The following is a 70,959-nucleotide window of genomic DNA, read 5'->3' on the forward strand; positions in this document are numbered from 1 at the left end:
GTTCAATCATTTGCATTACTTCTTTTACTGCATCTGCAGCTTCATTGTTAGGTAAGTGTGGCCCCCTTGATACTACTGGTGGAGACTGATAGAGATGAGCAGGAGTAGGAGGATCATATGAAGCATTAACAGGACACATTTGAAGAAATGTATTAGCACCTGAGTCTGCAGTGTTGCTCAAAAGAAATCCAATTTCTTTGAACACCACATCTCTGCTAACAGAAAACTTATTAGTGGATAGATCAAGCACAATGTATCCCTTCTGGGTCTCTAAGAAGCCTATGAATACAACTTCTTTGGCTCTAGAAACAAACTTTTCTGATCTAGGTAATGTAGTGACAAAACACAGGCAACCAGGTATCCTTAGATGATCAATAGAGGCTTTTTTGTGATACAACAACTCATATGAAGTGCAACCCTTCAAGGCATTTGATGGCAGCCTATTCATCAAATACACTACATTTGCCCAATACTTAGTTGGAAAAGTAGCCTGAAACTTAATAGCTCTTGCCATCTCCAAAATTTGTCTATGCTTTCTTTCAACTACCCCATTTTATTGAGGTGTATAAGGACAACTACTTTGATAAATTATCCCTAGGCTATGCAATAACTCTCAACTTTGAGAGTTAAAATATTCAGTATCATTATCAAACCTAATAGTCTTGACTTTGCAATTAAATTAAGTATTCACAAAGGCAAGAAATTGCTTCAAAATAACAATTATTTTAGTCTTTAGTTGCAACAAATAGATCCAAGTATATCTGGTATGATCATCAACAATGGTGAGGAAATAACTCTTCTTATCAAACGTAGAAGTTTTGTAAGGACCCCACAAATCTAAGTGAACTAGTTCAAAAGGCTAATTAGCTCTAGAAATTCTTAAAGAAAACTGTAATCCGATCTGTTTTGCTAAAGGATAAATATTGTAATTATTATGCACATTCTTGTCAATCTTATCTTTGAACTCTACCATAATTTTCATTATGGATATAGAAAGATGACCTAGTCTTTTATGCCATAAACTGCACCTTTCATTAGCATTTGCTAGGTAAACTTGTCTTATATTTCCTATTTGTTCATAAGAGACTTCAGCTGATCCTTGGAAAATGTATAGTCCTCCTTACAACCTACCAATCCTCTTCACCCTGCCACTGTATAGATCCTGAAAAATATAGTGATCAAGGAAAAAGTTGACTAAGCAATATAGTTCCATGGTCAATTTGACACTGACAGTAAATTGTATTTAAAATCAGGCACAAATAACACATTTGTAATCCTTTTCTGTCCAAATAATTCTGCACATCCTGTATGTGTAATTGGAACTGTACTTCCATTTGGCAAATGCATCCTTACTTCTTTATTATTTTGTAGACTATGAATGTTCTTTAGTAACTTGTCATTTGCAGTAACATGGTGAGATGCATCAGAATCAACTATCAATTCACGTTTTTCTAACTAAGACATCAAACAAGTAACAATACCTGTTATATGAGCTTGATATTCTTTAGAGTCTTTGCCATAGCTATTGCTATGCTTGTACTGATCTTATGAATCATGGTGACTACTCTTGCCATCACCTCTTTTGTTATCATCAACATACTGACCCTTATTATCAGCCTTACCTGCATATTTTCCTTGAGCAAAGTTTGCATTGTTAGCAACTGCAGCATGTGTTTCCTTTCTCCATCCTTTATTGTTATCCCTCTTGTATTTTTTTTGTATCTGTCCTCCCTCCACCCTTCACGATAGTTGTTATCTTTTCTGTAACCATCATAAGCTTTTTCCATTTTTCTGTTAGCTTTGTTATCCCTTTCTGAAGGATATCCAACAAGTTTGTAACAATCCTTCTTTGTATAATTTTTCATGTGACAATTCTCACAATACATTGAATTTCCTCCCTTGTAGTTATCATTTCTTTTGACTTGCATTGCTATTGGATTGGATTTCTCAATATTTACCTGTTGAATTTCATCTTGCACTATCAGGGCATAGGCCTGATTTACAGACGGTGCATTAGACTTCATCAGAATTTGCCTCTTAGCTAGATCATAAGATTCGTTTAAATCACTCAAATTGCATTAACCTTTGCTGTTATAGGTATTCAATGTAGTCCTTAGACTTTGGACAACCCCAATTTGGAGAAGGAGCTATCAAATCAGACTCACTCCATAGTTCCTTCAATTTATAGAAATACATTGACACTGGATTGGTTCCCTGTTTAAGATTTGCAATTGTTGTGTGTACCTGGAAAATTCGTACTCGATTCACCTTATCAAAGCTTTCCTTCAAATCCTCCCAGACTAAATGTGCATCTGACGCATACACAATGCCACTCAATAGGCTCTCTGATACTGTATTCATGATCCACGAAAGGACAATTGCATTGACTTTCTGCCATTGTTCATGAAGCGATTTATCAAATAATTCCTTTGTGCATGTGCCAGTCACAAAACCTAGCTTATTCTTAGCTAAAAGAAAGATTCTCATATCTCGACTCCATACTCCATAATTTAAAGATCCGGTGAGTTTCATCGGTGCCAAACACACATCTCGATATGTTTGATGGATGCACATACAAGGGACGACCATGTTCTATAACTATTCTTTCACTCGATGATTGTGATTGTGAAAGATCAACTGCTAAATTTTGATTATCAAATGTTGTTTTTCAACTGCCTCTCCGATGTTCTTCAGTTCTGAGCTCCAATGACTGTCAATTCTTCAATTTGCAACCTGCTCTGATACCATATTAGAATGAAGATATTGAGCTAATGGTTGAGAGAGAATTGGAAATTTTTCTTTTGATTTTTCATTCAACTGAGATGAAGAAGCAGTTGTACACTCATTTATACTTGGTTAACAAACTCTAACAACTCTCTAATGACTTAATTAGTGTGGGACCTACTAATAACTAACTCTCTAACTAATTACACCACATGTGCACAGCACATGGCTACCTCCAATACAAAGACCTCATGAATAACGAACAGAGGATTTCAAGGCAATGGGTACTACACTCTTATTTAACATGAATCTCGGACAATTATAAGCACCATTTAGACTTTTTGTGATGGTGGATGCTCATGTTAGTAATTTTTCAAAAATACTTGAAATGTAATGGGAGTTGAAGCACCCATATCTTCACACTTAGGGACATCAAGATCGAATTTTGCAATTCTCAACTCATTTTATTATGACACTTAACCACATCGTTGGGTGTGCATTTGGTGAAATATAATGGAGAAAACGGGGAAAATGAATATATATAAAACAAGGATTATTTGACGCATTTGTACGATAATTTCATAACTAAACCAAACGAATTAAATGATGAAGAGGAAGGCTTACAGAATAGTCCAAAATTACTCTTACTCTCTTTATACACACAAATATATATATGTGCAGCCTAAAATTCATGTATACAAGAGCTGATTTCGCAGATAGAATTTCTAATTACTCCTTCCATTTCTATTTTCTTTTCAAACATTTTCTAATTTGATTTTTCTTTGTCAATTTTGACAAATAAAAAAAAGACAAATTTTTCTTTCCTATTATACCCTCAATTTATTAATATTGAGTTAAAGCCTATCTGAATATGCTTTTTTTAAGCTGCTTATTATAAGCTAAAAAAAAGCTGAGAAAAAAATCTGATATTTGATAAGTTAAGTCAAACAAATTCAATTATTTTTTGAGGCTTATTTTAAGTACAAGATGACTTTAAATTGACTAGCTAAACACTCAAAAAAGTTAAAAATAACTTATAAGCTAATCCAAACGAGCTCTTAATGTCTTTAAAAAATATAGTGAGTAAGTATGTTTAAAACTCCATCAATAAATAGAAATAAAATGATAAACTCACTATACTAATTATTATTTTTCTTAGTAGGTGTGTCAAGTTAAAACTTGACGTAAAAAGAGACGGAAAAAGTATTTTTTTTTAGAAGATATATAATTGTGATATTTAGGTCAATTTGCTTACACTACAATTATTTCATCAAATATATTTAATATTTTATCTTTACACTATCTCCGTAATCTTGAGTTTATTAATTTGATGTGACGTACTACCTTTATATTTTGCTTCAAAGTCTCTTACAAAATAATTATTTGTGCGTCAACTACCACTATGCTTCTAAGAAGTAGCCCTTATTAAAGCTTGAGTGATTGGGTGTACCACTTGCTGCCTCCCTTTTTACTAGTAATAATAACTACTAATATAACACCACTCATATATAATTGTCCTAAATAGGTGTCATGACAGTATCCATAATTTACAAGCTGTAATGTGTTGGTGCCATATAATTTACATGTATATACTTTTTTGTTTAGACTAGATTTGGATTTGTACGTTATACGATCTATTTTTTGTGTTGCATTTTTAACATGATTTTTTTTTAATTTCAGAAGTTTGAATTTGAGACCTTTGATTAAAAGTGGAGGGATCTCAATCATCACACAACAACTCAAATTGGTAATTTACATAAAGGGGCAGAGTTATCCTTATTCGAGGGGTGTCAAGCGACGCTTATACATATATTAGTATTGATACTTCTTGACATAAACTGAAGGATCATCGTATTGTTTAAAATATTGTAATTTTTTTTTAAGATAGCATATTTAAAGATATAATTGTAATTTTTTTACACCTGCACATTAAAAAAAATTCTGACTCTGTCATTATTTACCTGCATATTTATCAAACGCTTCGAGTATCCATGTGTGGAACCTAACTTACTCATATTATTCTTCTCCCTCCAATAATTATCAAGTGTTCACCTAAGTAATTGCTATAATCTATATTTAATATGCTGTTAATTTTCAACTTCATAATAGAACTCTTATGGGTAGGAAGGGATTGGAACGGCTATATTAGGTTTCGTCTCTCAATAATTAATTAATCGAGTGATTATTATAGTACTATCTATTCATATCCCAAAATAAGTTATGCCCTTAACTAGGTGTAGTTTTGGTGACATAATGATAAATTATCTCACCATAAAAATTTAACTTATACAACATTTGGTTTATAACATGAAATTTCGCGTTAAATTTAATCTATTCATATTGATTATGTTTAGGAAAAAGGCATAAATTCCTTTTTGAAACTGTATCGAAAAATCAATTACACATTTAAATTATCATGACGACACATCTAAACTATCTAAAAATGAATTTATTATCCTCCTGAAACGTATAACACCACTCTCACAGTTATGTGATATATTACACTCGCTGTCACATTAACGCCATGTCAGAAATTATAATTTTTTCATATCTTTTTTCTTTTCTATTTATTATTAATTAACTTTTCTTTTATTAATTATATTTTATACTACTTAACTCCTAATTAATTATTAAAACTCTCATAACACCACCCATCGCCCCCCCCCCCCCTTCCCAACTCCAATCATCTTATCCACCAAAATCAAATTCATCCTCCTTCGTCTTCTCAATCATAACCAAGCACTCTCTATTTTTTCTAATCAAAATATATTAAATGTTCTTGCCTATAAATTTAATTTGCTTGAATATGAACAATTTGAGTGAAAGATAATTTCTATTCCAATATCTAAAGTGGAATAGAAAAGAAGTTTGACTTATAGATTTTTAAGTAGAATGAGTTTTGAAAGAAAAAAATCAAGATTCAAAGTGGGAAATAAATGGAGGAAAGCAAAGGTGGGGCAGGTAGGTTTCAAAGACACTTGAAGATTCACCGGCAGTGGCCAGAGAAAGATTTTTCAAAGTTATTTCCTGATCTCACAATTTGAGGTTGTGATAGAAAATAAAGAATTGTGTTGAAATATAAAGAACGAAGAAGAAGAGGATAATGGGTGGGATGTGAAGAAGAAGAGGGATGTGGGAGGTGGGGTGATTTTTTTTTTGATTTTTTTTTAACTTCTGACACACTATATATTTTTTTTACCACGTAAGTTTTAGAGGGGGTAATAAATTCGCTTTTAGGTAACTTCAGTGTGTAAAAGGTCGATAATTCGATATAACTTTAGAAGGAAATTTATGCCTTTTTTCCTTATGTTTGTAATCTATTCATTTGGCTTATAACATGGACTTTTTATGTATGGTGAGTGAAAAAATATTTTCTAGAAAAAAATAGCTATTGAAGATGATTATAGCGTTAGCAAACTGGATATTGTAGTAGTGAATTTTTGCGTATTCAATATTTATAAAAATATTAAGTGTTAATTAAAACAATAATAACTTACTCAAAATTTTACAAGTGAAGTTTGAGAATGATTGACTGTACGCCGATCTCATTTCTGCATTGAAAAATAGAAAGGTTGTATAACTGTTGATTAGAACGTTAATATAAAATATTTTTGAGGGAAAATAGATTCCGCCAAAATGTGAGGGGAGACATTTTCTCCATTTTGCTAAAAAAATAATTAGTAATAAAATGATTTATTCTTCAGAAAAAAAATGTACCAAACACACACCTAAATATTTAATGTTAGTACTCACAAAGCTGAGTTTACAAAAAAAAAAGGGCAGAAGACAACTTCTTTAGAAAAAGTGTTTGGTTGTTTTGGACAAAAATGTCCATTTTTTGGTGACAAAAGTTCTTTTTTTCTATCTTGAGGGAGTGGTCCACCAAGTATTTCTTTGTTTTGCTTGTTTGAACCCTATAAAATGAACATGACACAAAGTAGCCTAAAATAATAGGCGCATCTAAAAAAATTAAGTTTATAAATTTTTATAACGATCTTAAATTAATATAAAATAATAACTAGACTAACTGATTGGATTTTGACCTAAATAGTTTTATATATTTAATAATTTTTTACTTATATGAATACATGATCTAGAAAAAAGCTAATGACCCCTAGCTTAAAATATGAGTTTTGTACAAAATCAACAAGGATGAGGCTGGTCCTCCTTTAACAAAAACTCTCGAATTCAGATTTAAAATATAAAACAATTTTTAATCGAAAGTGCTTTTCTTCAAATAAGCGAATTAAAATCAATCGAAAAAATACTAGATGAAAAAAAGAAAGAAAAACATTGCTCTAGAAGTTAACCGCCCCTACTTAAAATATGAGATTTGTACAAAATACTTTGCCTTTTTGTGTGAAAAGACCAAATGAAATTTAAGGAAGTATATATGCTGTCTTTTACTAGTTGTTGTGGACACCTGAGATGGATAAGAAAGATGACCATACTGCAATCAAATCCAGAACAAAACAAAAAAAGCAAAAAAGAAAAGAAAAGAATAAAAGAAGAGTTGACCATCATATAGTGTTTGACTTCATCATTGCTTCAATTTTGCTCCATGTCCCCCCCCCATATAAAAAATATCAACATAATATTAAAAAAATAATCTTGCACACACTACTAAAATGGCTCCACCATTGTCTTTGCACCATTTGGTTTAAACTTGTAATCAATGTTCAACTACTTACACCTTTTAAGATTTTTGAGTGGAAATGATGTATAATAAATAATAAATAAGTGTTGAAGTTCTTCAGAGTGTCAAAGTGGTAAAATATCAAATTTGGAGTAAGCCTCGAGTATATCTTGCGCTAGAGGGGGGCAAATTAATTAAATCGATTAATTTGAGAAAAAATTATTTGGATGAATACTTTTTAATAAATAACTATTGATTTTAACGATATATTTTATTTATTATCATCTATAACAATACATAATAATATTATGATAAATCTGTTATGTATTAAAAGTGAATTATGCATGCAATATAAATGTATTATAAGTGTTTGAAAATATATATGCTTGTTTGGTAAGAAATTGACACAACGTATTATAAGTATATTAAAGTATGTGATAAATATATTATGCATGAATAAAACTTATATTATATGCGTTTTATAAATTATTCTCTATAATATGTATTAAAATTATATTATAAATATATTATAAGTGTCCAGCCAAAAAAAAATTATTATTATAAATGATAAATATTTTCTTAATATAGCATATCTATGTAAGTTTCCCTTAATTTTATCTTCAAGCCCATATATCAACTTTACAAACTCAATAAAAGATATACATTCAATATGAGGAGAAACTAAGAATTATTTTTAATTAATGACAGACTTTTATATTTTATGTAAGATAAACAAAAGAAAAACTCATTAAAATTCTTTATTTTTTGTATTATAATTAACAACAATATTAGTAGACCATAACTTCTTCCTATAATTTACCTATACACGGGAATACATAAATTTAGAATTTAAATTGGATTAAGTTGATAGTTATATTCTTATCACCAATCGACTGCAATTTTGAATTGTGAGTTCAAAATTCATATTTTTATAAGTTTCATTGTCAAAAATATTGATTGAGTTGAACTCATAAAATGTAAATTGTATCCATGTCCTCACGTAAAAAAAGAAAGAAAGAAAGGGAACAAAAGTTATTGCTTCAATTTGAATTAATCTGCAAATTAGTTACAACATTCCTTATTTTTAGTTACAAAGTGTTGTTTTGGATAAGTCGTGCGTGATACAAATTAAAGAGAATTTTTTTTACTTTCTTCTTTTCAAAGTGGAATTGCTTCCTCTGACTAGTTTATATTTTAAATTAAAACCAACATTAAATTCTTCACTATGACGTTTGATTATTCTAGTCTACTCTTCTTGAAACAAAATATTAAGTACTGTTTCTTTTTGTTTATTTGAATCAATTAAAAATTAAATGTTATAACGAATTTTAAAAGAAAATCAAAATAAACTTATTTATTTCAATAAGATAAAGGTAAGGTTTATGTACACCTCATTATTAATAGGGTTGCTTATCGGATGGATAGGGTAGATAATTTGACTTAACGATTTAGCCTATCGAATATCGATTTTTAAATTTACTAATCCGCTAGCCAACCTATAAAATACTGGTTGGTTTGGTGATGGATTAGCAATTATCGAACGGTTATCGGGCGGTGTATCGATTAACTCTCTATGATACCTTTTTTTTATGAACGCACCTTACAAAAAGATGACTTTTTTTCACTATTTTAAAAACCGTGAGACAGAGGCTTCTTTATGCTTTTACCTCTTTTAAACTTTAATGTTTTTTTGAGTTTGGTGACTTGCTCTCTATTCTTTTAGCCAAAATATAAAATTATAGAAAAATAAATAAATTTTTCTGGCTTTATGGGTTTGGCCTTTAGGAGTTAAGAATAACAAATAAAAAATATATAATTACTCTTTTATATTATAATATAATATTAAATAAGGTTAATATATCTAAAATAAAAATGTAAGTATGACAATTTTTAACGGGTTAACGGTTTATCCGATAAGAAAATTGAATAATCCGCTCCCACACCAATAAACCATTAATTATAAAATTTTAATCCATTTTCCAACCGTTTATTCGATAACGCAATACCAATAAGCCAATAAGCCAGTTTTGCGATTGACTTATAAGTTATGGTTCAATTTTGAATACCCCTAATTATTATCAGATCTCACTTGTACATGAGCACACTTGATATGTTGTTATTATTGTTATTGAATGAATATTAAAAAATTGTAAATAAAAAAATACGACGGGAAATATATTCTTGTGATTGTTTTTTGATACACATTAATTGTAACTATGATTAACGGCTTCAGACATGATATCATTATCATTTAACGGCTCATACCCATTGAAAAGACAGCGTCTAAAAAATTAATTTGCCTCAATAATTACGTTAGAGGTTTTATATATGCAGGAACTTACAAAGTCGCAAACAATTATGTTGTCAAATTAACTTTTCAATTAGAGGAGATTCAATATTTAAAATGTATTGATTTTTATAATAATTTTAAGTTAATATTAAATATTAATAACTATTGAGTTTATAATTAAATATTTATAGATATTTAGTAAAAAAAAATTGAACATATATACAATTACTTTATATTTGCCTCCCGGTTTTAATTGTTTCTTTTAACGTTTTGTTTATATTGTTACTACTATCAGGAGCGGACATTGGTACGATAGATATCGAATTCACTATATCAAAATGAAATACTACAGAACTATTATTTATACGTTAGAATTTTGACGGCTCTATGTTAATGAAAATATTTTTTTGTGCAATTGACTAGCAAAGAAAATTGCTTCTACGTACCTTCTTTTGAATATTTCTATATGTATAAGATATTATTAGTATTATATAATTACGATATTTTTTGATAAAATGAAGTTATAGTTATCTAATAAACGAGTACATGTTTATCTAATAGATGAGTATATGTAAGCTGAAATTGAACAAATTATGATTATTGATCATTTTGTAAAATACGGAAATTGAATATTTTTTCTTCTTTTTAATGAGGTTCTTAATTACTTTATATTTCTAGGAGAATAGTTTAACAACAATTATAAAAAAAACGTAATAGTGTAAAGTAGCCTTTAATTTATGTCTTTAGATATTTTTTTTAAAAATGTATCATTCCCTATCAATTTACTTAACATGAGCCAGATAGAGCATACTATATAACTAAATTGACATCAAAAATTAAATAATAATAATAATAATTATATCTAAAATCCAATCATCGATAATAATGAAATGATCAGATAAAATCAGAACAAAAGAGTAACCCATGTCGTATTTTTTTTTTTTAATAAAAAAATACAGTGTTTTATTATTTACTTGAGATAAACCCAAGCACGTCCAAAGATGTTTCATTTGTTTATTTAAAAAAATATATGATGAAATCTGTCTCACACATGTTTCGATTCATTCAACACTTTTTCCACCACAAAAGAAAACAACTCTTATTCAGCACTATTAAAAAAAATCATAAATAATAACTATGCTTTAAATAAAATTTGCCTAAATATCATCGAATTTTCGACAAAAAATCATATAGAAGAGAAAGTAATTAAAAGAAATCCCATAAAAGTTGCGGAATAATACTACCAGATACTCTTCACTATTTATCGACCAAAATAAAAGGAGGAAAAGAGTAATAATTACAGAAATAATTAGAAGACAGATTCTAGTGAGAGAAAAAAAATACACCCAAATTAAGTAATTAAATTATTATTATTCTAATTTAGAATTAAAGTAGTTGTTTTTAGCTTAGCTGTTTTTTTGCCACTTTTCCGGTGGTCAACTAAACCCCTCACCCACCACCCCGGCGCACCAGCGTCCCCGGCGGCGAAAAAGGTAACTTTTTGTCAGCATTATTTCCAAAACGGGTAAATCATTTACCATAAAAAAGCTTTCTTTTTTGTGTTCTTCTGTTAATTTTCAAGATTACAGTGATCACAGAGAGTTAGAGAGAGAGAGAGAAGTGGCTTGACTCAATATTTTCTCTCTCTACATCTACTATTTCTCCTCTTTTATTCATTCACATCACTTTCTCTCTAAAAAAAAAAAAAAAAGAAACCATTTTTTTAATCTTCTCTCTTACCCATCAAACTGAAGAAACTGAAAGAAAGAGTTGGTAGAGAGAAACAGTAGGGATTAGCATTTAGCACTCTTCTTTATCAAGAGCAAAAGAATCAAAGCAAAAGCTTTTGTGATTGACTCAAAAAGGTAAGCCCTTTAATTTTCTAACACAGAATGTATATTCCCTTTTATTTCAAGAATCACTTTGATACAGAAGGGATATAACAAACTAGAGATGCCCATGTATATTTATTTGAGAAATGATGAGAATTTTCAAAGTTAAATGAAGGTAGAGCAAGAATGGTGTATCAACAGGGCAGAGTGGTTTTCTTTTGTTTTGTGTTTTTCTTGCTGTTTGATTCTACATTTGAGCAAAGGGTAAGTTCTTTAGCTGAGAAATTTGCTTTGCTTCAACTGAGATCTTCTTTAGGGTTAAGAGCCAAAGAATGGCCTATAAAGGGTAACCCTTGTTTTAACTGGGAAGGGATTCGTTGCAAGAATGGTCGAGTTACTGAGATCAACATATCTGGTTTTAAACGTACTCGAGTTGGGGGTCAAACCCCTCAATTCTCAGTTGATGCCCTTCAAAATTTGACTCTTTTGGAATCTTTTAATGCTTCCAATTTTGTACTTCCTGGTCCTATTCCTGAATGGTTTGGTCTTAGGCTTGTGTCTCTACGGATACTTGATCTTAGGTCATGTTTCATCATTGGTCCTATTCCTCCAACCCTTGGCAATTTGACTAGTTTAGTTACTCTCAATTTGTCCAACAATGGTCTCACTGGACAAGTGCCTCCAAGTTTGGGTCAATTGTCACACCTATCGACTCTTGATCTTTCGAATAATAAGCTTGTTGGGGCAATTCCTGATACCTTTGTTTCTCTTAAGAACCTTACCTTGCTTGATTTGTCCTCAAATTTCTTCAGTGGAGCTATTCTTCCAGAAATTGGGACTTTGCTTCAGTTGAAATCCTTGAATCTGTCTGACAACAGCTTTTCTACTTCAATACCCACCCAACTCGGTAACCTTTCTAATCTGGTTGATCTTGACCTCAGCTCCAATAATCTAAGGGAAGGGGTCCCTGAATTAGGAGGATTGCGGAACTTGCAGAGCATGGCAGTTGAGAATAATAGGCTGTCTGGATCGTTGCCTGATGCTTTGTGGTTGATGCCTGGTTTGCGATTCCTAGATGTCTCTGCGAATAACCTCACTGGTATTCTGCCAAATGTTAGCGCCGTTGTCAATGCCACTGGTGCAGTGTTTAATCTTTCTCAGAATACGTTTTATGGAAATTTGCCATCTTTAAACAGAAGCTTCAGTTTTCTAGATCTATCAGGAAACTATTTTGAAGGCAAACTCCCAGATTATGCACTGCGCAACGTGTCAATTAATAGCAATTGCCTCCAAAATGTGACAAGTCAAAGGAATAGGAGTGAATGTTCTTCTTTTTATAGCAAGCGTGGCTTGCTGTTTGATAATTTTGGAGAACCAAATGCCACAGAGCCTCTTCCAGCTTCCAAATCCAACAAAAAGAGTCACAGAAATGTAATTATATTGGCGGCTGTTCTGGGTGGAGTTGGATTACTTGCACTTGTCTTTATCTGTATATTGCTGCTGATTTTTTGCACCCGCAAACGAGGTGCCACGAATCAAAGAGCCACTGAGGTTGGACCTGGTCCTGCCAGTTCAAGTCCACCACCTCCTGCACCTGGAGTATCATTGAATTTGTCAAGTTTAGGAGATGCATTTACCTACCAGCAGATTCTTCAAGCCACAGGTGAGTTCAACAATGCAAATCTGATGAAGCATGGTCATTCAGGTGACCTCTTCCGTGGTACCCTAGAAGGCGGGGCACTTATAGTTGTCAAAAAAATCAATATGCAGTCTGCAAGGAATGAAACATACTCGTCAGAATTGGACTTCTTCAGCAAGGTTTCTCACTCCAGATTAGTCCCTTTTATGGGACACTGTTTGGAGAATGAGAATGAGAAGTTCGTGGTATACAAGTATATGCCAAATGGAGATCTCTCCAGTTCTTTGTTTCGAAAAAACAATTCAGATGATGATAGTTTGCAGTCATTGGATTGGATAACAAGGCTTAAAATTGCAATTGGAGCTGCTGAGGGTTTGTCTTATCTTCATCATGAATGTAACCCGCCTCTAGTGCACAGGTATCAAGGACTTGTTATATTGCATTTATCTTACTTCCATGTGCCACCACTTTTATGGTTAATCTGAGAAATTTTTAATAGTAATGCTAGACTTATGTGATTTACTATAGATTCCCATATTTGCAAGTTCACTATATTTCACTGTCATAATTACCAGTCTTCATTTAAACATGTTGATCATATATCTTGGAAGAGTTGCCGCTACTCTTTCTATGTATATTCTTTGGTTGTACATAATTGGTGACTCTTGGGTAGACTCAAGGTAATAAAGGATATATCTGTTAGTTTAATAGTTCGGAGGATGACTTGATGACTTGGAGAGCGCCCTTTTTGGTTAGTACATGTTGGGAGAAACTAGGAAAAATGCATTGAATGAAAGCTATCAAATATCAGTGTATTCGTGTCTCTCTATTAGGCGGTACAAGATTCCCATAGAAGGCTCGCCTTAAATTCTCAACCAAAAATTCAGTGCAGCAAGACAGTATGCATGTTAAAGGTGCTTTGCAACTTTATGGATTGTGCACATGTGGTCGACTGAAACTCATCTAAAACCTGCTTCAGCTGTTAGTTTCTCGGGATTTATAAAAGGCGGCAATGCATGGCTGATGGTTTTCTGATTTGCTATCAGTTGATCTGTAATGTTTATTACCTCGTTAGACTATTATTATGCAGAGTTCATCACATAAGGAATAACCTCCACAATATCTTGGACCTGGAGCTTGAATCTATCAACTCGAGGGCCTTCACTTACTATTTTTATGAGCTACACCTGCATGCAATAAATTTAAGATTTGCTCAGTAAACCTAAAACTTGTCCTTTTAGGGCTTAGCAATGTAACGTCAAGAGCCATGCACTTATAAAATTGTTGTAAGCTCAGCTTCTATAGTTTCATGCATGGCTGCGATATCTCTAATCTAGGCAGTTTCAAATGTGTTAGATTCGGTATGAGGGATGTGGCCTTAGATCTTGACGGCATTATATTTCTACTGTGCAGGGATATTGTGAATGCACAAATAGAAATTTACTTCTCAAACTAAGAACAGTTATGTTTTTTGTTTTTTTAAATTATTGAACCTTCTCCATACATCAATCTTTTTTTTTTTGGATAACCGTGGTGCCCGGGCTAGCTTGTGCACACCTCGACACAATACATCAATCTTAATCAACTAAAAGTAGTCAGCATATGATACTCCTTTTATCTTTTGTACCTTTTATTCCATGGAGCCCTTTTTAATGTCAACTTGGATATTTTAAAGATATTGTTGTGTGCTTTTTTCTCCTCCTTTCTACCAAACTTCTTCATTAGTTTATGCCAGTCAGTGAACTATCTTGTTTCTCTAAAACTTTTTCCTCTGGATGTTTTTGGTTCAATCAATATTATTTCACCGGGCAACCCTTAGGGATTTGGTTTAGTGGCAAGAGCACAACGTATTATGTGCAGGTTAAGCTCTCATTATCGGTTTGAATCCTACCATAGACTAAAGCTTGGTATTTAAGTGAAGAAAGATAGAAGGGTGGGCCCATTATCCACCGAGTTTGGGTCGTGCACCGTTGGAGTTGGGGGGATTTCTCAGTTATAAACAAAAGATCCTTTCATGGGGCATCTAATAGACTTTCTTGAACCGAATATCCATTCCAGAAGGAATTATCAAAAGGAGATGCTTCTCTAAGTGTCCGCATAGTTTTTCTGCTGCAGTTCACCATGAAATTCTCAATGATTTAATTGCATGAATTAGTTTCTTGGATTCAACTCTTTCCTCCACAACCTACCCCTCACCCAAAAAAAAACTTTATTTCTGTCAGAATTATGCTAGTGCACCACGTAGTGACATCTTCTTTTTCCTTTGCCTACTATTCTTGCAGAGATGTTCAAGCAAGCAGCATACTTCTTGATGATAAGTTCGAAGTACGGTTAGGGAGTCTAAATGAGGCCTGTGCACAAGAAGGAGAGAGCCATCAAAACCGAATTTCCAGGCTGCTCAGATTCCCACAGTAAGTACTTGTTGATCCTTTTTGTTCTGATAATGATGTAACTTTTGGTAATTCTAAGTTCTAACCATCCTTTTCTTTTCGAAGGCAAACTACTAATACTACTAGGTTGTTATGTAGTGGTCAATAATTTTGTTTCGATTTTTGTCTCCATGATGGATCTTAAAATCAGGCAGTTTTATTGTTAATATGTCTGCATCTCCAATTTGATGTTATAGAAACTACTTTGGCTTGGTTGCTAAATTGGATTTGAGTTCCATAGTTTTGCTGCCAGCTCAAGTCTTTCTGGTATTTATTAGCACTGGTATAAATGAGAATCCTGACGATCATGCAGCAACGTTACTCCTAACCTTATCATCTCGTTATCTGTTCTTGTACAAAAGGGCTTTAGCTTTGTTTCTAAAATATGAGAAATTGTAATATAGGCCCTAACTAGTTCAGTTCTGATGATAGTAATCTTGCAGTTGCATATAATATTATTTCTTAGTATTCAAGTTACAAGAAATATTGTAAAGATTAGTGAGTCTAGTCTGAAAGACCATCACCCACTCGTTAATACTTGTTCTATCCCTCAGTAAATTATTCCTTTTCTATGTTATATGAATCTTTTTGTCTTGATTTACCTATGCCAAGCGGTTGTCACATGGGTATCGTGGTTTGAGTAGATTCTTGAAATACTTTAAATATTAGCAAAAAACTGTATGTACCCTTACCAGATACTTAATAGTCATGAATGGAATATGTATGCGTAGCCGAATCCATGTAACATAGTCATTTGATGTACATGTTTTCACTAATGGAGAATTTGGTGGTTATGCTATTTGGTAGGGAATGCATAGTTCTTATTCTTTTAACTTTCCATCCTGTGCTGAAGTAAGTTTAACTATTACTTACTTCTCATTGTCTAGCTTTAACTATTACCTATTCTCGTTATGCCTACACATTGAATGAAGGAAATTATTAAATTTTGTATTGTGGGTAAACACTTCTGGAACGACTTAGATATAATGGCATGTGAAAAATTGGTTTGAAGTCCTATGTTAGATGCCAAAGGTTTTAGGTCTTCTATTATTTTAATCTTCATGGCTTCTGTTAAAACTTTCTAGGTTCTCTTATTTTAGAAATTGAGTTTACGGCCACTGATCATATGATTACATTCAATCGTAATCCAGAAAGCTTTAGAAGTTTTTGTTTTATAGTTACACTTTTCCATATGTATTTCCTGTGTTACGAGTGGTTATCACTGTTTTTCTAGCTTTTCATCAATGCTTGTTGCATGATTTCAAAAGTTTTTGTTATATTCTTTCAACCCGTACTGTTTTATAGTTTATACTGCTTGTTGACATAGTTCTCCCTTTCTTATTTGCAGGACATCGGAACAAGGTGCATCAGGTATGTGCAATTTTGTTTAGTTCTACTTCCCTTAAATAGAATTTTTGTGGATATTCTTTAATATTTATTGAATTGGTCTAAGTAATGATTCAAAATTATTTCTGTAACATTTGTTTATTGGTGGGTAAAATCTCCTTACATTGGTCTAGGCAACAAATCAAAACAGTAGATTCTCATTAGAAGTAAGAATAGGTGAAACTCTTAGGTGGAGATTTACGATATAAAGCTGATTCCAAAGAGCGTAAAGGGCTGGACAATCGCTAATAATTTATATTGAACTGTACTGCCTAAAGAGCTGGGATTTTGATGGCGATGTTTTGCTTTACTTTTTTCAAAAGTATACTTTGTTGCTTAAACTATCACTAGGGAATACTTCACAGTGTATTTTCTCTTTCTAATATTCTTTTTCCAAAATGGACAGGTACACCTAGTGCCACTTGTGCGTATGATGTCTACTGTTTTGGAAAGGTTTTGCTTGAGCTAGTAACTGGCAAGCTGGGTATCAGTGCATCCAATGACGCCAGCATGAAGGAGTGGTTGGATGGTACATTAAAGTACATTAGTATATATGATAAAGAACTTGTCACAAACATCGTGGATCCTTCCCTAATCATAGATGAAGATTTATTAGAGGAAGTATGGGCGATGGCTATTGTTGCCAGATCGTGCCTCAATCCCAAACCGTCAAGGAGACCCTTAATGAGATACATCCTTAAAGCTTTGGAAAACCCTTTGAAGGTAGTTAGGGAAGAACACACTAGCTCAGCAAGACTTAGAGCAACTTCATCGAGAAGTTCATGGAACGCTGCACTGTTTGGCAGCTGGCGTAGCTCCTCAGATGTAGCAGCCGTACCCGCAGCAGCTTCAGCACATAAGTTGGAAGGAACAAGTAGTTTGAAGCAATCCGGAACCACAGGCTCTCAAGGAAGTGGCCCGAATGGGGACAACGGTCATTCCTCATCAACTAGACGACAGTCGAAAGAGATTTTCCCGGAGCCATTGGAGGAGCAGGATGTAGAGAGAGAACCACATGAAGAGTAGAAGGGAGGGTGATTGTCATTAATTCTTTGTTAATAATGCAGCAGAGACCTGCATTAAGGTTGCATTTTTGTTTGGGCACCTTGTACATTCTCCGTTTTCGGAGTGCTTGAGTTTGCAAGCCATTATCTTGCCCTGATCAAAGGAAACTTTGAAAATGGAGATGCATAGTTTACCTGGTACAGCAAACATCAAATTGTTTATTGGGGTTTTGGGATTTTAAGTATTTTTTTCTTTTTCTGGGGATAGAGTCGGAAAACAGGATTTAGCTGTGGTAGTGGTTCTTTTTGTTAATTTGTTTTGGGGGGCTTATGTTTGGTTCGAAAATCCAATTCTTTTCTTATAATTCTTCTCTTTTACTAGTCTCTCCATGGAATGTAAATTATACAGAACCTTTCATTTTCCAAATGGAGGAGAGGAAAAAAAAAAAGAGTATCCCAATGGTCTTTCCTTTTTTATTGTTACTGAATTTGTTTTGCTTCTTACAACTGAAGTCAAAAGGCTTGCCTTCTATTTATTATTTGTCTCGTCCCAACTTCTGTCGTAACATTGTTCTTATTCCCAATTCAAGCAGTGATTCTGGCTTCAAAGGTCGTATTCTGGCAGTCAATGAAGTGGGTAAAAACCATAAGAGATCATTGTCCAAATCTAACAAAACATATCCAGTGTAATTCTATAAGTGAAGTCTTAGAATGTACGTAGATCTTACCCCAATTTGGAAGGTAGATTTGTCCAAATCTAAACAGAGAAAAACACAAAAGGTAATGTTTTTCGTGTACTCGAGCTCTACAGTTGGTCTGCGCTTTACAATGAAAACATTATTCAAACAATTAGTTCACATAAATAAAAATACGAAAGTACGAACTCCGAAACATCGTCTGATTTTATTTTTCTTTCTGTTTGTTGAGAATGGATAGAAAAGTCGTATACGATACCAATTTAGTTTGTTTTTTTATGCTATTATTAAATTCAATTTAGTTTGTTTTTCTTCTATTATTAAAGAAAATCATAGAGTAAAAAAAAGTAAAGGTCCCACCGAGACTTGAACTCGGGTTACTGGATTCAGAGTCCAATGTCCTGACCACTAGACCATGGGACCAACTTGGCATGTACCTTTCAAGTGATTAATAATAACTTAAAAAGAATATTTGAGTAAACTAGGAAACTCCATTATTTTACTAAGTTAAAACAATCCCGTCCTTTTCTTATATTATTACTTTCATTCAAGTTATTAATTGGGATGGTGGTATAACTTTTACGAGCTAAATATTCAAATTGTATGCATCATTGACCTTCATAGCATGGGCAACTTCACAATCAGATGCAAATTTAAGATTTAAAGTTTATAAGTTGCTAAAATAGCCTCGAAATTAATATACATTAATAACTGAATTCACGTTCAAATACTTATGTAAATATAGGTGGTTGAGCAAAAACTATTGAGTTACCACTAGACTATAACCATTGATTTGTTGCTTCAGTTTTATATGATTTAACAACGATTCGTCACTTATCCCAGTGTGACTCAGAAATCTCAATCCATATGTTAGATATGGAGAAACCTAGAGTAAGTTAAATAGACAATTTAATATTCAAGAATTGCACGTGTTATTCTAGATTAAGCAGATCTAATTTAGGAAATTATCGGCATGCTAAGAAAAAAGACATTATGATCCATTGAAATCCTCACATTTATTTGGAAGATACTTATTTCAGACGGATCACTCTAATAGGATGATAAATTATTGAATGCTGGCCATATAGATAGAGTCAATACTAAATGTTATTCACTATTTGATGTTGCAGACTCAGTGTCCAGTTCACCAATGACCCCAGCAATTCCATCAACTTTAATGTCTTAAAGAGAAAAAGAAAATGAATGGCATGGAAGGTTTGGGCAGTGCATTGCTGCTCTTTCAGACTTTGGCCAAGAACCGACAGTAGATGACAATAATTGATGTTGCCTGTGTTAAGGTTTGCTGAAATTTTTCCAGACAGCTGGACCATAAGCTATAAATTGCCCCTATAATTTTGGTTGTACTCCGTATATTTGAGCAGGTGTTGAGGTAATTTGAAGACAGTTCTGTGTGTGTGTATATATGGGGATGGTTGGGGAAAGGGATACGGTGGGATTCGAACTCCTCCACTAGGGTGAAGGTGTGGGCAGCTTTCCAACTGAGCTACTCACATTTCAGAATGTACACAGGAACAAGATTTTACTCTAGCTATTTTTATTTTTTAAAAAGGTGGTGTTTGACTACGCGCATGTACCTCAACTTTTCTACAGAGTACATGTTATCTCCCACCGTCACTCATATTGGATAACATAACTCTGCTCACCAAGGTTTAGATAGATGGAAAGAATTCATTGTGGTTTTTGCTTGTATTGGGATTTGAACCATACCATCTTACAGTTAAACACTAAGCCATACTTTTGGATACAAGGTCTAATTTTAACCTACCCCCTATTAAACAGAGAAAACATTATCTCTAATGCAACACTTTGGCAACAGAAAAAAGGCCAAATCTTAAGACCAAGGACTTGATCATAGTTTTGTTCAAGCACCAAACCTGGAACCTGTATCTGTTTAACATTTGCCAGCAACTCTATAGGGAAACGATAGAAAGATGCAAGTTTTACTAATGACCAGCCTGGAGCTATGCCATCTGCTACTCAGGTGTGGAACTTCTGGAGTCGAAATTGAGGACAATGGAGTTGCAATGAAAAACATTGTTGGTTTAGTGTCATCAGCTTGGCATAGAGTAGTTCTATCTTTGGCTAATATGCTAACTTTCACTCAAAAAATGAGAAAGGAAGAGAAAAATATGAGGAACAACTCTCAACTTAACTTTACCAAAATCACTAACTGTATCAATGAATTCATAATTTTTTCAATCTGTTCCATCTGGAGATTTTCATTAAATGCAAGCATACCCTATTTCTCTCAGAACTTGAAGGTAGCAACACAAACTTTAAACAAGCTAAAGAAGTTGCAAGGCCCTAGAAAAAACTGTTAAGAAATCATAAATTCGATGATAACTTACTGCTATTCTACTCATCCGGAATGGCTACAGGTGCTCGCTTAAATCTGCCTGCATCACTAGCAGTGTTAGTAGTCAGATGCTAATTGAGCTTGTGCAGAGAATTACAAAAGGTAGATGCGTTTTGGGATCGCTGGAATTATAGAAACAACTGGAAGAAATAGAACACGAAGATCGAGTGTGGGATTAAAAGAAGCTAGTAGACTGATCACTAACTGACATGATATACTAATTAAAAGGCATACAATTGAATGCTCTCAAAAGTTTAATTTCTTGAAACTATTTATCAAGAAATAAGAGTTTAGTTTATTGAAACTAGGGGAAAGGAAGAAGCATCCTTTGTAGCCAAAGCAGCAAAAAATATGCAAAGAGCCTTGTGGCACCATAACATCTATAAGGTCTTGAGATAAATTTCCCTTTCCTCAAATAAGCAAAGAGTAAAAGTAAAAAAGGAGACTTCCAAATTGATTAGTCAACTCAAAATCATTTATGCAATAATGATTTGACTAAGTGCACATGTCCCTAGAGTCTCGTTTTCATGTATATTTGCAGCTTCTGATATGCCGAAAGCTTGCAGTCAAATGCAAAGTAATAGATACAACTAGTTGAAAGGAAATATTACAATGAAAGAAGCACATCTTCTATTCACTTCAAGAAACTTTTATTTTTCCTTTTTCCTCCAAATGGGATAAAACTTGGAATGTCACAACTCTGTAGAGAAAAGACGAATAGTTCACTTGCAAGCACTGTAGCTCTCCGAAAACTCTTGTGCAGAAATTTCAAGCACCAAAAAAAATTAACAGTTCAACAACTTGGTTGACAAATACAGTGCCCAGTTCATTGATCATTTGCCAGCACTATTAGAAACCAAATTTGGTAGCACTGTTCTATATTACTCGCTGACGGATTATCTGAATTGTCCAACAGAACTTACCATAGTCAACATGCACTATCGACCTTGCCAGCCAGTTATTGATGGGATTGCCATGATTGAATTTTCAGCCCTTTCCATCCTGAACAAAAATAGCTTATAGCATCTTGACCTATGTCTGGTGAGTAATAAACAAAATTGAAAAGAAACATAGTGAGTTTGGACAGCACTTAGAGATTTCTTCAACAGCCTTCACCACTTCTGAGGAACTTGTCTCAAGAACTTGACCTCCCAAAATGATCTCGTCTAATATAGCATGCACCTGCAAAACTTCAATACATCAGCAAAATCTCAAAACAATTTTAGTTTTAATTGTGGAAGCAGAATGTCAACACAAATAAGATCTTATCTACAGGTCAAACACTCTTTCTTGTCTTTGATTAGTTACGCTTATTCCTAAGAAGCATAATAGTTTCTCAAATTCATTTAGTAAAACCTGTCAACTGAACTCAAAAGAAGTAAACTCCACGTTGAAATTTCACCACCCCTCATTTCTTATATTTCAAACTCTTGGTGTACCAAAAGAATTAACTTGCTCTAATAGACTTGAGCATCCCTTTGTTTCCAGAATGGCCCACTTAACATTAATCAATTAGCACTGCTTTTTAGATCTTCAGGGGACAGTCGACTTAGTCCAGTTGAGATATTTGGCAATTAAGGTACCTCATGTCTTAATTATTATGTATCCCCCAAAGATGAAGTAAACAATGAACCACAACACAAGTGGTTCTTTATTATATCAAGTACTACAAAGCCCAAAGGAATCAGGTCACCTACATGCCTTTAGTGATACATACTTCATGATGCTAAATCAAGAGAGAAGACAAACCTTGTTGAAATTGAATACTATATCAAGTTCACGTACATTGCTGAAACACTTGTCCATTGTCTCCACAAAAACTGAAACTCAAAAATATTGTCAACATCATTCAAGTTAGCAAATCTTGGAAAAAGATGACATACACATTGAAGTAAAAGAAAATGACCTGAATATGTTCTGCTCTTTCAAATTAAGTTCTTAAATCGTGTTCAGGTAACTTACATCAGAAGCACAAATACACACTTATTATAAGTAAAAACTTGGAAAAAGTTTAGCAGTGACCACCAATTCATTCCTGTCACTCCTATGGAGACCTGTGGCATAGTACAGCTCGAAAATAATTAATAGCAGCACTCCTGCCAAATTTTAGATTTTGGAAGTGGTACTGCATAAGCAACCAAGGATCTCAGACTACCATAAGACATATTGATGCTCAAACTTGCATATTTCTCTCATATCGCATATTATACTATTTTAATAAAAGATACACGTGTAGTAAATTATCATTTGCTAAGTTTCTTTTCAAAAAAAGTAAGACTTTTCATTCAATTTTAATATTTTGGAACCAGCAGATACGGCAAGGCGACAAGCAAGAAATCGTTAGGAAGCCTCAGTCACAAGCTTGTTTCATTGCAAGAGTTTTGTGCCTGAACTCCCAGTACAAAGGAAGAAAAAGAAAAATTACTTTAAAAATCTATCAAAGAAGAGCTTTTTGATTTACTTATAAGTAATGTAACCTTTTGATAATGAATCACAGTTCTTCTATTAATCGGTATAATGTGTTATAGACAGCAAGTTCAGAGCTTGAGTAGATATACCTTGCATGAGATCAAGCATTGCAAGCTCATTCTCTGAGCTGTCAAATATGAATAAAACATGTAGTGTGGCATAAGTCTTGTACACAAGAAGAGTATCCTGTATGTAAGGAGGCACAAGAAGTGAATCTCTCTAACTATTCAGGTTAAGCAGAATGTCAGCAATGGTTAGCATAATGTAACTACGAAGGACAATATTGATCAACCCTTTCCTATGTTTTACATGTACTATGAGGAATGATAAAAAACACAACAAAAACTAGAAAACCAAACCCAGAGAGATATGGAGATCGATAGCCAAGAGGAAAACACATACTGGTCCAAAGAGAGAGTCAACCTTGACAAAGTTGCTTACATTCTCTGCTCTACTGGATAAAACTGCACTTGAACACAAAATGTCACAACTAATGATTTATAAGACAATCAACAGTAAGCCGATCACCATACTGAACAACAAAAAAGTAAATCTTCACATCACTAGGTTTAATATAAATGTTCTAAACCACTAGGTGATTTCCTACCTGTCCTAGCTTTGGTTGGATAGAGTCCGTCGCGGAGCCATAATTTTTATTAAGGGGTGTCAAAATATAAAGTAAAAAAATACATGTTGTTATTAGGGATAGAACACACAACCTCAAGCAATTTTTACGACCCTTAACCACTATACTAAAAGTTTCAACTTGTGTCAAGAGGTGTAAACTAAATTTTGACATATATATACAATACGTAATTTTCCAATGAAGGGGTGTCACCCCTTGCCCGAGGGTGGCTCCGCCCTGAATAGAGTTACCCGGTACCTGTTGGTTCTAATGGAGGTGACAGATATTCCGTGGAATTAGCATATGCGGGCATAGTTATAGGGTAAATATGGGGGAAAAACATTTTTCAAAGCCCACAATAACAAAAATGAAATGGGTTTCTCGGATTTAGCCTAAGAATACATAATTGGCAGCAACATACGGATCAAGATCCAATCTTTATCCTCACAGAACAAAAAGAATTTGACAATCTAAAACAAAAGAAAAGGAAATCAAACGTAAATACAACCTCCATATAGTCTTCTAATCATCTCTTGCTGCTTCTCTGCGGGCTAACCTTACATTTCAAGTAACAATTGATTTTAAGAAAGAATCAATTGTTAATCTTTTTGTTCTTGTTTGTTAGGGAGACTTACATGATAATCGTAGAATTTGACAAGACGGGGCTTTCCCTTATCATTCATCAAGATCACTCCCTTTATCATCTTCGATTGTTTATTTGATTCCAATTGCTTGTGTCCTCTCTGAATGCTTCTAATTCTTGGCTAGTTTGCAAGAACGCGGCTTGCTTTGTGTTTGGTACTCTTTTTATGTTTGTTTCGATTATTACAATTAGACACACCCAAATGTGGTGAAATGCAGATGCGACCACCAATATTAAGACACTTAAAATGAGATAGAGAAAATACTTATTATGTCCCAATTTATACGGTAGAATTGGTTGAACAAAAAATTTGAAAAAGAAAACAAAATTATTAAATTTATGAATTAAAATTAATTTTAAATATTTGAATTTGTATGTTCCTTAAATATTAGTGATTATGTCCCAGTTATGTGGTAGAATTTAGTTTAACACAAAGTTTAAAAAGGAAAAAAAATCAAAAGGTATAACATAAATCTTAAATATTTGAGCGCATCTACATAATCTTGTTGAAGGTAACATATAAAATTTTACATTTTATTTTTATTTTTAAGGAGAATAAAAGAGGTTTTGTCTAACCTCTATATTACAAAACTAGAAATGAAAAATTCATCCTTACCCTCATCATATTAGCTTACAAAAAGAAAGTTCTAAAATGAATAACTTCTAGTTATATATAAAATTGATATTTTTTTAAAATATAATTTTTTTAAAAAAAAAGGTGTGGCCTATTAGGACAAATGAATATTACTAAAAAAAATGAAAGTATTACTACTAATTATTAGAAATGATTCAAAAGAATTCTCCAAACTATGAAGAAATTATCATCTAAATTAATACCATTATCACTTTATTTTCCCATATTATTTACGGCCTAAACTATGTGAGGGCAAATGCAATTTATCTATGTTTCCGGTGCTTAAGTATAGTTATGTCTAACTTCTTGGTTTTAGTGAATAATCAAAACCCCTTCTTCTTTTCTCAATAGTGAGATATTTGCAGAGCTTTATCCAAATTCAAGTTTCCTCCATTGAAGATGCTCTGCGAGCTTCATCACCATCACTTCTCCTTCACTCCACAATCCATAAACCAACATCAAACTACTCTACCCAACATTGTATACTTCTCTCCAAAACGCCGTCGTCGTTCTTTTCCCATTTTCTCCACCCACCATCAACCCCACCTTAAAAATCAAGAAATAGATACCAACACCACCTCTACGTCGAATGATGAAAAGGGTGTCACACGAAAACACAATTCTAAATCCTCTGCTGTTCTCCTCCGCTACCTCAAACCGGAAGAATACCAAGAACCCTTACCCGGTTCAGCTGAACTGGAAAAACAAGACTATGCTGTACTGGAAGAAGATAAAGAGAAGGTTCTTGAAATGTCACTGATAAGGAAAAGAACCCCTCAATTTCCAGGTTCTATATATGTTCAATCTCCTACTGACACTGATGTGAACACTTCACTGCCCCCAATTTCATCTTTGTTTGATTCAAAAAAAGGAAGTGACTTTGATGATGATGAGATGCTAATTAAGGCACTTGAGATAAGGAGGAAAGTGACAGTGGAGATTTTTAAAGAAGCAATGAGAAAGGGAAGGTTTAGTATTACCTATTCGACGAATTTGGTTTCCAAGTTGCCTGATTTTATAGATTATGTGATGATTCATGCTGCTTCAATGAAGCAAATGCCTGAGTTCTCGGGTTCATCATTCAATGTTCGCGCCAGAGCCTTCATAGATAACTCTGGTGTCGTGCCAATTGTGAGGTACAAAGGAATATGCACATTGGATTTTGTTTTCACACATTTTTCTCACTACATAGTTGCATTGTTAATACAAAGGTTGATTCCTAGAATAAATTTCTGCAATACTAGTAATATAACTTTCATTTTCGGTTACAAGACTCTATAACTTATACTTGCTTATGCATGGACCTTGGGATAGAAAGATTAATACATTGGCTATATTAAGATTAGTTAATTTATTGACCTTTATGCGTTTATGCTTCTACTGAGTCGAGGGTCTCCAGGAAACAGCCGTCCTACATTGGTAGGAGTAAGGTCTGCGTACATTCTATCCTCCCCAGATCCCATGTTGTGGGATTTCACTGGGTTGTTGTTGTTGTTGTTGTAATTTATTGACCTAAATTTGGAAGTGTATGTGTCAAAATTCATGTATTATTGTTGAATAGCAATTCATGCATTTAGGGACGGAACTAGCAGCTTGAATTCTCAACTCTGCATAAAGGGCAAGAACTAGTTTTTTTTAGGGGAAGTTCTTGTAAAGTGGCAAAGGAGGTTCAAAATCACCTTTATGTCATAGATTCACGTCTCAGATGTGATATTTTTGAATCCTTGTATGAATTCCTTGCTCTCCACTGCATGCGTTGTAGTATTGCATAGCTAGTTTGGAACCAAACTACCCTGTGTTTCTTGCAGGTGGTTAAAACACAATGAATTGTCATACCCTCAAATAGCAAACCTCATTTGCAACTCCAGAGGAGATCTCGAATCAATAAGACATTTGGCTGAGTGGTTGAAGTCAATTCATGTGAAAGGGAGATTTATTGGGCTTGTAATGATTAGAGCTAAGGGGAATGTATTGGGTCGAAGCTTGGAGGAATTGGACGAAATAGTTGGATATTTGGAGTACAAGGGTGTGAAGAGAGATTGGATAGGTTATATTGTAGGCCGATGTCCTGAAATATTGTCCTTCAGCATGGAAGAACTAGAGTCTCGTACAAATTTCTATTTTGATATGGGAATGGATGAGAAGGATTTTGGAACCATGGTGTATGACTATCCTAAGGTGCTTGGGTACTTCTCTATGGAAGAGATGAACCAAAAGGTGCCTGATTTAACCTATTTCTACTGTTCTTTACGTAAATGGGCTATCTTGTTTTTTCCCATGCTTGGCGCAAAAAGCACTGAAGAATGACCTTGTTAGTGGTTATGACATGCCACTTGGTTGATTTGAACTTTAGAATGAAAGCTTATATTCCAACTTTTCTTCTTGTTGAAACTTGATTCTTGGTCATCCAGGTTGCATATCTAAAGGAGTTTGGCCTCAGCAACGAAGAAGTTGGAAGATTATTAGCTTTTAAGCCCCATTTGATGGGTTGTGGTATTGAAGAGAAGTTCAAGCCTCTTGTCAAGTACTTTTACTACCTAGGGATTTCAAAAGATGGTATGAGAAAAATTCTTGTTACCAGGCCAGTGTTGTTCTGTGTTGATTTCAAGACCACCATTGTGTCTAAGGTATGTTATTAATTTTGGCATGTGTGGATCTACATTAGGTATCGGAGCATGAAATTACAAGTACTTGAATCTCACTTGATGAGGCAACTCAAGTCTTTTCACTTTGATTTGAAGTTTTTGTTAACTCAAACTTCTGCAGTTCATTTTATCCCTTCAAATCAGAAAAAATGTCACTAGAATTTCTGTTTGTTTTAAAATATCTCCTTTCCCTTTTTCGTTTTCCCTGTTAATGACTTACCGTCTCGATTGTTGAAGGTTCAATTTTTACGAGACATAGGTGTCCAACAAGATGCTATTGGCAATGTGCTTGTCAGGTTTCCCAGGTTACTCACTTTCAGCCTCTACAAGAAGATACGTCCAGTGGTCGGTTTGTTTCCCTTTTCCTGACTGAGTGACTGTTTGTGTTTCATCTGAATTCTCTAAACATTGTCGGTTTCCTCTGTCCTAGTAGAATTTGGTGATAGTGCAATCCCTATAACACGAACCTAAGACTTGATTTATGAATCAAAGCAACTATACAGCTCTATCTCATTTCTGTTATATCGTTGGTTACATCTGCTACTAGACCGCTTGCTACTTCAAGAGTTGGAGCAAAACTGATACAGGCTATCTTATTATAGGTCATATTCCTTTTGACAAAAGCTGGTGTCTCTCAGAGGAACATTGGAAAGGTGATAGCTCTAGGACCAGAGCTTCTGGGATGCAGCATTGCTAATAAATTGGATCACAATGTGAAGTATTTTCTTTCCCTGGGCATAACTCTCAGACAACTAGGTGAAATGGTTGCTGATTTTCCAATGTTACTGACATACAATATAGATATCCTTCGGCCCAAGTATCGTTATTTGCGAAGGATGATGGTTCGGCCTTTGCAGGATCTTATTGAATTTCCAAGGTAAATGGCATTCAATGAAACTGTCCTTCCAATATTGCTATTCCGCTATTCTACTGAAAGTGACATCTATTTTTCACAGGTTTTTTAGCTATTCACTTGATGACAGAATAATTCCTAGACACAAGATTTTGGTGGAGAACCGTCTAAACTTCAAGCTTCGGTATATGTTGGCAAGCACAGATGATGAATTTAAACAGAGGGTTGAGGCTGCCGTTGAACGACGCTTAAGATTTGAATCTGGAGTCATAGATGATAAGCAGGCACACACTGAAATTGATGGCTCCATTGAGAAGTTGCCTTTTGATTTTGAAACAACTGAGATACCAGAGGAAAAGACAGATCTTTGTTCTGATTACAGAGATTTACCTACTGCACATACTCAGAATTCTGCATAACAAACCGAAAGAATGCATATAGAATTGTCTCAATGTTTCTATCTCAGGAGCTCGGCCAGTTTAAGTGACTTTCATACTGCACAATACCCTTAACCAAACACACGATAAACTGATCTTGTATGTTGTTTCGGAATTATTATTCTTATTCTGTCTACCAAATGACTCGTAAAATAATAAACTTGGAATAAAAAGAAAAATTGTATAATAAGAATTACTATTAGTTGTATTCACATAAAACAATGAAAAAGAATTTACCTAGAACCTCACTTAAATAATGTTCAAATTAAGGCAAAACTATCTATTACATATTTTACAACTTTTTAAGAGTTAGTTATCTGCACATTTAAACCACCCCAAATTAAGGCTTTCATGTGAATCAACTTTTTGTCTCTCTCTTCAACCTCCCACCCACGTCCTCGACCACTGTTCTACCTCTTCCTTCCTTCTCTCCGCCACGATTTTCACCATCAAATCTCTAAATATCATATTTGGAAAAGCGGGCATTACATATTCAGGTTTGTATCAATTTAATCATTACTCAAATCCACAATTCGGTAAGGACACGATGAGTACGATCCTAATCAGGTATTGATGCATCCTACATGAAATCCATGGCGGCACTGCAGCAACACTCGAATTTCACCTCTGACAGCAAATTCTGCTAGGGAAATAGGACATTCGATGAATTTTGCGGTGTGTTCGACTGCGTAATTAAACTTCGGAAGCGACTTGAGAACCTTCTTTTATTAGCCGGAGGTGATGAAAAAGCGAAATATCTGGTGGCTCTGGCGGAGATCCGTCAGATCCAGGCGCGGCCAACAACGACGACAAATCAGAAGGTGAAGCAAACATTGTCGTGGTGAGATGTCGGACTGGTTAGGAATAGAACCGAAAAGTTTTGATAAGCGGAGATTTACGCATGTGTCTGACACACTATTTATGTATCTGACACATTAATGAGTTAAGATTATATGTATCTAGTTTATCATTGAGTTAAGATTATATATATCTAGTATTTATTAATGTATCTGATTAAATGTATATGTATGTAATAAAATATATGTATGTATTAAAAATTTACGCATGTATCTATCACATTATTGATATATCTGACACATTATTAAGTTAAGATTGTATGTACCTGATTTAGTGTATATGTATCTGACAAAATATACGCTTGTATCTAAATAATAGTTCATGAATATGCATTAAGAAGTCTAAACTTTACTAAATCGCCAAAAAGGAAGGATTTTAATTGTTTTGATTTTTTTAAGAGTTGTGATATGTCATATCCTCTAAAGTTGTTACAAGCACGATTTTCTCCTTAATTAGTGACTTTAAGTTATATCCCTGAATTAGACACACTCCTTAATTAATGACTTTCAATTATATTCCTTAATTAGACGCACTAATTGATATATATCTGAACGTCCAAAGTATTATAAGGAACGTAATATTACAAACTAAAATGAATCTAAATAATTAGCTCTTAAAATAGTAGAATTTGTGTAAGCTTAAACTCTACCAACAGGAAAAATAGTAGAATGGTAAAAGTTCAGACAAAAACTAACCCCTTTGACCATAACAAACACTATTTTCCATAATAAGACAATAAAACACTAAGAATGTGCTCGGTATGGGGGGAAATATTTTTTAATTTAAATTTTTTTATGTTTGAAATATTTTTTCTTGAAAAATATTTTTTTTTTGAAGTGAGGAAATTTAAACAATAAACATTGGCGAAATTTCAGCCACCCAAATTAAACACTAATTGTCAACAAAGATAATAAATAATAATAATTAAGAGCTTGTTTAGATTAATTTATTTTAAGTGACATGAGCTTTTAATTTATTTTTTTAGTATTTGTATAAATGAAAAGTACTTTTAGGCTTTATCTATAAATTAAAATTCCTAATTTATAACTTTAGATTTATAAGTCAAAAATTATAAACCGATTCAAAAATGTTCTAAAAGGCCGAACAAGAATATTGAAATGTACTGTAATAGTTTCTGGACAGGGGCGACTTAAAAATGAGGCTAGTAAAGATTTGCTTTTAGTCCCCAACATGTTTAAGCCCCCAACATTTTTTAATAGTGAACTTTATGAATTAAATTTCACTTAAAATGATATTGCAGATAGTAAAAAAGGAAAAAAATACAAAATTTATATATATATATTTTTAAAAAAAGCTATTTCCAAAGGAGAGGTGTCTTCAAGGGAAGGCGGACTCTAAAACTGCGGACCAGACACTTTTATAAAAAAAAAATTAGAATTTTGAACTAAACGCTCAGATCTTCATGGTAATAAATAAAATTTCTATAACAATATCTAAGATAATGTATTAGAAACAAATGGCTAACATGTTATTAACTTTATGTCTTTTAAGAATAATACACTAAGAACAGGTAATATATAAAACAAAAAATACAAGTCCAATTGTTATTATTACTAGCAGAAAGTAAGATAAAAAAATCACAGAAAAAATATCCAGATTAGACTAACCAACCATCGATTTTCAGACTCACATACGAGAATAACTATTACTTTATACAGAAAGAAGTATTACATTCAATCAACCAAAAAGCTCAACAGAATTTATTGACTCAAAAAACTCAGTGACTTTACTACTACATTCAATCTACAAGGAAGTTCAGCATAATTTATTAAAAAATAGATACAAAACTCAAATTAAACCAACTAAAATCAGCTATAAAATTGAATTCCTTTCGGGTACTGAAAAATATGCCCGCCGTAATAACGAGACCAGGCACCGGTGCAACAACGAAAACAGGCACCCACGTAGCAACGAAAACAGGCACCGATGAAAATAATGACGAAATTGACTAGTGAAGTAGACGACCGGTCTCCATTTCCTTCCATGCTTATTTTGTCATTTTTCTTGTATAACCAATGTCATTTGATTTACGAAACCCATTTTGCTACCCCTCTCACATTTATGCTTCCCTTTCAATACATCTTTTAAACATAACTAAAAAATATACTAAATATGTGTATAACAGAAAATTAAATATTGATATAAGACAATTAAGAAAATAAAAAAATGTCAAAAAATAGATAATTGAAATGATATTTTTAGATTCAGACATAATATACCAATATTATAAATAACGATATTATAAATAACAATATTAAACATAGTTTTTATAATATGAAGCCGTAATATTATAACAATATCAAGTCGTAATATTATAACAGTTTATAATATGAAACTTCATATTATAAATAACAAGATAAAAGCTTAAAAGTGATTATTTTGTCATAGAGAACCACGGAGAAAGTTAAAACTAAGAATATGATGAGGTGATTAAAAATTAAAATTGTAAATGAGTTGTTTTGAACTCTTTATGTGGCAATTTTTTAGAATATGAATAGTTACTCTAATTGATATGTCTTTCTTTTAATAATGTTTTTATTGCTATTATTTTATAGGAGTAACTAGCGAACTTATTCACGCTAGCTATATATATATAATAATTTTTAAATATATAATATTTATATTCAGATTAGTATCGAATATATAAAATAATATTGATATTTCTCTTCATCTGCAACATAATATATTTTTTCATCTTTTTTCAAAGTACAAAATAGAATTTTTTTTTGCATCTTTTTAAGTGCAAACTATTCATATATATATAGTAAAACAAAATATTTATTGTACTAAAGTAAATAGAATAAGAGGTCATATTTTGAAATAACAATATACTATTCTATGTTAATATATTTTTATATTTTAATTTTCTCTATCTTTTGTAAGAGTACTTAATTTTATATACAATTCTAATTTCGTAAAAAAGTTTGAATTTCTTCATTATGTCTTTATCATTACTTTCGGTTATTATAATTTTTTAAACATTAATTAAATATTTTTAAACATTATGAAAATAAAACACACAAAAGCTATAAAAAATATTTAAGAGTGGAAGTTACAAGTAATATGAAGAGCTATGAGTTATTAAAAATATTACTAATTATGCATTGATTTTATTTATAATAATAAATTAATGAATGTGAAAATAAGTGGAGGGGGAAATAAAAAATGATCGGTGATTATAAGAGATGTGTCGCCTTATTATTTCAAAAACTTCAATTATATAATATATAAATGATAGATTTTTTTAGTTATGTTATTAAGACATATAAAAAATATATAAATAACTTACACTGTTACATTGACAAAGTAATTAAAAATGAAAATAAAAAAATTATAAATACATTTCAAACAAAAAAGAATATTGGTGAAAACAGATTCTTACATACGCAAAACAAAAAATGAATCATAGAATTAATATTTTATTTTATAATTATTTTTTTGACAAGCATAATAAAAATGAAACTCTTGATCATTATAATTTTTTTGATTGAGAATAATTATATTAATTGTGCTTCATAACAAAAAAAAAGTAGGATAATAAAAGACCAAATGAGTAGTATTTTCAATATAGCTAAGTTATTAATACAAACCAAAGTTTAAAAAAATTCTAGCAAAAATAGCTAAGTTTCTAATATAAATCATTATAAGGAAAAAATCTAGCAAAAGTAATTCCTAATTATGTTTCAAAAAAAGTATTTCTTCTACCATATTTCTTTGCAAGTAGATCTGACACCATATTCTGCTCCCTAGCTATGTCAAACTCTTCATCATATGCTACGAATTGAACAATTTTTTTAACATAATTATGAGTAAATAAAATATTATACCAATTAAAAAATAATCATATCAAAAGAAAGAAATCTAAAATATACAATATATCTACAAATTATTTTTTCAACTGTACTAATAATAAACAATAATCATTTATTCAAATCTAACAAATATTGTAATCAAACTACAATATATGATATGTTAGTGTCAAGCGCAAACTAATTATTAGAGAAAACAATCACTATCATACTTGTTTGGAAGATGATAATACATAAATTAATAAAATATCAAGAAAGCAAGAAAGTACATAAAGATAAAAGGAAAGATTTGAAAAAGAAATATTTCTTACCTTCATGTACATCTTTTTTGTTATATGTGAGTTAAATCACGAACCAATATATTGAATAAGAGAAAAAATAATCTTGAATGTGAATTTCGATGAAACTAAATATGAATTTATATAGGCAAAATAGAGAAAATGAAAAGAAATACTTGAAAATAATTTTTTTTTTTTTACCTTCATATCTTTTTTGTTACATGTTACTTCATTCACAAATCAATATGACGAAGAGGAAAAATGAGAATCTTGAATGTGAATGTTCATAAAACTAAACATGAATTTATATAGGCAAATAAAGGAATACGATAAGATACCATAAACTTATAAATTAAAGTTTGGAGGTTATGGTCATAAAAATTATGGGGGTTATAATATTATTAAAAATAAAATTAAAGAGGTTTTAAATCATGGGTAATTACTTCTTGTTAAATAATAAAATATAAATTCTTAAAATATTATCATTTTATGATTAGAAAAAAAAAGAGAAAAAAGAAAAATGAATTTATTAAGAGTAGAAATTAAAGACATGTGAGTTATGAATAATTACTTCTTATAAATTGACATGTGAAGAGTCTTTGTTCTAAATATTCCTCCATTAATAAAATATTTATTTATAATAAATTAAGTAATTTACTTTTATAAGATAATAATTAATTTAAATAAGAAAAAAAAACCAAAAATAAGAAAAATAAATAAATACAAACGGAGGCATCCACGTTACCATATAATATAGCTGTAAGCGGAGCATTTCAGTTATTGCCAATCGTCTTGTGCTTCTCTCGATTCTCGACTCCAATGGCCGCTATATTAGCTCGCAAGTCTCTATCTGCTCTTCGTTCTCGTCAGCTTGTAAGTTTCTCTATCTCTTTCTTTTGCTCATTTATTTTTTACACATCCAGTTATTTCAGACTCAATTTCTCATCAAAATGCTCTCATGAACCCTAACTTTACTGTTATCAATTGAACCTTTTGGACTCTCAATTTCATCGGTATCAACTTTCCTAGGCATCAGGTTTGCACTTAGGATATCCTCTCTTATGGAAACGACCTCATGTTTAATAATCAGTGCATGTTTTTGATTATTTGTCGTGAAAGAGTGGTGGATTTGGGTGTTGCGAATGGGATGGGGCAACTCTCTCATTTTGGATAAGAATATGAGCCGTCTTTACTCTTTAGGGCAGGTAGGATAAAGTCTGTTTTCCCCCCACTGTACTCCCCTTCTCGTCCTGCTTTTTTTTTATTACAAGGGAAACCACAGCCACTACCCTTTGTGTGTGCGAACCCCTGCTCCTATGCAATAGTTCACAAATCACACAGAAAAGGTAACCCGTACTAGGCAAGCCCGGTAACACAGAAAGCAAAATCCTTGCTTTTTCTTGTCCTTCTCTTGCCCGATTCAAATCGCAAGAGGATTTGGAATATTCCTAGTACGATGTTAGCTTAAATACTTCTAGGAACTTAGGGGGATAGATACAAATAGGTTAAAGAGAAAGAAATCTGTAGAAATTGCTGTTTATAGACGCAACGAAGATGCTGAGTGGTGGATTACCATTCAGGCTTTCCCTAGTCAACGAATCAACATTATGGCTGCCAGTGTCAGAGTCAAGATTTTCATTAAGGGGTTTAAAATATGAAGAAGTAAACACACAAAAAAGTCGAATGGGGTTTTAACATCTACTATATATAAATAAAAATAATTAACCACGTATAAATAGTGTAATTTTTCGCCAAAGGGGTTCGGACGAACCTCTAGGTCCTTACTAATTCTCCCTTATGGCTGCCAGTACTTTTACTCTCTTATACTATGTGTAGTTGGTTTTGACAAGTGACGGATAGCTTGGTGGTAAGGACCTCCATTTTCTATAATAAGGTTGAGGATTCAGAGTTACATTACAAGGCAAAGTGTAACAAACCCAATTTCTCACTATATTAATAAGAACTGAAGCAAAATTACAGCTGTATAATTGTAATTGAAATGCTCAAACTACCAAATTATGATGAAAATATTGAAATTATACGTAAATAAAGGACAGAGATAAGAATGGGGATGCGAAACTCAGACTTAAAATGGAGATGAGAAAATCAAACTCTTTAGTTAACAATATGCATTATTTTCCCGGAATGTGCTATTTATTAATGTGGATCCCACACATAACCCCTTAATATGGTATTGGGCTGCTTTGAGCCTTTGCTATTACTGGTATCGGCCCGTTCATAACACAAAGTGGGAAAGATGCACTGTTGGAATATCGTGTGAGATGGGGGAGGGGTTTGGTGTGGGTTTACCATTTTAAAAACCTCTCCTTCATTTTTAACTCTTCAACCGTAAGATGCTACATACAATACATTCCGTCTGTTGAGAAACTTTATCTGGAGATGTGAGAGTCTTCAGTTACTTTACTATGTTAGGTTCTTGGTCAATGTAGTTGCTTGTATGTGTACGTAAATATGGTTACATATGTGTATGTATTTGGGCATTTCCATATTTTATGGCGTAATAGAATCGTTTGACACCTTTTTCTTTCTGTGGGAACTGCAGGTTTTGGCAGGACAAGCATGGCAAGGGACTAATACTCCTAATGGAACTCTGCTTGGTTCTCGATCATTTGCTACCAAGCATTCGTTTTCAACCGACAAAGGTTTGCGTTGTGCTCTCCAGTCCCCCTTCCCAAATCCACCACCCCTTACGTGAGTCTCTTAGCTTGTGAAGAGCATGTATGTGGATAACATAGCTGTAGATAAAAGGTTGTAGTTCACTGAATGAGCTTTTGAGCTTTAGTGGGGATATAAATTTTACACTGTGGTATGTAGTACTTTCCTTTTCTACTGGGTTGTTCACTTAGATGAGCACAATTCAAGGGAGGAGTAGAAAATATGGGTTGCTTAGAATTTGTTGGGCACCTTGAGTGAGGAAATCAGTTGCACGTGTGCATAGGATTCTATTTAATGGGGGATTGCCCATTTTCTCTATTGCACATTATCATTCTAGATTGGCACTGCACCCTGAGTAGGTTGATATGTTTTCAATAAATGCTTGCTATACGACAACCAATTCTTGAGGGTGTTAATAGGAGGTTCTAAATGACTCAGAGCAATAATTTACTCCGATGGTGAAGTAGCAAGTACTATTCCACTCAAAGTTCAGATAGAAAGTAGTTAGTACTAATCAACTGAAAGTCATTGCTTTGTTATCTGCTGCCTGGGTCTTTTTGGTGCCTTATTGTGGGATTTCTCAGATAACTTACTTCCATGCTCCATTGCTTTTTCTTTCATCTCAGATGATGAAGAAAGAGAGCAGCTTGCAAAGGAGCTATCAAAAGATTGGAATTCAGGTGAATCCTTTTAAAGAATTCCGACTCTGTGTGGCATTTAGATTCCCCTAATTCCGCCTTTGGCATTTCCTGTTTCTGATTTTTTTGATTAAATGCAGTCTTTGAGCGAAGCATAAATACACTCTTTTTGACTGAAATGGTTCGAGGTCTGATGCTGACGCTCAAGTACTTCTTTGAAAAGAAAGTGACGGTAAGTCTCTCATGCTTCTACTAGCTTTTTTACCTTTAAAAGTATTATGTTCGATTGCCAAGTGGCCAGTCCTTCACCTCATCTAAGGTGGTAGCATTCGATGTGCTAACCTTTCAGCCTTTACCTTTTTTGAGTAGCAAATCAAATAACCTGTATATTGCAGATTAACTATCCATTTGAAAAGGGGCCTTTAAGCCCTCGTTTTCGTGGAGAACATGCCCTTCGACGTTATGCCACAGGAGAGGAAAGATGCATTGCATGTAAACTTTGTGAAGCTGTAAGTGCTGACCTACTATGATTGTACTGCGATTTCTGTTTGCACACTACTGATTCATACCTGTGTCCATCATTGTTCTCTGTTGGTTGCCTTCATGAAATTCACTGTTGGTTACCATCATGAAATTTGAGATTTGGGTTCTTATGATGTCAGTGTTGGTCTTCTACTGTTCCATTGAGGTGTGTGACTACTTGGGTTCTGGGGTAGCTACAACTACTTTCATTCTTTCATGGATGGACACAGTCGAAGTTTCTTCTAAATTTAAAAACGGAAAAATAGTAGTGAAAATATGTCCTTTTGATAATAATTGTAAGATCATAGAACCTGCTCGACCGAACTCCCTCTTTTCTAGATCAAGGGTCCTGATCTTGGGTGGTATGATGATTAGGCTCGAGTTGAGAATATATACGTAATGGGGAAATCTGTATGATAACTTATTCATTATGGAAGCACAATAATGTTTTGAACTGTGTGAATCATCTCACAGACAACTTGAAGTTGTTAGAGAAAAGACACTTATATGCAATCATGTCTCTAAAATATCTTCCTTCAAATTGGAGGTGGATTTGCTTTCCTGTCAAGCATATGAACTTTTTAAAAATCAAGTGTGATCATAAGATTCTTAACTCTTTGCATGCTCTATTACTATATCAAATTGTCTGAAGGATATAGTCGAAATTATGTCTTTAACAATAAAAGCTACTTCTTGAAGCGTGAGATGAAGTTATCATGTGACCAGTGACCAATATAAGAATGACGATTTATATATAATGATGAACATTTTCTTGAAATGGAGAATGAACATTGAAACTTCCTAGTTGGCCATTAGGGGTAGGTATTTTTTGGTGTAAGCTGAAAATACCAGTTCCAATTTCCTTTTTTTTTTTTGGTAATGAATTTGGTCATTGAACTTCAGTTTGAGTTTAAAAAAATGAAAAGGCTGAATTGGAATTAGTGTTAAATTAATAAAATATATGGTTCAATATTATGTATGAACTAGATAATACTATGGTATATATTATATTTAATGATGATACATGGATAAAGAAAGATACTTTAATGAGTTTGCACAATTGATATACAACAACATACCAGTGTATTCCACAGACCTCACTCTGGGGAGGGTAGAGTGCATGCAGATCTTACCTCTACCTTAGAGGTGAGGTAGATAGGTTGTTTCCAGTAGACTCTCGGCTCAAGACAAAATATTATAATTTAGGGTGAAACAATGTAAAAAATATGAAGTTCATACGAAAAATCTCAACAACAACAAACCCACTGTAATCCCACAAGTGAGGTCTTGGGAGGGTGGAGTACACAGACCCTATCTTTTTGTAGGTAAAGAGGCTGATTCCGATAAACGAATAATCTCATAATTATAAAACAAGAAACTGAATTGAACACTGAAAAGTTGAAACAAGCAGTTTCTATTTTGGTCTAGTGGTCAGTTTGTCTATTTGAAAACCAAAATCAAGTGAACTTAAACTGGTAAAACTGTTGTGCCACCACTGATCGGCACTGTTTTTGAGTAGTTCAACCTAAAAAGAAGCTTTTCTTAGGGAGCACTATATATATATATATATATATATATATATATATATCTTAGGGACTATATACTGCTATAGTTCCCAAATGTAATTTAAGACTTGTGTGGATAATATTGCTAGCATTCTACATGTTGAAGTATATGATTGCCTATGTTACTGATTAAATGAAATGGGCTTTTTAACAGATTTGCCCTGCTCAAGCTATCACAATCGAGGCGGAAGAGCGAGAAGATGGCAGTCGTCGAACAACCAGGTACACTTTTATCAGTTTGCTGATGTCCCATTAGATACTTGGACATCCACGCTCATGTCTATATCAACGATTACAGGTATGATATTGATATGACGAAGTGCATCTACTGCGGATTCTGCCAAGAAGCCTGCCCTGTTGATGCCATTGTCGAGGGACCCAACTTTGAGTTTGCAACTGAAACTCATGAGGTCTGTTATAATAAGAGTATTTTAGTGAAATAAATGAACTAAAACTGTTGCATGCCCTGACTAATATATAAATTGTACTCATCAGGAACTCCTTTACGACAAGGAGAAGCTTCTTGAGAATGGAGATCGATGGGAAACTGAGATTGCAGAGAATCTGAGATCTGAAAGTCTCTATCGCTGAGTTCTTTTGTCGAATATAAGCGGAAATTTCTTATAAAGTATCCACAAAATAAAGAGACTTGGTGAATGCTCTTATTTGTACTTTCCCTTGTTTTTTGATTGTTGAGATGGCTCTATTTCGTACAAATCTGTGAATGAAATAGAACAGAATCTGGAACTAGATTTCTGTTATGGCAAGCTGACATATCTGTAAAGTAAACGTCTCAAGTGCCTATGTCTCTGCAATTACTCCTTTCGTATGAATGGGGTCTTCATGGGAAAGTTACATGATACTACGACTTACCTAATTTTGATCTGGATGATCCATTTCCAGTTCTAAAAGAGATTGAAGTTTTGTTCATTTTCTAGTGCTCTCTCCTTACAAATGCCATCAGCGCCTCTTTCGTGTTAGACTTACTATGGCTTTTTGTTTGGGGGTTGGATGGGAATTAGGGTGCAAAAATGGGTTCTAAAATCTATGAATAGAATTATGTCCTGTCCACCCTAAAGGGTGTGCCTTTTTGACGAAAAGCTTTGGGGTTTGAATAGCATATCAATACTCATGTCATGAGTACTGAGAATCTTCCTTCACAAAATAGCATACTGATCATCTGAATTCCTTTTCAAATCTTGAACAATGTTTAGATGGTTGGTCCCAAGAGATGGGCTTCTACGTGCTGCAGGCCCAACCCTACTCAGAGAACAGAAAGTTAAGAACAATAATTCAAATGATAGGACAAAATTGTCTATTGGGAAAAGGAAAAAACCTTACTGTATTAATTTTGTGCTTCTTACTATTAACACTAGTTTTGTGACGATTTTTTCGTATCACAAGTTGGTCGCTACAAACCTCATACTCTCGAGTTCACTAAATTGTGTGAGACGGAAAAGTTTTCACGCAACCAGTGTCGATGTTAAGAAGTACCTAATGTTTTCGTTTCATATGGGCATGTAAGTATGTACTCTGCATGTGAATCACATTTGTCTAAACATGTTATTCATGTAATAATTGAAAGAAAGTTAAAAAAGAAGAGCTGCATGCACCGTCCTTTTGTTTTCAGAAGAAAAGATGATAGAAGCAAAATGTGTTTTTTGTTTTTTTAACGCGTTTTTGTTTCTTATAAATAGAGAGTCTTTCTGCCCTCATTTGATTCATTCCACAAAACTATAATCAGAGAGAGTAAGAATACAAAGAGAGTTATACACCAAGATAAATATTATAGTCTTGAGTGTCGTTTTTAGTAGTTTTTTCTTCTATAAGAGAGGAGTGTTTATTGTTGTTTTCTCCTTATATTTGAGAGCAGTGTACTCTCATATTATCATAGTAAAATCCTTCTACCCCGTGGTTTTTCCCCTCTATCTGTTTGAGGGGTTTCCACGTAACATTCTCGTGTCTAATTTATTTTTATTAATTTATTATTGTATCAAACTTTAGTTGTGGTGATTGTTTCCCCAACAATAATTTTCATAACTTATATGAGATTTAATAGGTAGATAGAAAATACGTTATTCATGTGACAATTTAAAAACTTGCATATACATAAATAAATTTTAAGAAAATCTATGTATTATTTTTATGCATCATAAAAGATGGAATAACTAATGCATGCATAACATAATACATATCTCACTCATAACTAATCTCTATATTATTAATACCTACGGAACGATTAATGAATAGTGTGGTTGCCGAAGATGTCTGTAATTTTCGAGAAAATGTACATGAGAATATATTTTTGGAAGACATTTACGCGAGGTAGTAAGATAAAAGGAGCACGTGATTATGGTATGAAGAAGATGACGTGTCGGACGTTGTTCACGTGTTATTTCATTCCCCAACTTCAATTCATTTTTAACCTCTGCAAATGCCCATTCCCATACTTTAGCAAAACTCGTGTCCCTCCCACGAATCTTAACGGCACTATACAATTTATGTTAAATATTGTGCGTTCTACATTCTCCCTTCATTTTTACTTGTTATATTTGGACTATACACATTTAATGTTATAAAAATTAATTTGGATAATAAGTAATTAATTTTAAGGATAATATATATATATAAAAATCTTGATAAATTAAAAATGATAAGTAAAAATAAAAGAAATAAGTAAAAGTGAACCGATGGAATATTCTATAACATCATTTTATTTGTTTGTCGTAATTGTAGTTGTCACTAATTTATTGCGTCCCTTTATTTTATGTGAATTTCCGCGGCATATATCGGTACAAAGGAAATAAATTCCAATCTTCTGCACCTTGCAAATGTTTTTTTTTTTTTGGGTCTTCACTTCTTCGCCACCTCGCCTTTCATACATTCATTTATTGCATTAAATGTTTACAGGTTTTTCATTCAATAGTGTTCCAGTCAAATATGGATTCAGGACGGACGAGAATTTTAGTAGTTCAGTTATGTGGTTATCTGAATTTTGACTTTATTAGTGATGGTTCAATTCTATACTTTGTAATCTCCTTTCTAATTTTCCATCGATCCTAACCCAATTTTATAAATAAATAAAAAGACTCAGGATTTAAATATATGTTTTTGGTCTTTTGAGTTTTTTACATTGAATTTATCGTATTGTTAAATTATGAGTTCAAATCTATTATTTGTCCAGAGTTTAGTAGATTTTTACATATATATTACTTGTATTATAAATATTGAGTATTGTAGAGTGCAATACTTTCGTTCAGTCCGTTTTCTTTCTCGTCGTTGATTTACCTTATTGCAGGTAGTGTGTGTTGCCTAATAAGAGAGAAAATAGAAGGAACAACATTAATCGGATGATTAGAAGTTTTGAATTCAAGCTTTGAGTATAAAAAAAAAAATTATATTAAAAGCATTGTCCCTAAAATAGGCCCTGCCACGTGCAATCTGAATATAGTCGTAATTCAATGCTAATATTGAATATCGACTGAAAAATTATAAAACAAATCTACAGCAAAGTATTATCACATTCTATGCCACTAAAAAATGTGATAGATCACTTACTAGGGTGGATTGATGTATATTCCGTGGTTTAATTCTCCTTTTTTACGATGTAAGGCCATCTTTAATTGTTCTAATAAATAGTAATCTGTATATCCTAATTTTAAAATTACAAATCTCATGGAGGTTTATCTATAATTTTTTTGTTAATACGATAATATTAACGAAATATATATTTTCTATATATAGTGGAGATGACGTGGGTGTTTTTTAGATGATGATTGCTTGATAAAACTGTACAGAAAATATAGAGGGAGGAGGTGTCTTTTGGTGCAGATGGATACTGCTTTTGCAGGATAAGATATTTTGCAACGACAGACACGATTTGGCTCCATTCTCCATCTTATTCCCAACCGTTCATTCCCACTTTTGCATATGTATGCATTTCCACTTTCTTTCCCTATTATACTCTTCTCGATATTCTTTTTTTTTATATATATATTTTAAAAATTATTTTAATTAGTCACATAAATATTTAAGAATTATTTTATATCATAAATTTTAAAAAAAATTATTTTTCTTCTTAAAAATCATATCAAGTCAAATAGTGTCAAATAAAATGAGATGGAAAAAGTGTATCATATATAGAACTGTTTTAATTTATTTGTGATATGAAATTTAAAAAAATAAAAAATTTAAATATTGTGACTTTAAATTAAAGACATTTGGAAGTTATTTAAAAAAATTATTTAATCTTGTAATTGTAAATATTTATCATGTATAAATTGAAATAAAGAGTTGAAAATAATAAAAAAAATTTGAAAGGAAAAAAAGAGTTAAAGACAAATAAATTAAAATAAAAAATATTTCATCCGTTTTATATTATTTGACATCATTTAACTTGATACGGTGTTTAAAAAATAAAATTATTTGAAATTTATAATCTAAAATAAACTAAAAAAGAAAGAGTATCGCAAGAAGAAGACAAAATTATATTTCTTAAATTGATATGAAAGAGTATGACATAAGAAGAGAGGCAGTATTATATTTTCCTAAATTGGTTGGCTTCGCTTGCGGTGGCCTGATGGCGGCAGGATCTTTTCAAGAAGATTCAAAGAAAAAAACGCCTAAAGAAAAAGATAACTGTAATTAGAAAGATCTGGATTTAAAACCCCTTTACTAAAGTGCTGACCTTTCGATTTATGGCAATGAAATTCAATATTTATTATATATATATAAAATTAAATTTTAATTTTATATATTTAATATAATTTTAGGAGGAAGAGTATTTGGAGCCTTCTACCTATATCTGCCTTTTGCTTATATAACACGCTGACAAAATGGGTTGGTCCAGCCTAATTCAATCCTAAATGAATTAGGACGGATTGATTCTTTTAATTAAAAGGCCTATAAAATAGTAAATTAATCTGGTATTAAGCAAGCTACGGGTTAGCCTTTCAATCAAAAGATGGACAATATTGATCTCTTAGAAAAACTATCAAATATTAATCAATACAACACCAATACGTTAAAAATTCACATATCCATGAATTTCACATACTTTAGTGGAATAGTTACAAAATAACAGAACATGCAAGATACAACAATCAACAATCATAAGATTCATTATAACAACATATATTACATGATCATTTTTCATAAACTAGACAACAAATGAGAAATTGGGCATAAACACAAAAGTAAAAGAGATCAAAGATTCATAATTATAATAACTTCAATTGCCTAATTGCTGAAGTTTTGGCAAAAATAAAAACACTACTTAAAATATATATAATAAATATTTTTAAAATTTATAACCCATGAACTGGCCTCTAAGGATCGCGGGTTAAGCCCATGAAGCTGGTCGATAAAATAAGACTGGGCTAAAAAGCCTCATTTTTAAATGGGCTGAAAATTTTTAGCACAACATCAATTAATTCAAAAATTGGGTTGAATCGATCTCACATGCCAAACCCGTTTTTACATCTCTATTATTTACAACTAGACTCTTTTTACATCGACCAATGTTATTCGTGTAGCAAATTTATATTGGGACAAAGAAGTTAAAGGGTTTTTCCTCTTTATTACTCTATATTTTCTCCATTTTAAAATACTTATTGAGATTTCATATTAAGAGTCAAACATGACTTCAATCAATATTTTTTTAAAAAAATTGTATATACTTCTTTCGTTTCATTACATTTTCCGTGAGTTAAAATGATATAAGGCGGCAAAACGTGAGAACAATTTTGGAACGGGGGAGCAGTATTTACCGCTGAAACTTAAAAATATGGATTCTTGAAGTAAATAAGGGTGTTAAATTTGATAATTTTCGTGTCCGATACAGTACAGGCAAAGAGGTGAGTTGTATGCTTTGCATGGAATACTGTTTGTTGGGTTTTGTTTCTGAATGATGAATGATGCTTCACACAAGTTTTGTGTTTTATGTTATTTTGTTTGTTTCTATACGTGACGTCTTCATGACTCTGTCGTTTAGTGCTCCTCCTCCTGCTGGCTCTTTTGTTGGAATTTGGTTTTGCTTTTTAAGTGCTCTTTTAGTTTCTTCTTCATAAATCACCCTCTTTGTGAAAGAAAAAAATAAATTGATTAAATTGGTTTTGGAATTGAAGGGGTTCACATTCACTCTCTCTCCTCTCTTGATCTCCGGTAAGTACATTCATCTTCTTGACTATTCAAAACTGTCTTTTCCTGGGGTTATAGTAATTCAAGATTTGAAATTACTGCTTACTGTCTTAGAGTTTCAGCTTTCTTATCTCTCCAATTTATCTTATCAGTTTGGCTTGCTGTCTAGATGGTTTTGGGGTTTCTTCTACTGTTCCATTGCTTTTTTGAAACTTTTTACCAATGATGAAATTTTGCATTATAAAGGCCCCACTTTTATGCTCCAAAGTTGTTTTTCCTCTTTGATGTGATTCACTTTTTTGTTCTTGGGTTATAGCCTTCTTTTTCTTGTGTGAATGCAGAAGAAAGATTTTAGTACTGTTTAGATTCTTTTACGAATCTCTTATAAGAAAATCTCAATAGTATAGTGGTTAGTGTTTGTAATCCCCTCTCCATTTCCCGTATTCCCAATATTATTTTATTTTTAAAAAAAGAACCTCTATAGTTATGAGCTTCTCTGATTGGAAGTTCACTTCTTTCATATTTATTGCTCAGGAATTTAATTAGTTGTTGGTACTTGTTTCTTATTCATTCCTTTTATGTTGGTGTTCCCTCAAATGTGTGGGACTTATAACAAATTAAAATCTGTCTTGTTGCTTTTTCTTTTTCCAGGTTCTCTTCACTGTTATGAGTCCTACTTTTGGGGTTCCTTACCAACTAAATCTTTATGGATTTTGGTGAGAAATAGCCTTGATTTTTGTGAAGGAATGGAGAACTCGTTCGAGAATGGGAATGGAGTGGCTGAGAATGGCCATAGCTTCATGAAGCACTCAACTTATCAGCCAGGATTTAAGTTATCTTTACAGTGGTTAGATTTGAGAGTGTTTTATGTTAGAATTAGCAAATGTGAGCTTGATGATTTGACCGCAGAGTACCTCACGGTGAACCATGTTCCGCTGAATCGCGATACACTATTGGAAGTAAATGGTGCACGGACTGGAATTTATTCTGATGGTGTATCCACTGTACTCAGAAGAGATAGGTACGATAAGAAATCCGAAGAGGTCACTTTCATTAGTACGGATAGTATAAGTATGACAGGAAGTGTGAAATTTGAGGTTTATGATAGGGATGTTGTTATGTTGTATGGTTCATTAGAACTATGTGATAGTAATGGGTTTATCGGTGAATCTGAAAATCATGGTCAATCTTGGAGCATCAATTGTGAAACAGATGTGCTTGCTGGCTCTAGCTCTAGCTTTCTCAAAGGAAACCAACACCTCGGTACGGATTTGGTTTCTCCTGTAATTGAAGTTTATGTGGCTGGTTGTTTCTCAGGGAAACCAATTATACTGACAAAGGCCCTAGAACTCAGACACCGGAAGAGGCAACAAAGGCAAGGAATGCTGGAATCTATACCAGAATATGAGGCAACCGAAAGCCAGTACCATGTTTCCTCTTCATATGCAATGCAGGTATACTACTAGTTGTTATAGTGGTTGGAATTCTAGCTTTGCTTGAGATAATTTACAACTTGATCGAATCGATGTTTAACCATATTAGTAAATTAGCAATTTTTCACCCTTCATGCCAAATAATTTTTGTTGTCTTTTTGGTTGAACAACTTTTCCATATTTGATGTAGCAGCTTTTAGCTCCTCTGTAACTGTATTTTCTTATCTTGTGCTGTCAGTACCCACTACCCAGGACCAGCCATAATGCTTGAGTACCATGAGCAAACTTATCCTGAAATCTTGGGAAACAAAGGATAGAGTCTGGCCCAGAATTATATATACACACTCATATATATGTATCTTACCTTTTCGTTTTGTGTGTTGATGTTTCTACTTCTTACCAGGATACCACATGGGTCAAAGTAAACAAAAAACTTTCGTTGTTATCTCACTTGTGTTAGCATTTAAGATAGTATACCGTAAAACAACATACCCATTATGATCCCTCAAGTGGGGTCTGGAAAGGGTGGGATGCATGAAAATGTTACCCCTACATTCGCCGGGGTAGAGAGGTTGTTTCTGAAAAGAAGATGGTATACCATATATGCTAGTATTTGAGATATTGCATCTCTTATCTACCCAAGTAATCAGGAACTTAGCACCCACCAGTACCAATTTTTTTCAGCACGAGGACTCCTTCCCCGATCACGGGCTAAATTCCTCATTTCAATTTATGAACATAGAAAGGGGAATCTAAAGCAGTAAGCACTAGATACAACTGACCAAACACTGCATATATACTTGAAAACTCAATGCACTTAATTTTTTGCACAATATAATTTACGGAACAAATCTCAATGAACTTCCTACTGAAGCAATCCCTCTATAGGAATAGATGAACTTGTTAGAATTTGCCATGCCTGGACAAGTTACTGAACTTTCTTTAGGTGTGGAAGCATTTTTCCCTCCATCTGATCTGCAATATGGGATATGTAATAGTTTGCATGTTAGTTTTTCCACAAGAAAAAAAGTTTATTCAATCCCGGTGTTCCTCCCACTTGTAATCTTTGTCTATTCCCTTCTCTCTTCTTAGTCTTGCTTTGTTGTTAGCCTCTGTGATTATGGAAGTCTGGCAAGTGGCACCTGATTTAATGACATTTGCAGGTTACAGATCATGCAAGACACAAACAGGAGCATGATGAATATAACCTTTACTCGAGGATGGAATATATAGAAGGTGAAGATGGGGAACTATCCTGGTTCAATTCTGGTGTAAGAGTTGGTGTTGGGATTGGCCTCAGTATTTGTGTTGGTATTGGTATAGGAGTCGGGCTTCTTGTTCGTACCTACCAAGGAACTTCCAACTTCAGAAGGCGTCTAATATGAATACCTGCTAACTTGATGATTTTGACTGATAACTTTCTCTGAAACTAAGCGCTGATGATGCAAGCTGATAGGATCCTCTTGTAAGCAGAGATGTTTATGCCCTTTTTCCATTTCTTCCTTAACTGGTCTTTTATAAATAACTCCCAGCAGTAACACCGGACATTGAATAAAACTTGAATCTTGTGTACTTGAGCTACAGTATAGGCATAGACCTTGTTGCTAACTATCGATACTCACTCGTTAGAACAGTCTTCCCTGAGTCATATTTCTCATAGGTCTTCTGTCAATTTTTCTTTTCGTCCGTAATTCTTAGGTCTTCTATTGGTATTGTAACATGGTCAATATATTTGTGAACGTTTCGTCTGTTCAAAGGTTTTAATCTAGACCATGTTCATGCGAATTGAATAGCAGATTACTGTTTACAGATTGCAATAAGTTAACTCCGTGTTTTTGGATTTCTCTTGTCGTAGACCTTATTTTTGCTTTCCAGGCTTCACAATATGGCTTATGGTACTTTTTAGTGGTGTCTAAATTCAGAGACTGGTCCCATCAAGGAATGGATTCAAACCCCTTGACCAAGAGAGCTGCAAAGCTTAAAAGGTTCCTCTCGGATCTTATATAGTTATTGGATTTTTCACTTTTCAATACAAATACAAGTTCTCGAGAACCCCCATGCAATCCCATAAATCTGCCCGTCTAATTTGAATGTCGTAAATCCTTATATAGAACTTACAGGTTCTCGAGAACCCCCATCCAATCCCCTAAATCTGCCCGTCTAATTTGAATGTCGTAAATCCTCATATAGAACTTACGTAGCTCCAATTGCAGTTGAATCCAAGTTTGCAAAAAATCTAAATAACATGCCCCGCGCTATATCAGATTACTTAAACTTATATATTCTAATTATTCGTATTGAATTTCAAAATTGGTACAATTACTTCTTCACTTGAGCAAAAAGGTGAAATAACTGCTCAAGCTTAACAAAAGTTTAATCTTCCAACTACTATCATAACTATAATAGGAACCTTTTGAATTCCGCAGAATTTCTTCAACCTAACTAGTTTTAAAAGCTCCTAATTAATTCCTAGAATATTAGCTATACATTACCACCCCAGTGCGTTACAAAATTTCCGGTGAAAAAGTTTCGAAAAAACATCCACCTGTGACAACGAAACAGGCCATAGAATGACATGCTGCCTTGCCAAATTTTGTTAGAACAAAGATCATAGAAGGGAGCCAATTTCTACCTCCCTGAGTGAAAAAGAGAAGAAGTGCTATTAGAAGACATAAAAGGGGCAGATTTCATACGCCACCGTCATATGTACATGCTGGTCATTCTCTTAATAACCGATTCTTACAGTCAAGGATACTGCGCAACACCAAGTAACCAACCTAAGAGTCGCGCAATCCACATTACTTCTGGTACAAAAGTGAGAGAACACGATTTATGTACAAACAGGAATGGAGATACTAGTATGGACATTAGACACTAAACTGTCCCCATGCTTATCCATTGAACCATCACATATCTGGTAGGGGGAATCTATTTGCTCGTCGGAACCAGGTGGTAAACGCACTGATTAAGTGAGGACAGTCTTCAACGTTTCTAGTTGAAAAGGTGAGACACTGTTGCAATAACTCCTGGGCATCAGACAAGGGAAGCGTCGATATAATCCTCAAAAACGTGTCTTCCAGCTCCATATATATTGTTTTGTGACTTGGCATCATGGGTGTTACATAGTCTTTGCACAAAATCAACACTGGAAGCCAATCTTTCACGATCTTCTTTCTAACCTGTTTAGGCATTAGAGAAATGAAGTAAAGCAGAAGCCATTGGGGAAAAATTGCATCACTGTTTATGATTTATCAGTTAAGCACAGCATTAACTTGCCAGGTGATAACACCAGAACAGACACAACAGCATCACTGTTTATGATTTATCAGTTAAGCACAGCATTAACTTGCCAGGTGATAACACCAGAACAGACACAACAGCAAAAATATAAGTGCAGCTGTTATTGCAGAATGTTCATGTTTCTGGTTTCGACTCAGTTTACCTTTAATACAGATCAGTCATTTCAACAATGTCAAATAAAACAAGGTACAAAAGAAGGAAAAATCTTCCCTTTGTACTTCTCTTTTGGGGCTGAATGTTCACTAGAAACATAAATGATGTGCTACATCCATTTAGACCTTTAAGCACAAACAAACAGAAGGTTCTACGCTGCCCATTTTTTTTAAGCGACATGTGAAACTTCCATTACTAGTGCTTGAACTTCTATAATGCGGGAGTAAGCAACAGTACAAGATATGACAAATTATCTAAAAGGAAAAATGCACCATGTAAGCACTATGATCCAGATTCAAGTATGCATCTCATTGGATACTCTAGTCAGACGATCTAATGCAAAATGAAATATGATAGCATGTCAAAGGGCTTTAGGACATTGTGCAACAGAAAATTTAGGTGGAAATGCTAGAAAGGGGGTATTCAAACCATTGCTCCCCAAGGTCTTAACATGCTAACATTTTCCAATGATATTCTACTTCCTACTTCCTTGTTCTTCTGAAGACACTTCTATCAAGAAGTTACCAGCAACTATATAAATAAAGAAACCAGTCTGGCAAAGAAAAATTAAGTTGTTCTGTAAGTGTAACGTAATTAAAAATTCCTGGGTATCAAGATTTGACATAAGTAGTACAGCAAGCATCTCCAATGTACAAGAAGTAAAGCCAAGGAGTAGACTGGCAAGACGTAGACAAGGAATCAGGGTTGAGCATTACTTGAGTGCGGTATTAGCTTTGGCTTTAAGGTATGCCTTTAAGAGGGGCACTTGTTTCACTATGAATCAATTTTACTTGTTTTTTGCGCTTGGGTTAGTGATTAGTAACAGGTAACTTTGTCTTTTAAGATCAGTAACTGATAAATGGGTAACATTTTCTATTTAAGCTCATCTGCTTCATCTATTTAATAAATAAAAAGCGAGACAAATTGAATACTCTAGATTGCATCAGATTATCTGGATAATGCTTGTTACCTCTCCTGCCCGATCCTATTCTCTCACGCCCACAATTCGTATTAAGGACTTACTTATGAATATTACTTAGTTACTCCTATAAATATTCAAAATTGGGAAGAGGGGAGTATTGACCAGTCAAGAACTCCCACGTAGAAGATGAAAGTTGCAGACATGAGGATGTTGAAATTAATGTATGAGTATACTAGAAGAGACAGGATTGGGAATGAAGATTTTTGGGACAAGATAGGAGTGGCCCCGATACAGGACAAGATGTGGGATCGAGACTGAGATGGTTCGAGTATGTGCAGATGAGATGCACGGATGCCCCACTGCGGAGGTGCGTGGGGTTGGCTATAGATGGTTTCAAAAGAGATAGAGGTAGGCCGAAGAAGTATTGGAGAGAGATGATCTTAAAAAGAAGGTTATGGAGGTCACATATTATGATAGGAGGTTAGTTAGTTAGTTGAGTGTTGTCTCGCTTATTCCTCTTAACTGTTAGTCATACTTTTAGTTGTATTACTCTTGTAGTTCCTTTTCCTTTGAGTGTGGTTACTATTTGTTAGGGATTCTTTTACACTTTGATTATCCTTTTAGCTTGTTATGACTTTTGTTTAGGATGATTTGTCAGGTCGTTGGTAGTATTTTGGCATGATTGTCTTCACTTATGTTATTTCTCCCTATTCTACTTCTTTGGACTTTTTTCCTTGAGTTGAGGGTCTATCGGAAACCGCCTCTCTACCTATAAGGTAGAGTGGTAAGGTCGTACATTCTACCCTCCCCAAACCTAACTTTGTGGGATTACACTGGGTTAGTTGTTGCGGTTGAGAAAAGGGAACAAAAGCTATCACAAAAATAATACGAAAAAAACCAGAACCACTAGGCTTATACAATCATCCTGCCACTTCTACTGACGCTACCGGAAAAAAACATGGTACAGCCTATGAATAAAACTAAACCTGTAGAGCATTCATGATAACAGTTATATGATACCATAACTTGCAGTTTCTTTGACGAAACATCACACCAAGTCCATGAAGATCTAAAACTTACTGAAATAGCTCGCGTTGTCAAAAAGAACAGCCATAAGGCTAACTAACACAAGAGATAACTCAGAACATGTAAAAGCCAATAACCATTTAGATAAAGATCCATGAGACATGAAGTGGAATACTGTAAAGGAATAGGAAAACCTCTAAGTGATGTCCCACTATTACTTGCTGTTAAAAGTTATAAGCTAAAAGAGCTGAAAGAAGGAGAAAGATAAGTGAAACAGTAGCACGAAAACTCACTGCTATTCACTCCTGGAAGAATCCTTTGCTAATGCAAGAATATGTCAACTACAAGATGCTCTAAGTCCTAAAGGTGTCTATGCATGTTAATAGTCCGTAATTTTGTAACTAGGGAACAAGAACGTTTCAAAATGCATAACTTCTAAAGCTCTCATAGCCCACATAATTAACAGGTGTATTTCCTAGACTCAATGTTATGCACAGCGGTGGACCCACCTTATGTCAAGGAGTGTCGACCGACATTGCTTCATTAAAATTTTTTAGTATTATATATATATATATTGAAAAAATCAGAATCTAAGTACAAATAACATTAATGACACTACTTGAACAAGCAAGCTTTCATGGCTTGTTGGTTTACTGTACGGATTGAGCAGCCATTCTCTTACGAATAGCCGAGTTCGATCCTCAGCAAGCCCAAATTTGACTTTTATTTTTGGGTCCTTTTTAGATAAATGTAAATGTTGTGGGGATTTGAACCTCCAACCTCCAAATTTTTATCCTAAACGGAATTGGAGACAATAATAAGTTGTAGTAATTTACTTGATTTATGTTTTATTAGTACGCTTTAAACAGTTTTTTATTAATATAATATTTATTATATTTTTTATATATTTATTTATTTTTAAATATCCACATTGCTTATAGAAAATCCTGAGTAAGCCACTGGTTATGCAATTATACATTCCAGAAAGAGTCATTTGTAGACCTGGGAAAATGAAACGGACCTGTCTAGTGGCCAAGATAGTGCCCGTGGCGACTGCATTAGAAAGCTTACAAGTGCATCGAAGCACAACTGCAGGAAGCCCTGGAACGATGTTCCTCCATGCATCATCACGGAGAGCCCTCAGCAAATCAGCAGTAAATGCAGTCTGATTGCTCCACTCTTGAACAGCTGTATCAGCCACTCTCAGTTCAATCATCCTCTCCACCAACCACAGCAAATGCCTCCCATTTGTCATTGCAGTATGCAAATTCAGCCTCTGAATTGCCTCAATCTCATTGTGATCACCTCTAAAGTCAGGACTTGAGTACTCCTCCAACGACTCCTTCACAATCTTCAAGCTACTTTGAAAGGCACGGTCCAACACTCTCTTCGCTGCCTCTTTGGACGAAAAGTCCCTCAACAGCATAGCAACAAATGCCTTAGCGAATGCCATGTTAGGATGGTTATGAAGTGCTGAAAATATCAATCCATGAAGCATTTGTTCGGACGAATCAATTTTGTCAATCGAAACCCTAGCGAGAAGCTCTTGAGATTCCTCCTTGCCTAGCAACGGAACTATACAGAGTATTTTCCTTTCTTCATCTTCAGTCCATGGTACGGCCTCAAGGAACCGAACACAAGCCTTAATGCAATCCTCAAATATTAGTTCCAAAGCCACCGGAAGTAAACACAACGCTACAGAAACATTGTCGATAGTTGTCGAGAAGTCACTGGTATATAGAAGCTGAAGAACAGCCAAATGGTGATCGATTGATCCAGGAGTAGCGGGAACGCCCAGATTGAGTCGGAACATCCTAGAAGAGTTCCCGGAATCGACGTCGTTTGATTCCTTTTGCCAGCGGTCGGATAAGAGAGCAGCGAAGTACTTAGAACGGCGGAGAACATCGGAGTGGAGATAGATCTGGACATCGGATTGGTCAGAATCGACGGCTGAAATGGATTCGGAGTCGTCGGTATCGAACAGCGGCAATTGATCGACAAAGAGACGAAGCACGACGTCAGCCGTGGCTGAATCGTTAAATCCGCCGCTAGCTGCAGCGGAGGACGACGGTGCAATAATGCTAAGAGAAGCTGTTCGGCGAATACCTGACATCTTCTGAGAGCGTTCCGTTAGGGTATTATCAGGACGAGAAGAGTCGATGATTCCGATGGTTGAGGAAATCCGACTATTGCTACCAGCACGTTGTCGTTTTTTGCCGGAGGTTACTCCGCCGGCACCACTACCGCCGCCGCTGCCACCGCCTACCGTCATGTGATTCTGCTAGATGTTCTTCGCGATGAAGGTCAAGTTTCAGATAAGGATGATTGGGATTTCTGATCGAAGTGTTCAGAACAGTGTGGTAAATTAATGTAATAAACTTTTGAATAAATTATTTGAGATCGCCGGATTTGGTTTATTGCTAGACAAGTGGATAAAATCGAATTGATGATCTGACGTCGTCCAGGGCCCATCTTCTGTTAAGCCCACTTTATTGTTGGATCACTGATTCTGAAATCTCCAATTGGGCCTAGCCAGCCCTTCGAACCGACTTAGGTGCAGAAATAATCGATTTTGCGATGGAATCCCTATTTAAGTCACAGCTTGTTGCGGTAAATGAACTAGTTGGAGTTGGACTGAAATTGAACAAGTTAAAATAAATTGAGTTAATATGGAAATTGGGTTAATTTTAATCACATGATTTCTTTGATTGATATAAGTTAAAATTGAGTTGAGTCATAACCAATCCTATTTTTTCAAATGGTCCACCATCTACGCCTTCCTTAGTACCACTTCTCCTCTACCATTATTGAAACTCGAGCCTTTGGATTCGACTCACAATTAGAGCTGTATTAATCAAATCGTCAAGTCAAATCGAGCCGACGAACAAAGTCAAACAGATAAAAAAATGACTTGTGGTTTGGTTTGGTTGGTTTGGCGTTGAAAAAAGTAAATCGATCATTATTAGTTTGATTTGGTATTAATAGAAAAAAAATCAAATCGAATCCAAACCAAACCAACATAATACATATATAATTTTATTTTTTTACACAAAAAAAATATTAATTATAATATATTTTGTAAGTATTTTTTAAATTAGTTTATAACTTTTAATGTTTACATATATTATTTTATATTTGGGCTTGTAATATGACTAAAATAATTGACATATGTTGTGTCTTTTCGTGCGTTTTTTGAAATATTTTTCCAAGACAATGTCTTGAAGATGACATTGTACATCTTATTTTTTTTTAATTCAAGTGTCTTTGAAATGCCATTAAACAATATAATCACATGATCAAGGGAACAACCTTCAATTGAGAACTTCAAGTGTAGCATTAAATCAAACGATCAAGGGAACAATCTCTTCAATTTGATCTATTTTTCAATTACGGTGTAATTGTAAAGAAATCAAAAAATTGAGAAAGATCGAAAAAATTGACTAAAGCCAAAATAGAAAAAACTGACATTAAATTGATTTGATTTGGTTGATTTGGTTTATAAGTTTAATAAACCGACATAATCGATTTGGTTATTTTTTAATAAAAAACCTTACCTACCTATATACACCCCTACTCACAATCTCAATGCAAGTACCAAAACTCGACTTTGACCCAAAACTCAAGATCCGATCCCGACTTAAGTTTGGAGATCCGACCTCGTCTCGAGACTTGAGATCAAACCTAAAACTCAATTTCAATCCTGATTCGATATTAGACCTCAATTCGAGACTCGAGATCTGATTTTAATCCAAAATATGAGACTTGAGTAAAAATTCGACCCCAATCCAGAATTCAAGGCTTAATCCCAACTTTTACCTGAAGCTGAAGATCTGAGCCTCGATCCTGATCCAAAATTTGACCTCGACATGGGACCAAAGTCCTAAGACTCGAACCTTGACCCATACAAAAAAAATCAAAGTAAATCTCAAATAGTAATTTCATATTAAAATAAATCTTTTAAATGTTTAGAATTTGGCTGATACTAGGCTAAATTGAAGCTCACTTTCAAATGGGCTTATGTTGTGTTGGGCTAAAATTAGCCCAATATAAAATTGTCTTACAATCCAATCCTTAAATATTTGGGCGGGTTGTGTGGGCCATCACTTCATGGGCCATATTTGAGATACCAGGCTGATAAATATTTGAAAATTCAACCAACTCAAAAGAAATCGCAAAAGTTTACAATTTAATATTACTTTTTTTTATTTCAAAATAAGTGTCATCTTAATAAGAAATCATGTCATTTTAAGAAATAAATTAATTCAATATATAGTTCACTATATTACCCCTATTTAATAAAATATTTGAACATTATTAAGAAGTGGAGTACAAGAATATATAATTGAAAAAACATATAAATTATTGTCTTAATTTTTTAAGACAACACTTATTTTAAAACGAATAGAGTACAATTTTGTGTGAAATTATTGCTTTACGGAAACAGTAGATTCGATAGAAGCTAAAAAGAAGAAGGAACAAAGGGGAAGTTTGATTGAGCTTTGGCCACATTAGCTATCTGTTAAAAGAAAACTTAATTATAGATTAGTGAGATCGTCTAAATAGATTGACATGAAATTTACATTATCTAATCTAATTGAATTATTCAGTGCCAAAAATCAAGGTATAACCCAGTGGTCATGGATAAATTAAAATATAAAAAGTTATATATGTGTTAGCAATGTAAACCCGAATACTATTACTTATAAAGATTAAGATACATCATTAATATAATAATCTAGCTATTTATGAAATTTCCTCAAATCCTTAATATACTTTTTCCTAACTTTCTTTCAAATAAGATAGTAATAACGTAAAATTCACAAATAATGTATTACTATATCCACTATAATTTTCCAAAAAAAAAGAGAAACTATCCAAACTTATAACACAAGGGAAATTAAACATACCTCTATCTCAAATATAACACAAAATTTGAAGAAAAAAATTTAATATTGAATAAAGTTTATGATATGATTCATGTGCTACTATTTTGATATATTGAAATGTGAGAGGATATTTTATACTCACACGCTGTGGACCTTCCGACAACATTTGAATTTGGTGAGTAATGGACACACTGTCCCAAAGGCTCCTATGTCTATTTTTTAAAATAAAATTACTAATTCAATATTCGTATTAAAATTTTATTAAATTTAAATATGTGAATTACATGACTCATTTTTTGAAGGCAGCGCTCTTAATTAAAAAAAAGTAACTAATTCATATCCTCAAAAAGCGCCAATGTATGAATACTCTCACGTAATCTGCCTCTTTCAAAATATGTCATTTATTAATGTACTCCAGGGGTCCGGCTCACCCGTTTCTTTTGCATTTTGTATCTCTTTGCTGTTAAATTACAGATATATCCTCTTCAAGTGTCTACATAGGCTCGTTTGATTATTGGTTGATAGTATATATTGCAATGATTAATCTTACTGTAAAATTCCACATAAGATGATAGTGCGATCGCATATTTAATGTATTGCTTGGTTGGGAATTATAAGTAATATCAATATATATTATTTTATGCAAATATAATGTAAAAAAAATAAGAATATGAGTATAAATGTGTAGATATATTAAACTATTTAAAGAAAATAATGAGCTTCTAAAATAAGTATTTTATGTCTGAAAAATTATTTTCATTATTAATCATTTCATAAAAAAATATTTCTTATCATTAATGCATAAATAATCTCTCTCTCTCTTTCTATATATATATATATACACGTTGGCTTTTCTGGATAACTAGTATGTAACCAAATGAGCCTCAGGGGTCGTTTGTTGTTGGTTAGAGTTATTAATTTATTAGTAATGCAAAGATTAATTATTTTATCTTTTCATGTATAAAATAATACACAAATTAATTCATAATTTATACATATTTTTGTTATGCTGAATTGTAAATTGAACCAAATACTATATTTAATATGTTAAATTTAATAGTACATTATCATCTAAAATTTTACCAAACACAATATTCATTATATTAATTTTAATATATGCATAATTCACTCCTAATCAGATACCAAACAACACCTTGGTGTAATGAGGTGAGTCGAACAAATTAACTTAATACTTACCAACCAAAATAATTGTCAATCCATTCAATCATATGAATAATATCTATCCTCGTATTATGTTCAACCAAAACAATGACCCAAACCTTTTAACCTACTTCTCAATTCTCATGCGTCCCAATTTCCTTTATTAAACCAAAAAAAAGCAATCCAATGATCCATATTTCCTTGACTATACAAAAAAGATACTAATAAAAGAAAGAAAAAATTATGGAGATAAGTAAACATATACTAGTTAATTAATTAATATAACTATATTTTAAATTAATTATGGCTCGCGACAAACATTAAGCTGTAATTACAGTTTGAGTTTTGTATAATTCTCGCGATTATACAGTTGAGTTCTGTGTAATCGCGTGATTTATACAAACGTTGTGCGCGAATCAAATTGTATAGCGAAATATACAAACACTACAAATTGTATAGCGAATTATACAAATATTGTGCATGAATTGTATAGTAAAATATACCAACGTTATACAGAAATTGCGAATTGTATAGCGAATTATACAAATGTATACAAATATTGCGTGAATTATACAAACGCTGTTATAACTATAGCTACAAATTATAATTAACAAACTATAGCTATGAAGCATAATTAAAATATTTTTAAATGATTGTATGCGAAAATTCCCCCCCAAAAAACAATTAGGTAATTACACTATTCTCTTAATTATTGTGTGATGTCTAAATTAAACATATTACTTGAACTGAATAGAATATCTTTTCAAATAATGTAAGATTAGAGAATTCCAGGTGGCGGAAAGAAAGAAAAAAAAAGGGAAAGAAACTGGTACTCTTGTACACTACTTAGTAATTAGTGTCTTTTTAATTCTTTCATTGACTTTTTGGTGTACGACAATGCATGGCTGAGCAATCCATCTTTTGTTTTGAAGTGAGTAGGTGATGATATAATTATATGTTACATATAAGGAAAAAAAAACATCAATTTGATCATAAAATTACTTCGGCTATTTCAATTTTAGTTTGATTTTTTCTTTATCACTTTTCACGTATCAAGATCAAGAAAAGTTAATTAGTTTTTGTACGTTATATCTTTAGCATTTATTATGTATTTTCCAAGTTATTTTCAAAGATCTAATAACAAACATTAATTAATAAGGACAATATAGAAAAATAGTCATGTCACTAGTTTTTTTTTATTTTTATTACTAGTGTATCAAATTTAAATGTGACTAGTGAAAGTGAACGGAAGGAGTATCTATTTTTGTTTGGGTGGATAATTTTTAACTTTAATAAAAAATTAGTGTTTGGTCATCAATATTTAAATTCATTGAATTTGTATTTTAAAATTAGACCTATATTTTTTAACTCATCTTTCATTTTTTAAATTGTATTTAAGTACATTCACGCGTGATCATTATTTTAATTATTTTTCATAAAAAATATAATCAGAACATAACTCTATCTTCAACTCTAACTCCATAAATTTTAAATAAAATAAAAAATAATTTGAAATTTATGGGCAAACGCCAGCTTAAAATCCGTAAAATAGAAAGTATAGAATGGTATATTAAATTGTTCTGGATTTATTTTCCTTATTAAAACATAGGACAAATCAATATTTTTTATTAACTAACATGCTAAATTGTGAAAGGGAAATTATGAATTTTCTTAATTGTTGACTTAATTCTCACATGGCATGTTAGCCAGGTAATTACTAATAGTCTTAACAAAGAATTTAATAATACATGCGTGCATCAACAGTGTCCTTTTACCTACTTCACCAAACTTATTTGGGGCATAAGATGTCTGTGAAGGTGAAAGTGAAAGGAGAATGAGTAATCAGAATTTTAATTCTTGTTTAAGCTATTTGTTTAATGATAATTTAAAATATAACACCAGAATTAGGTGGAGAGTTGACATGATATATCGCAGTTAATGTTATGATTGTGTTCTACGTGAAGCAGTCTCGGCTCTTTTTTAAGTTCTTTCTATCAACAATTTTGTGCTTTTAAAACTATGAAGAGAAAATCGAGTAAATATATATGACTTTTTTGAAATTTTGAAATAGTAATAAGCAAGTTAAAATATTTAAAATATTTAATTAAATTTCAATCAAGTAAAATTTTAATTGTGCCACTGAAATTGAGACGGAGAAATATATACTATAAATTTACATAATTTGGTATGTCGTGATTTTTTTCTTCTAAATACCACTATAAAAAATATATATATATATAGATCGATATCGCTGGTTTGGATAATTTTAAAAAGTATGAATAGGTGCAAAATATAGTCCTAAAAATTTATTTGTTGGAAAGATCTCAATGTGTGTATTTTTTCAAAGTTATATGGGTGTATATGGGACAACAAATGCGATGGTTGCACGAGGTTGTTGTGTCGGTCCCCAGAATAATTACTCTTGAACGAAGAAAAAAAGATAAATAATGGGAGAATTATTTTTAAAGGCATTTTTAGTTTTATGATTTTTTTGTAAGAGATTTTTATTTTTATACATTAGAATTTTTTTTATATATTTAATTTGTAAGTAATCAAGAATCTCATTTTCTATAAAAAAAAAAAAAGGCTTAATATATTGATATTATCTTAAAGTTGTTAGCAAGTTTCATTTAAACACTCAAATATTTTGTCTCAATCGAGCACCTGAACATATTGTAAAGTATTTCTATAAGACATTTTCATTTCAAATTTTTGGAAAAGCTTTTTACGCGTGTTTTCAAGCCTCTATTAAGTTAGTTATATAAAATATGTCATCTTCTTTAAATATACACATCAAATTCAATTGAAAACATGCCTGATATTTTACGGCTTATTAACCCTTACACATATAATTAAATATGGTGACATATTTACCCTTTGGGGTGATCGAATGGTTTGGGCTTGGGACTTCTATATTGGAGGTCTCAAGTTCGAAATCTCTTGCCAGCGAGAGCAAGAGATTTGCTTTCTAGGTCAAGCTCGTCGCAGGGTTACCTTTTCTATGTGGTTTGCGAGATATTGTATAAAAGTGAAAATTTTATCCTGTGTGCATCCAAAGAATAGCGGTTACGGATTTTTCTTTTCATAAAAAAAATATGATGACCTATTTTAAATGGTTAACTTATATACATAATTAGCACCTGAAAATAAATAAATTTATTTTCAAAATTTAAATTAAAAATATTCAACAAAAATACTTTATCATATATATAGATGTTAAGTAAAATAAATCGCAATTCAAATGTTAAATAAATCTTAGATAAGTTTCAACAAGTCCTGGGTAAATTAAAATGACAAGGTCCTCTATTTGGTTGTTGCCTTCAAACTTTGCTTACTCAACACTCAAAGGAAGCCTTTTCCAAAAGGTTTGAACACATAAATAGACCCTTGAACTTGATTGGATTTTTTTCAGGCACTTTAACTATGCTGTCTTTCTATCAAACTCATGTACCATACATAATTTATACCTTTTAAACGTTCATTGCTGACATTGCATAAAACGTTGTATCACATTTGAATAGCGCGTAAAAAGGATTTAAAGGGGCTGATGTAGAATCAATTTTGGGATGCAAGGAGCTGATGTAGAATCCATTAAATGTGTTATCATGTTTGAAGAGTATGTGAAAGGAAGACCGTTACATCCTAAGATGAATTCCAAATCATTCCCTTTAAATCCTTTTCACGCGCTCTTCAAATGTGATAAAACGTTTTATGCGATGTCAGTAATGAATATTTAAAAAATACAAACTATGTATGATTCAGGGGTTCAATAAGAAGACAACATAGTTAAAATGCCTGAGAGGAAAAATCATCCAAATTCAAAGGTCTATCTCTATATTCAGCCTTTCCCAAAACCAAGAGACAAAAGCACATTGATCACAATCTACCAATATTGATCGACAATAATATACATCATGAATATTTGAGAAGGCATGTAAGTTGATTAATCTCTCTTTTGCATTTATTTTATTCTATTATTTTTACTCAGATTCTCTTTTGCATTTATATAATTCTTGTAAACCTCTTAATACTTTAACTTAAAAAGAAATATTTAACTTCAATACGCAAATATTATACAAAAAGGTTTTATGTACTATTAAATCATCTAAAAGATAATTATAAGTAATATATTATAATAAATCAATATATATATATATATATATAAAGGAGAATGAATATAAAGTGACGTGACACCTTTCTATGACCTCCATTTATATTTTATCGTTTTTCTTCTTTTTTTGTCTTTTTTCTTCATTCTTTTTCATTAAACAATTTGTTTATTAATTAAAAAAATCCAATCCAATTTACTATTCTAATTATATCTAATGAGTTACAAAAAACCTCAATCTATTTACATTCTCTACTTAAATAACATGTCTCTTTAACTCCTTAACTATTCTTATGGATTATTCAATCTATAAATAACAATCATCTATGGAGATATTGAATGTTCATTTCCATTTTTTTATTCTTTTTTTAGTAGTATAATTTTTCCTCCTTTTAAAAATTTCTTTTCTTCATCTTTTTTCATTAATCATGTACTTAATATTTTTAAGGATAAGACATATAAAAGATAATGTTACGTTATGATTTTTTACTTTGATGAAGATCATAGATATATTCTTCAAAGATTCATCATACAGAGATGTTCACATTTTCTTGATACAAGATCATCAAATGAAGAAGTTTGATTATTTTAGAAGATTCATCAAGAGAGGTGGTATAAAATTTTGAACGAGTTTCAAATATTTTGAAGATTCATTAATGTATTGTTTTGATTTTAATTAATATTATTATATTCTTTTTTGTTTTATTACTTCATTTTGAACAAAAATATTTGATCAGGTATATGATTTCCTTTATTTCAGCAAAAAATAATAATATGGAACTCGACAAACCAACATATTAGAAAGCTCAATTAGCAATTTTAACTCGATTAACTTTGGTCTTATTCTTCTTAATTTTATGCAAATGAAGATGAAAAAATGCGTGTTTTTGTTTATGCGTACATCTGTTTGCCAAATTCTAATTAATATGTAAAATTTTGCCACAGTCGAAAGATATATTACCTATAGTACATTTCTCATAGCTATTGAATATTGTTGTCCCTAAAAATATACGATATAGTCTATCATATTATGAAGGAGACACATATACAAGGTGATGTGATTTCTCTATGGCCTTCATTCATTTTGTCTTTTTTCTCTTTTTTTTGACCATTTTTTTCTTCATTTAATTATTTATTTTATATTTACTATCTCAAAAAGTTTTTACATTCAATTACTCAACTTTTTACCTTCCACTATAATAAAAGATAATGTGGCACCTCTCTGTGGCCTACAAAATTATTTATCGTTTTTATCCTTTTTTGACCATTTTCTCTTTATTTATCTATTTATTTTATTTTTAATAGCTCAAAAATTATTTATTCAATTCATCAACTTTTTACCTCCCACTATAATGACATTTCTTTATTAAATATCTTAATATGCATTCATGTATTCTTCCACATTCCACATTCCACCTTCCACCTTCATAATTCTTAATCAATTTAATTAATGTATAGTAATAATGTGCTAAAAAATAGGAGATAAGAAGAATTTTCTTTCTTTTTTAGATATCTTAATATGCATTCATGTATTCTTTCGTCGTCCATCTTCATAATTTTTAATCAATTTTATTAATGTGTAGGAATAATGTGCTAAAAATTGGGAGATAATAAGACTTTTTCCTTTATTTACTTATTTATTTTATTTTTAATATCTCAAAAGGTCTTTACATTCAATTACTCAATTTTTTATCTACTACTATAATATGATAGACCATATTAGATATAATGTGCATTTAGATATTCTTTCACCTCCAATCTTCATAATTTTTAATTTAAAAAAGTCTTTACACACAATTGCTCAACTTTTGACCTCTCAATATAATATATCTCCTTTATTATATATAATGTGATACCTCTCTACGACCAAGAAAAGTATTTATTTATTTTTTCTTTTTTTGACTTTTTTCTCTCATTTCTTCAATTATTTTATTTAGTAAACTCATATTCTTAACTCATACCTCTTCAATTACATAAATTTACTCTTAATTAATTTTAGTAATATTCATAACTCTTAATTATTTAATGTACAAATTTATGACATCTTAAAATCATACCACTAATTATTATTTTTACTTTTATTTTACATAGCAAAATATTTCGTTCACATTTAAGAAAAGTACAAAGGTTCAATCTCATTGGTATCCAACAAAAAGTACTCAAGTCATCAAGACATACTGTCAAATGGCCCTTCAATGTAATAGAAATGAAAGAATTTTTTATTAGAGAATATATTTCAACTTATTAATTATGAATGTATTATCCATCATTAAATAGATGATAAATTTTATTATGTATCATCATTTCAAAATAACTTTTATAATACAATTACCCCTAAAGATAATAATACGATTGGACAATCTAATGAATATGTAATTAATCATTTTTTTCATTAAATAGATGATAAATTTTATTACATATCATCATTTTAAAATAACTTTTATAATACAATTACCCCCAAAGATAATAATACGATTGGACAATCTAATGAATATGTAATTAATCATTTTTTTCAATTCTAACACATATTTTGACGCTTGCGCGAAGCGCGGCCACATTCCTGAAATTAATAAGAGTAGTTTAAAAAACACTTATTATAGATTATTACTTCATTTTTTACATCACTAAGAGACTTGATAATGAAACTATCATCTCCCTTTTATTTTACTTAGTTCTTGTTGACTTGATACTAAAGGGCAATCCAGTGCACTAAAGCTTCCGCTATGCGCAGGGTCCGGAGAAGGGCCCGACCACAAAGGTCTATTGTACGCAACTTTACCTTGCATTTCTGTCAGAGACTGTTTTCAAGACTTGAATCCTTATTAATATGTTTGAAAATCCAGGTTTGGTTATATTGATAACCAATATGAGAATTTCCAGGGATATTACATCAGTTAGTGAAACAGAAATAACATATACTGTTTACCAAACATATTCTATAGTAAAACAAGACAACACTTAATTACTTACCAACTTTCACATTATAATAAACCCTTGTGGTTATGTCCTTCCCCGAATTCCACGTATAGCGAAAATTTTAGTGCACCGGACTGCCTTATTTTTCACATTATGATAAAATAATTCAAATAGTAGACTATAAAAAAACAGTTGTTTAGTTAAATCCAAAAGTACAACATGGATCAGCTCCAAAACTTTTCAGATGGGAAAGATCAATTCCCAGGCCCCTCGCCCCTACCTCCTCCCGCCCAATTAAGCAATCAATGTAAATGGATATAATTATAATAATAATAATAATAATAATATAGGATGATCAAAAAAATCAAAAGGGTGAAAACGCCATTTCATCTACTCAAACGGTCTCTATTTCCCTTTAGGTCCCCACTCTCCACACAAATGGCAATTATATTTCTCTATACTTTGCTCCTCTCCCTTTCGCCTATCGCCAAATAACCTCTTCCAGGCTTCTCTCTCATCGATTCTCTTTCTCTCTCTAAAATGCCAACTCCATATTGATCAGCTGATTAATCTCCGATACGCTTTGTGGTGTCTTACTCCATTGTTGTCGGAAATAATGGCGTTTTCCGGCGAGAATCAGAGTTCCGGGAATTCTCTCTCCAGTTTTTTCACTTCACGAACTCCCATTCTAGGTCTTCAGCTTTATATAGTGATTGCCGCTACCGTTGTCATTATGGTCATCGTACTTTTTCTCATTTTTCTACTTGTCAGACTAAATCGAAGCTCAAAACGACGTCTTAGTGGAGGTAAGAAGAGTTCCGGGTTGTTACCTTTGGTATCTGATGTGATTCGTGAAAACAAAACAACCGATCTCAAGGAGATTGGTAAAGTCAATCATTTTGCAAAAAAGGAGGATGACACCATTGCGATTCTGCGAAAAGAAGCTCCGGAAGTGATCGAGATTGAGTCTGGGGGTATAAAAGGAAGTTCAGGGAGTAATGAGTCGAGTACTAGCCGGAGTGATACATCGTCGGCGATCTCTGGTTCTACGGAATCGACAAATATTGGGTGGGGCCGTTGGTACAGTTTGAAAGAACTGGAGATGGCGACCAATGGATTTCGTGCCGAGAATGTGATCGGAGAAGGCGGATACGGTGTCGTATTTCGTGGAGTCTTACAAGATGGTTCAGTAGTAGCTGTCAAGAAGCTTCTAAACAACAAGTGGGTACTTATTATTTAATTCTTCATGTTTTTGCATGATTTTTTTATTTAAAAATATGGAATCCAATTTACATTCACCAAAATAAGTGTGAAATCTCACAAAAGTGGAGTCTGAGAATCTAGAGTTTAAGCAATCCTTTATCACTATTTTTTTTTTCCCTCTGAAATAGTCTCTGCTTCTTTGTTCTCCTTTAAATTTTATCTTCTCTTCCCTTTGTAGCTGTTTCTTTGAGTTCATTAGCTGGTGTAGTGTCTACATCTTGTTTGTTTTTACTTTAGTTTCCTTGGAAAAAGAATCCAATCTTCTTAGATCTGGATTTATGTGATTATTTTTCTCTTTTTGGGTCAAAAGTACAATATTTGTTATATTACTCTAGAGAAAAAGAAAGTAAACGTTACTTTTGTTTTTTTGTTCTTTTTTATCCTCTCTTTTACTTTTTCCTCATTCCTTTTTGTTCTTTTTTATCATGTAACTATTGCTCTCTTTTCCTTTTTCCTTTTTTTTTCTTTTGTACCAGCCTAATTATGTTATTTGCTAAAATCTAGACATAAGATTGGGTATTGTGTTCAGGAATGACTTTACTTCCATTTAAGCCAACCTTTATTAGCCCTGATGATGGTTGGCAACAGTGCAACTGGAAATTGAGTTAGTTTTCCGCACTGTTATGATTATTGCATTACACAAAAAGAATTATACAACAACAATATATCAGTGTAAAATCTCATCAGTGGAGGCAGGCCGACACAATAGGCATTGCAATGCCCTAGCCTGGCTGGGGAAGAGTTACGGGGCGAGACAACATTTATCTCTTTTGAACAACAAGATGTGTAGGTTTATTCTGTAAAATAAAATTCAAATTTGTCTAAATACTAGACATAAGGAAGCAGGGGGAAAATATAGCCAGAAGGGCAATTTCACTAGCAAACTCCAGATATTTGAGATCTTTCTCTTCGAATAAGATCTTTTTTATTTAACCTAGGACTTTCCTATATTTTATGCTTTCCTCGAATTCATGGATCTACCCTTAGTAGTTCCTATACCTGTCATGCTCCTTGGATCTTGGAAATACAGCATCCCACTTTTTTTACTACCCAAGGTTCTGAAATGTGTTGTACGCAGACGTTACCTCTACCTTGAGAGGTAGAAAAGTTGTTTCCTTGCACTTGTTACGTGTATGTGGATAAGGTAGGTGTTCAAGGTTTACTATTTTTGAACCATTGTTGTTCATGCTCTCTGACTTGATTGTATACAGGGGTCAGGCAGAGAAGGAATTCAGGGTGGAAGTTGAGGCCATTGGCAAAGTGAGACACAAAAACCTTGCAGGTCTTCTTGGTTATTGTTCAGAAGGTGTTCATAGGTAATTCATTACAGTTAATATTCGCAAACATGTGGATAATTCCTGTCTCTGTCTTCAAAATACATCTGTTAAATCATTTCCTGGCTATCCAGGATACTAGTGTATGAGTACATTGACAATGGCAATTTGGAGCAATGGCTACACGGTGATGTAGGGTCTGTTAGTCCTCTAACCTGGGAGATTAGACTGAGAATTGCAATTGGAACTGCTCGAGGGTGAGGCTTCTACATTTTCTTTTCACTACATGATATGTATCTTAGTCCTTGTCGTTAACTAAAATTGCTATTGACCTAAAGCATATTCTTTTGTGTGTGCACTTTCTTTGGAAATTACCAAGACAATCTTTTCTCTTTGCTCCAATGTTGATCGACAGTGCAAACCCATGGTTATAGAAAGCTTTGTATCTCCTAACAATTCCTTCTTCATATCCTTCACAACATTTGTGACTAAAGTTGACAAATATGCTAAATAGCAGTTTAAGTGCACATGTTCACGCTTCGACAATTTGCTGTTGGTCATTCAACCCTGATTTTGAAATCTATGGGTTGCCTATGTTTCCATGAGCAAAAAAAGAAAGAGATACATATCTTTAGTGCATGCATGACTTTATTTTTCCTATCTCATTCGACATCATTAATTTTTTTTAAAATATATTTTTTTGTGACAGACTTGCCTATTTGCACGAAGGTTTGGAACCCAAAGTTGTGCATCGTGATGTTAAATCAAGTAATATTCTGTTGGATAGGAAGTGGAATCCAAAAGTATCAGATTTTGGACTTGCCAAGCTGCTAGGATCTGAGAAAAGCTATGTGACTACCCGTGTAATGGGCACTTTTGGGTGTGCCCTTTCTCTAATCTTTCCAAACTTTTATAAGCAAATACTAAGTAGATTATTAATGCTAATTATGGATGATGATTATTGTCACAGATATGTATCTCCTGACTATGCCAGTACTGGTATGCTTAATGAGGGGAGCGACGTGTATAGTTTTGGCGTTATGCTCATGGAGATTGTTACAGGAAGAAGTCCTGTTGACTATTCAAGACCGCCTGGGGAGGTAAGAACAAATTTTCCCGTCATTTCAAGTTAAAATAAGATAAGAATAAAAAGGACCTCCTCTAGTGGGGTTGAATCAGTTACATTCTGAAAGATCTTTTGGCATTATCTTGACATCATTACAAAAAAATTGCAGATGAACTTGGTCGATTGGTTTAAAGGAATGGTATCAAATCGATGTGGTGAAGAGTTGGTCGACCCATTAATTGAAGTCCATCCTCCTCCTAGATCCCTAAAGCGGGTTTTGTTGGTCTGCCTTCGCTGCATAGATATGGATGCCAACAAGCGGCCAAAGATGGGTCAAATAGTACATATGCTAGAGGCTGATGAATTTCCTTTCCGTTCAGTAAGCCATCTCACCCAGTGGCCTTTGATTGACTGAAAAATGTTCTCCTATTTGTGGTTTCAATTACTAGTCAGTCTTTATTGTTGACATATAATGCTCATTCACTTGCCACTGGCCCTCGGATTTCTCAGTTATAAAAGAAATGCTCATTCATTTGGCCCTCGGATTCTCAGTTATAAAAGAAATGCTCATTCGTATCAATCAGTTGTTTCTATTAGCACGTGTTCAATCTGCTTGTCAAAGCATAATATAGGTCATATAAGTTTTTGGACACTATTACATGATAAAATGTATTACAACTTATTCATCCAGACCTTCCAATTACTGAAATTGGCTTTCTTCACTTTTACTGCTTGCAACTGAAGTAGAGTAACCCTTAAAATCAGATTGGTTTGGTGGTATGCCTCTGTTCTTTTTTCAGTCAGTTAGAATTAGAGTGGTGGGTGCAACCAACTTCATATCAGTATGTTCACTTTACTCTACTTAGCATGGCCCAGTATCAAAAACACCAATTGCTGAATCTTGAAACATTACTAAAGTTGCACTTGGACGTTTCAGGTTTCTTTGGTATGAATAATTTTTCTCTTTACATTGAATACGACATTTTAAATTTACAATATCAATAAGTGATTAGAGGTATATCAGGAGTATGTCTCACTCTCGCTCTTTTTTTCCCTCCCTTTCACCGAGAAGGAACTATTTTTCCGTTTGTAATTTGTTTTTGAAATGATTCTTTTGTTTCCCCTTTTGCAGGAACCTCGACTAGTCCAGGAAAAAGATCCTCTAAATCCACGTTCAGCCGGTACCAATAGAGTTCAACTAGCTACTAAGGACGGGGCGGGTGATGATGAACAGAAACCTAGAGGGAGATGATTACCCCTTTATTTGGGATGAAGAGTTATATGCAGGATATTTTAGTATGTATATTCTTTTGAATCATTTCCGCTCAGTCCCAATTTGTTGTTTCCTACAGTATTAATTTTGTGCTCCGAGCTGTTATTGCTTATGTAAGCTCTATATATCTTGGTCAATTTTTGTATATATACATAGTTAAACTACACAATGTCCTTGTATTGACTCAGGTAAAACACTTGCATTATCTTAGTTATGCAGAATAGTAGATTATTTGAGAAAGGTTTTACCAACTTAATTTTAGCCTGTGTTTCTTGCCTGTACGGTGCGTGTTTACAGTGCCTTGTACCACCTTCTTCTTGTTGTTGTAATGAATATATAGTCATGTCTTGGGAAA

At 33.0% G+C, this 70,959-nt stretch overlaps 7 protein-coding genes and 1 non-coding gene across 12 annotated transcripts; 5 read left to right on the forward strand and 3 right to left on the reverse strand.

Moving 5' to 3' along the window:
- Positions 1–11,238: 11,238 nt before the first annotated feature.
- Positions 11,239–18,428, forward strand: LOC129885447 (probable LRR receptor-like serine/threonine-protein kinase At2g16250). The gene is made up of 4 exons (XM_055959723.1): positions 11,239–13,539; positions 15,404–15,532; positions 16,899–16,921; positions 17,343–18,428. Exons 1-4 carry the CDS (start codon positions 11,669–11,671, stop codon positions 17,960–17,962), a joined length of 2,643 nt encoding a protein of 880 aa, XP_055815698.1. The 5' UTR covers positions 11,239–11,668; the 3' UTR covers positions 17,963–18,428.
- A 558-nt stretch (positions 18,429–18,986) lies between these two features.
- On the reverse strand, positions 18,987–19,058 carry TRNAQ-CUG (transfer RNA glutamine (anticodon CUG)). Its single transcript has one exon. It is a non-coding gene; the product is annotated as a tRNA-Gln (tRNA).
- Positions 19,059–20,814: 1,756 nt separating this feature from the next.
- LOC129885448 (AP-3 complex subunit sigma-like) lies at positions 20,815–24,988 on the reverse strand. Of its 5 annotated transcripts, none has more exons than XM_055959727.1 (8): positions 24,742–24,988; positions 24,615–24,657; positions 23,884–23,945; positions 23,571–23,667; positions 22,762–22,832; positions 22,103–22,194; positions 21,936–22,014; positions 20,815–21,052 (listed from the first exon to the last, which is right to left on the reverse strand). In XM_055959727.1, exons 1-7 carry the CDS (start codon positions 24,808–24,810, stop codon positions 21,951–21,953), a joined length of 498 nt encoding a protein of 165 aa, XP_055815702.1. In that variant the 5' UTR covers positions 24,811–24,988; the 3' UTR covers positions 20,815–21,052; positions 21,936–21,950. The 5 variants fall into 5 exon arrangements, with proteins under 5 accessions (XP_055815702.1, XP_055815701.1, XP_055815700.1 ...); XM_055959726.1 differs by having other exon boundaries at positions 20,815–21,060; XM_055959725.1 differs by lacking the exon at positions 20,815–21,052 and adding an exon at positions 21,466–21,712.
- A 651-nt stretch (positions 24,989–25,639) lies between these two features.
- LOC129887496 (transcription termination factor MTERF2, chloroplastic) lies at positions 25,640–29,368 on the forward strand. Its single transcript, XM_055962614.1, has 7 exons — positions 25,640–25,661; positions 25,739–26,519; positions 27,192–27,600; positions 27,795–28,010; positions 28,266–28,373; positions 28,631–28,905; positions 28,985–29,368. The coding sequence occupies exons 1-7, from the start codon at positions 25,640–25,642 to the stop codon at positions 29,298–29,300; spliced, it is 2,127 nt and encodes a 708-aa protein (XP_055818589.1). The 3' UTR covers positions 29,301–29,368.
- A 5,679-nt stretch (positions 29,369–35,047) lies between these two features.
- Positions 35,048–40,615, forward strand: LOC129885449 (NADH dehydrogenase [ubiquinone] iron-sulfur protein 8, mitochondrial-like). The gene is made up of 8 exons (XM_055959729.1): positions 35,048–35,157; positions 36,848–36,947; positions 37,587–37,640; positions 37,739–37,830; positions 37,994–38,107; positions 39,840–39,907; positions 39,984–40,095; positions 40,181–40,615. Exons 1-8 carry the CDS (start codon positions 35,104–35,106, stop codon positions 40,274–40,276), a joined length of 690 nt encoding a protein of 229 aa, XP_055815704.1. The 5' UTR covers positions 35,048–35,103; the 3' UTR covers positions 40,277–40,615.
- Positions 40,616–45,755: 5,140 nt separating this feature from the next.
- On the forward strand, positions 45,756–49,063 carry LOC129884487 (uncharacterized protein At1g01500-like). The gene is made up of 3 exons (XM_055958781.1): positions 45,756–45,847; positions 46,475–47,277; positions 48,420–49,063. The coding sequence occupies exons 2-3, from the start codon at positions 46,570–46,572 to the stop codon at positions 48,639–48,641; spliced, it is 930 nt and encodes a 309-aa protein (XP_055814756.1). The 5' UTR covers positions 45,756–45,847; positions 46,475–46,569; the 3' UTR covers positions 48,642–49,063.
- An 830-nt stretch (positions 49,064–49,893) lies between these two features.
- Positions 49,894–55,052, reverse strand: LOC129885450 (BTB/POZ domain-containing protein At3g05675-like). The gene is made up of 2 exons (XM_055959730.1): positions 53,679–55,052; positions 49,894–50,435 (listed from the first exon to the last, which is right to left on the reverse strand). The coding sequence occupies exons 1-2, from the start codon at positions 54,927–54,929 to the stop codon at positions 50,163–50,165; spliced, it is 1,524 nt and encodes a 507-aa protein (XP_055815705.1). The 5' UTR covers positions 54,930–55,052; the 3' UTR covers positions 49,894–50,162.
- Positions 55,053–66,178: 11,126 nt separating this feature from the next.
- Positions 66,179–70,860, forward strand: LOC129885451 (probable receptor-like serine/threonine-protein kinase At4g34500). The gene is made up of 7 exons (XM_055959731.1): positions 66,179–66,949; positions 68,203–68,307; positions 68,400–68,522; positions 68,975–69,145; positions 69,236–69,365; positions 69,501–69,710; positions 70,464–70,860. Exons 1-7 carry the CDS (start codon positions 66,345–66,347, stop codon positions 70,581–70,583), a joined length of 1,464 nt encoding a protein of 487 aa, XP_055815706.1. The 5' UTR covers positions 66,179–66,344; the 3' UTR covers positions 70,584–70,860.
- Positions 70,861–70,959: the final 99 nt, after the last annotated feature.

Source organism: Solanum dulcamara, chromosome 4, assembly GCF_947179165.1.
Source record: "Solanum dulcamara chromosome 4, daSolDulc1.2, whole genome shotgun sequence".
Lineage (NCBI taxonomy): Eukaryota > Viridiplantae > Streptophyta > Magnoliopsida > Solanales > Solanaceae > Solanum > Solanum dulcamara.

Bases quoted from the DNA above. Each gene is read 5' to 3' on its own strand.
- LOC129885447 (XM_055959723.1), top strand. From the start codon at position 11,669: ATGGTGTATCAACAGGGCAGAGTGGTTTTCTTTTGTTTTGTGTTTTTC. The intron at 13,540-15,403 runs GTATCAAGGACT...CTATTCTTGCAG, and splicing joins AACCCGCCTCTAGTGCACAG to AGATGTTCAAGCAAGCAGCA. The intron at 15,533-16,898 runs GTAAGTACTTGT...TCTTATTTGCAG, and splicing joins AGGCTGCTCAGATTCCCACA to GACATCGGAACAAGGTGCAT.
- LOC129885448 (XM_055959727.1), bottom strand. From the start codon at position 24,810: ATGATAAAGGGAGTGATCTTGATGAATGATAAGGGAAAGCCCCGTCTT. The intron at 24,658-24,741 runs GTAAGTCTCCCT...ATGTAAGGTTAG, and splicing joins TCAAATTCTACGATTATCAT to CCCGCAGAGAAGCAGCAAGA. The intron at 22,195-22,761 runs GTTTGTCTTCTC...GAAGTTTTGCAG, and splicing joins TAGTATTCAATTTCAACAAG to GTGCATGCTATATTAGACGA.
- LOC129887496 (XM_055962614.1), top strand. From the start codon at position 25,640: ATGCAATTTATCTATGTTTCCG. The intron at 25,662-25,738 runs GTGCTTAAGTAT...CTCAATAGTGAG, and splicing joins GCAATTTATCTATGTTTCCG to ATATTTGCAGAGCTTTATCC. The intron at 28,906-28,984 runs GTAAATGGCATT...TATTTTTCACAG, and splicing joins GATCTTATTGAATTTCCAAG to GTTTTTTAGCTATTCACTTG.
- LOC129885449 (XM_055959729.1), top strand. From the start codon at position 35,104: ATGGCCGCTATATTAGCTCGCAAGTCTCTATCTGCTCTTCGTTCTCGT. The intron at 37,641-37,738 runs GTGAATCCTTTT...GATTAAATGCAG, and splicing joins ATCAAAAGATTGGAATTCAG to TCTTTGAGCGAAGCATAAAT. The intron at 40,096-40,180 runs GTCTGTTATAAT...TGTACTCATCAG, and splicing joins TTGCAACTGAAACTCATGAG to GAACTCCTTTACGACAAGGA.
- LOC129884487 (XM_055958781.1), top strand. From the start codon at position 46,570: ATGGAGAACTCGTTCGAGAATGGGAATGGAGTGGCTGAGAATGGCCAT. The intron at 47,278-48,419 runs GTATACTACTAG...TGACATTTGCAG, and splicing joins CCTCTTCATATGCAATGCAG to GTTACAGATCATGCAAGACA.
- LOC129885450 (XM_055959730.1), bottom strand. From the start codon at position 54,929: ATGACGGTAGGCGGTGGCAGCGGCGGCGGTAGTGGTGCCGGCGGAGTA. The intron at 50,436-53,678 runs GTCCGTTTCATT...ATGCCTAAACAG, and splicing joins CTATCTTGGCCACTAGACAG to GTTAGAAAGAAGATCGTGAA.
- LOC129885451 (XM_055959731.1), top strand. From the start codon at position 66,345: ATGGCGTTTTCCGGCGAGAATCAGAGTTCCGGGAATTCTCTCTCCAGT. The intron at 66,950-68,202 runs GTGGGTACTTAT...GATTGTATACAG, and splicing joins AAGAAGCTTCTAAACAACAA to GGGTCAGGCAGAGAAGGAAT. The intron at 68,523-68,974 runs GTGAGGCTTCTA...TTTTTGTGACAG, and splicing joins GCAATTGGAACTGCTCGAGG to ACTTGCCTATTTGCACGAAG.